Source organism: Ochotona princeps, chromosome 17 (assembly GCF_030435755.1).
Source record: "Ochotona princeps isolate mOchPri1 chromosome 17, mOchPri1.hap1, whole genome shotgun sequence".
NCBI lineage: Eukaryota > Metazoa > Chordata > Mammalia > Lagomorpha > Ochotonidae > Ochotona > Ochotona princeps.
The window spans coordinates 35,238,685-35,297,149 of NC_080848.1; the positions used below are offsets into that span (position 1 = coordinate 35,238,685).

The following is a 58,465-nucleotide window of genomic DNA, read 5'->3' on the forward strand; positions in this document are numbered from 1 at the left end:
ATGTGGTAACTGGTCCTCAGAGATGCAGCCAGCTCTACACACTGGACCTTATAGCCAAGTCACCTGCTCAGTGCCACAGAAGCAAGCATCCCAAGGTGTCTGTGATGCCAGGAAAGGCAGCATAAAGCACACTGTTTTGAACTTGCTAACTGTGCTGACTCAAAGTGTTGGACTGCGTTATGATTAAATTCCAGTGGCAAGAGTGGCTGACAGCAGGACCCTCGCTTTCATCGCCCTGCCTTGATACGAAGGATGAAAGGGAAACCAAAGAGTCCTCCAGGAGGAGTGCCCAAGTGCCTTTGGTTTCCCTGGGCAGAAGTGGCCAAGGTGCTAAGGATCAGAGGCAGCTGTGAGCTCTGCCTTGGAGCCGCTGGCAGGGCCCAATCAAGAATGCCTAAAAAAATGCAGCAACAGAGAACAAGTGCTTGGTGAGGAAGGGATATAACTTACCACCTCTGCTCCGTGTGATCATTGTCCAGCAACTCTACAGAGGAGGCAATATTTGTCACTTTTTTTTTCCTTTTTAAAGGTTTTATTTATTTGAAAAGCAGAGTGACATAGAAGGAGAGACAGAGCAAGAATGAGACAGAGAAAGAGATCTTTAATCTGCTGATTCATATCCTGAAAGGCCTTAACAGCTGGGGCTAGGCCAGGCCTAAGCTGAGAGCCTAGAACTCCATCTGCCTCTCCCATCTGAGTGCAGGAGCCTAAGCATCTGGGCCATCTTCCATGGCTTTTCCAAACACATTAGCAGAGAGTGAAGTGAAACAGCTGGACTCGAGCCAGTGTTCCTATGGGATGCCAGTGTTGCAATGGCAGCCTAACCAACTACGCCAGCCCTGATAGAGAAGGTATTGTTGTCCCCACCCCTATTGCCCCATTATGCTGCACTTTTTAGGAAACTGAGGCTCCCCCCGTGTCAGCTGACTTACCTGAGGTCCCACATCTCAGAAGGGCCTGGGTCAGCCTAGGAAACCAGGCCTCTGAGATGTCAGGACCTATTCTCCACTTCCAGGCCAGGTTTAATTTAACCAGAAATGCCCCCTTTGGAATCAGACGACATTCAGCTTTTAAGAATCTGTGCCATTTCTCCTTTAAATATTGCATCTCAAGATGCTGCTTGGCATCTGCAGTTATTTCAACTCCAAAGATTAAAAAAAAAAAAAAAGACAAACTTTTCCCTTTCTCCCTGCTGCTCACCTTGGCTTCATTCATACGAGCTGAACTGCTGAGTTCTAGTCAGAAAAACTGAAAAGAAGCCCCAACGTCCCTGAGATAGCCACAGTCCCCCTTTGGAGGCAGGGCTAGGCTGCCACAGGCACTTGGGCCATGCCAGATGCCAGCAGCATTGCACAGGGACCACATCTGGAGTCAAAGACAGCTGGGCCTTCCATCACCTGTGTGAGCCACCAGACATCAATCACTATTGTATTTGGGGAGTTAATTAACACATGAGTGTGCTCTCTACCTCTCTCCTCCTCAAATAAGATAAAGAATGTGGGATTCTTGGAAGTGAACAGTGAATTCATCTAAAATAAGATCAGCCTGGATATCAGGCCCTAACTTTAAGCAGTGTGTGCAGACTAACTCAGATGGACCCTTCTGTGGTGAGAGCCCTGAAAACCACCCCAGCACTCTCCCTCCACTCTCCTGCCCCACCCATAGCAGCTACTCCCCTAGAGGCAGTGGTGTGGGAGGCAGGGCTCTGGCCTGGCTGCGAGATCCTACTAGGTGGCAATCTCACATGTGCCCTGAATGGCCCTGGGCAGTCATGTACCCTTTCTGAGCCACATGATCCTCCACTGGCACAATAAACCAGGGCTTTGTGAAGATTCAACCAAATGAACTGTGGCACAGAATCTGCGACTCTGAACATGAAGGACAGGTAGTGAATCCTTGCACCCCACCCCTCACTCCCCTGAGGGATGTTTACAGGCTCTGTCCACTCCGCAGGGGACCTCTGACATTCAGCCAGGGTGGGCCTGTACAGTTGTATGCTGCATGTGAGCTGTTCAAAGAGAACATCCACGCATCCTTGGGAGGTTGTCTTAGTGAAATTCAAAGCTAGTGGTTCAAAGTGATGAGAGGTGTGCTCAGCTCTAGAACACTGACCTGTCACAGGTGCCTCCTATAGGCCAGGGTCTTCCCGCCCTGGAAGACAATGGTGAGAGGGGGCATTGGCAGCCATCACTGGAGCCCGGCTATACAGCTTGCTCCCACCTCCAGCAGCATCCTGGGATGCTTCCCATGAGCTCACAGACCTTCTCCCATGGCCTTCACGGCCATCTCCACCCTGCCACCTGGGGGTCCTGCCTTAGCAGCTGACACCTGCTGCTGACCTCCCTGAAGAGGGCCCACCACGTCCCTGGGGATCTTCACTGTGGCCTCTACACATTCTGCCTGTGGCCATGTAGTTCCCCGACACGATTCCATGGCTCTCGCTGGGAGAAGCATGCTGCTCCTGGTCAAGACTATAATTCTTTCATCAATATCCTGAGCTGGGTAGCCTCACTCCTGCCATATCATAAGGCACTCTTATTATTGCAAGTCTTTTCTCTGACTTTTACTTTCTCTCAGCCCATGATCCTAAGATGGCCAAGAATAGGGTCTCCTGGAACAGAATAGGGGACTGTTTTTGGTGTTACACCTCAGTGTTGCTTCCAAGACCTTCCCTTCTTTCAAATGAGGGATTGAAAGAGCATGTTCCTCTCTTCCTATAATGATCAGAGTTCACCAGCTGTGTGGTGATCAGTCTCCAACAGCGGCCACCCTCCACATTGTACTGCAGTGCAGGGCCATGCCACTCCTTCCATCAAGAGGCAGAGTTGATTTCTTCTAGAATATGAGCTAGCCCTGTGGCTTATTTTGACCAATGAAATGAGGCAAAAGTTTCATGTCAGTGCCAGTTCTTAAGAGGATATCACAAAAGGCTGGTTCCCATTCTCTCTGGGGAAGCCAGCCAAACACTATAAAGAAATTGGGGCCTGTGGTAGGTGTCTCGCCTAAAAACGATTGGGATGCCCACATGCCATGTTAAAACGCCCAGGTTCAATTCCAATCAGATTCTAACTTCCTGTTAATGTGTACCCGGGAAGAGGGCAGTGATGGCTCAAGTAACTGGTCTCCTGAAACCCTGATACCCACAGAGGACACCCAAACTGAGTTCTCAGCCCTAGTTTTGGTCTGGCCCAGACCCCAGTTCCTGTGGGCATTTAGGTAGTAAATCAGGGGATGGGAGCTCTGTTTTTCTGGAATTCTCTCTTCATTCTCTCTCTGCCTCTTGACAGAAAAGAAGAATGGCAGGAAGGGAGGAAGAAAACAAAACTTAGACTAGACTTCTGAATGAGAAACCACAAGTGGATAGAAGCCACACAGTGTACCAGATGTGTAAGCAAAAGCTTCTAGAACCTTCCAGCCTCGTCATCCAAATGTTGTAGACTGAGTGATTTAGCTGTTGCCACATGAAACACAGCAGTCACTGCAGCCAAGTCCTGCCTGAATTCATGACCCCCAGCACCTAGGATATTAATACATCACCATCATATGGAGCTACTAAATAAATTATGAGGTAACCTGTTCTCCAGAAATAGACAATGGGAACACCATGCAACCAGTCCCTGGGCTTGAGAGGCAGCACACGGACTGTTCCTTCCCCAGCATGGCGGTCCAGGGCCAGGGTCTGTTTCCACATGGTCTCCATACCTCTAGGAGACCTGGGGCCCTCCACACCTCAGAATTCCCCATGAGCTCTACCCAGGCATGCTGACCAGTCCACCTGGGACACAAAACTGTCTCCTTTTCTCTCCTCAGTTAAGAAGGCTGTTTCCAAAGAGATTTTTAAAAATTCATTATCTGCAGCCAATGAAATAAGGCAGAGGAGCAGTTAGTCTGTGGCCCAGTAGTGCAGTGCGGGGAGACTGTGTGACGAAAAAGCTGCCAGCTGCTCTTACTGAGCTGCCACCAGCAGTATCGCACTGGGTCCATACAGCTGCCTTGCTGCTATGAGTTGTTCTTATGTATGGATGGATGGATGTGTGTGTTTATTCAGTGCTGGTTCACTCTCCCAAATACCTGCAACAACTACGCCAGGGCTTCCTTCTGGGTGGAAAGGACCCATTTGAACCAACTTCTGCTGCCTCCCAGGGTGTGCATTAGCAGGAAGTTGAACTAGAGAGCATGGTGGGACTCATATACAAGCACTCCGATGTCTGGGAAGTAGACATCTTAACTGCTATGGCAAACACCTGACCCAGAGACAGTTATTGCTGTTGTTATTACCTCTATTTTATCGACAAGACAACTGAGGCTTAGAGAAGTTTCCCAAGGTTTCAGAGCTCAGGCCCACCTGTGATAAGGTCACACCTCTTTTTCCAGGCCTTAGGGATTGCAGGTGAGAGACTGCTCAGTTTTATGTCTTCAGTCACAACATGCCACCCAGGGGAACTTTGCTTTGTAGCCCATGCACTGACTCTGGCACATGCACAAAGTAACCATGTTTTTTGCAGGGGAACTTAGGCAATGGAATGAGGCTGTTGCAGACATAAATGACCAGCTTCTAGCCCCCAGATATGAAGCTCAGGTAAGTAATGTTTAAGCAAGGTCATCATATTTATTTTTATTTGAAAAGCATACTTACAGAGATAGAGATCTTCCATCTGCTGGTTCACTTCCTAGATTGCTGTAACAGCTCGAGCTGAGTTGATCAGAAGCCAGGAACAAGGAGCTTCTTCTAGACCTCCCACATAGGTGCCAGGGGCCCACTTGGGCCGTTCCATTTCCGAGGCCATTAGCAGGCAGCTGAATCAGAAGTTGACCAGCTAGTGCAGTCCCCCCATGATACATGGGGCCAAGCGTCTGTTGGGCAGGGCTGGACTGGGCTGCAGCACCCATTGAATTGCTGAGGATGGAGGGCAGAACAAACTGATCAACTATCAAGGTAAAGCTTGACAGCAAATAACTGGGCTAATGAAGACTCAGAGGTGGACTATGACAACCAATCGAGCTTGGAAGGATTTCCTCATCTGTGGAGTAGCGATATCAGCAGCATCTCAGAACTATTGAAACCACATGAGCAGAACCCTCAGAAAATGTTCCACAATGGGGAGCCTGGGATGATATCGGATAGCAGTTTCCCATCTCCCAGGCAATGAGGTGGTGGGGAGGCTGGACGTGGCTTTTTTTTTCTTGTATTCCGCTCTCCCCCATATACAAGAAGAAAAAGAAAATGTGTAAACAATGGTCTCACCCTCTATCCCCAATCTTTGACCCTTCCCACCCTGATCAACTATGTAAACACCATCAAAAATTAATTTTTTTAAAAGAATAAAAATTTTAAAAAGAAGTAGAGCAGCCAGGACACCATATGGTACCCATATGGGATGCAGGCAGAGGATTAGCTCTCTATGCCACAGCACCAGTCTCAGTATTTCCCTATTCCCTTGGAGAAACTGGATCTCTGGGACTTCTGATAGGAGATGAAAATAAAAATATTTGTAAAACACAACTTAAACATAGGTAGGTTGCTGTCATCTGTGAGCACCTCCAGAAGAGCAGTCTTCAATCTCCAGAAAGGGCCAAAATGGGACATGTGTGTTCTTGGGAAATGACCCTGACAAATGAGAGGCGTGTTTCTGGCTTTTATGAGGGCAAGAAACACTCCCCAAAGAATTACAAAGTAAATGCTGGAGATGTGGAGGGTGTGCTCTGGTGGTTTGCATATTAAATTAGAAAGGCAAGACCTGGAATCATGGTGCTGTGGGTTTGAGTCCCAGTGGCTCTGCTTCTGATCCAGCTCTCTGCTACTGAGCCTGAGAAAGCAGAGCAGATGGCCCAAGTGCAAGGGCCCCTGACACTCATGCAAGAGACCTGGCTAGAACTCCTAGCCCCAAGCTTCAGTCTAGATCAATCCTGACTGTTGTGGCCATTTGGACAATGAATCAACAGATAGAGGGCCTCTTTCTCTGTCTCTCTCATCTTTGAATGAAGCAAGTACATTTTAAGAAATTAAATTAGCAAGGAAGGTGAGTAATACTAGATGAATGCTTGAGATATATTGGGGCAGGGAGACTAAAAATGGCTCCCTAAGTTGAAAAAGCTTCACTTGCTCGTGAAGACTTAGATATTTTTCTATTTTCCCTGTGTGCGCCCCCTGCCCGTTCTTTTTTAAGCTGTGGTCCTTACCCATATGGGTTTTAAACATAGCCAACAGTACAACAGAATGAAAGGGAGAGAGGAGAGACCATAGTAAGCATGAATTGCACCGTGTTGGAGAAGATGAGGAGAGGGGTGGGCATGCTCCTGTTTCCAGGCCTGCAGGTGGAGGTTCAACTGTCCCTGGACAACTTCTGTTCACCTCAAGAATTTGAAATATGTGAATGTAAAGGGTACAATGTCAGAAGAAATACATTTTCAAGTGATCCACCATTTCTTGTCCAGACTTGTCAGCAACACCCATTAGAGGGTTTGCCCAATGGTGAGCCCAAGCACCTAAGAAGAGAACAGATTTTAGAAACAATTTCTTTTTCATTTGAGGGATAAAGAGACGTCAGAATCCTGTAGGTAATTACAACTGCCGGAAACTGAGTCCATACTTTCCAGAAACCATAGAAATCAAGAAGGAGGAACAAGTTAAATGACTCATAACCCAGTCAGGATGGGGAAGAGATGGAATTCTCCACACAGGCAAGGTGCTCAGTGTTTACTGGATGGATGGACGGCACACCTGCAGGGGAGATGAAGTTACGGAGGTGATTTACCTTCCATGTGATTCTGAGATGTAGGCCTTAGGGGCTGACACCAGGAGGACAAAATATAATCGAGATCCAAATTAAGGCTCCAAATTTAAAGAAAAGACCTAACAAACTGCATGGCGGAAAAACAGTTTTCAAACTTTTTAGCCTCAGAACTCTTAATAACATAAAGAGGACTCATTAATAACATTAAGAGTCCCAGGGAGTTATTGCTTATATTGGTTATATTTTGATGTCATTTCAGAAATTAAAACTGGGGGCTGGCATTAAGGTACAGTAAGTTAAGCCTGCACCTGCAATGTTGGCATCCCATGCGATAAGGATTCACGTGCCAGCTGCTCCACTTTCAATCCTGCTCCATGCTAATGCACCTGGGAAAGCAGCAGAGGATAGGCCAGTGCTTGGGCTCCTGAACCTACATGGGAGACCTGTATGAAGCTCTTGGCTCCTGGCTTCGGGCTAGGCCAGCCATGAACACTGTGGACATTTGGGGAGTGAACCAGTGAATGGAAGATCTCTGTCCCTCCAATTCTAACTCTGCCTTTCAAACAAATAAATACTTTTTAAAAAAAATTTTTAAAACTTGGCCCTGTGCAGTAGCCTAGTGGCTAAAGTCCTTACCTTGTACACACTGGGATCCCATATGGGCCAAGCTTCCGAACATCCAGCTCCCTGATTATGGCTTGGGAAAGCAGTGGAGAATGGCCCAAAGCCTTGGGATCCTGAGCCTGTGAGGGAGATCCAGAAGAAGCTCCTGGCTCCTGGTTTTGGATTGCCATTGCGGCTAATGGGGAATGAACCAGTAGATGGAAGCTCTTTCTCTCTGTCTCTCTTCCTCTCTGTATATCTGACTTTCCAATTAAAAATAAATAAATGTTTAAAAAAATTTAACTATAGTAATTCATTGTCAATTTAAAATAAAACTGTTACCTACTAACACTGGAGGTGAAAGAACAAGAGCGAGAGACAACACCCCCAATCTACTGGTTTACTCCACAAACATCCACATGGTCGGATCTGCAGGCCTTCAGATGGTGAACCTGCAGACGGCTAGTGTCAGTCTGTCTCTCTGTCTTCCAAGGAAATTAAATAGCCGCAAGTTTTTACTGAAGAAAGATGCACAGATACTAAAAAAAGAAAATTTCACCTCTTAGCAAACTTTTCTTTCAGTAACATTTTCTCCACTAACTTTTTCAAGTATCTTCAGGTATGAAGAAAATCCAGCCTCACACAGTTAGATATTTGGGAAATGGAGGCATTTTTAAATAAAGTTTTAGACAGTTGTGATGCTATACCAAAACTCAGTAAATGGCAGTTTCTTCCAAGTGAAGTGCAACATGCAAACCAAAACCATTTCGTGAACTTTAGGTCGACCATCCTACTGAACTCATTGGCCCACAACAGACAGCTCAATATTTCTCACTGACAAAAGTCTTGTCAGGGGCTTGGCAGCGTGGCCTAGTGGCTAAGGTCCTCGCCTTGATCCCATATGGCCTCTGGTTCTAATCCTGGCAGCTCCACTTCCTCTCTATCTGTCCTCCTCTCAGTATATCTGACTTTGTAATAAAAATAAAATAAATCTTAAAAAAAAAAAAAAAGTCTTGTCAGTTTTTCCAGAACTGACAAGCTCCCTTCATGTTTGAGAAAATGTCTACCAAATAACTAAGGCTGAAGATCCAGTTTGCTAGTCACTGTTTAAGTGAAAAATGACATTCTATCAGTAACATGGGTCATCCAGTTTCTGTCTCCAATGCTTCCAGGGTGTGTTTCCTCCAGACACTACCAGCTTCCACAGGTAGCTCAAGGCCGCAGGATTCTCCAGGTCATCCCCCCAACTGACCCCACGGCTGTCCACAGGGTGGCTGTTCGCTCTGGATGCTCATGTTGATCTCCTCTCTCTGTTTCAGGAGGCTGTAACCTCTGTTCTAAAGGGAATTCACCAGGCCCGGCGCAACAGCCTAATAGTTAAATCCTTACCTTGCATCTGCTGGGATCCCATATGGCCACTGGTTTGTGTCCTGGCTGCTCTACTTCCCATTCAGCTCCCTGCTTGTGGTCTGGGAAAGCAATAGAGGATGAGCCAAAGCTTACTGAAGTTTATTTGAGTTTCTGTCTAGGGATAAGCAGGATAGAAACCTAAAGAAATACTGGGAAGAAAAATATCAGCCTGTATTAGGATGGCATACTATCTGAGAATGGTACTGGCTCAGCCTGATGGCCATCAACACTTCTCTTTCCCGTCTGCTTTGAGCTCCTTCCTGCCTAGAGGAATGGCCACACAGATAGTAAGTGCTCAACTAGGATTGGAATGGGTACATGCGGCCTGTGTTGTGGTACAGTGGCTTAAGCCAACACTTGCTACTGGCATCACATATTGAGTCCTGGCTACTCCACCTCCTTTCCAGCCCCTGCTAATGTACCTGGGAAGGCAGTAGATGATGGTCCTAGTATGTGGGTCCCTGCTACCAATGTGGGAGACCTGGAGGTAATTTTGGGGTTCTGGCTTTAGCCTGGCCCACTCCTGGCTGTTGCAGACTTCAAAAGGTAAACAGTGAAGGGACGCTCTCTCTCCCTACTCTCTCTGTCACTGTCTTTCAAATGAATAAATTAAACAGGGGCAGTAAATGAAACTCCAGGGCATGGCAAGCTCTATCCTAGAAAGTATGTGCTGGTGATAGGTCCCAAGATCCAGCCTTATGCAGGAATCACCTGCTGCAAATGGCAGGGTCTCTCAAGGGGGGACGTGCAAGTCTCTTATCAGCAGCTGCCTTCTGTTGCACAGCCAGACCTGGAAATTTCACAATGCATCTGTGCTACAGAGCCCACACAAACATTACAGAGTGTGAGTCTGAGTGTGGACAACAGACACCAATGCTTTCCTGCTGGTACCATGCCTATGGACACCAGGGAGAGAGAAAGGACCGACCACTCTTTTAGCAGTGAGCAGAGACACTGAAGATGAGGGGAGAGAAGGCCACAAGCTCACCGTCCGTTGAAGGATCTTGTCCTGGTCTCCCTACACATGGAATGAACAGCCAGTCCCAGTGAGATGAGACACAGGAGAGTGAATGACAGCTTAACAAACAACCCAGCACATCACACCCCTACTGAGTGACACAGCTGGGTTGACATTCAAGTTTGTCTGGACCCACAGCCCCTGCCCCCTTCAGTCAACAAGTCTTTGTCTCCTTCTTCCATCTGCTGGCAGCAACTCTGGAAACTCCCCACTGTGTGCATTCAGGACCTGCCCAGCCCCTCAACCCACTGCAGGACTAACAGGGGACAGGAGTCTGAGGACAGAACTCCTGGAATCTTGCCTCTCCTGTCTGAGGGCACCCACCTGCACTCCCCAGTGTGCACCCCAACCTGGCCAGGCTCACAGAGGCTGGCGAAGAGCAGTCAACACACAGTTAACCAGCATGGCTCTCCTCAGGTCCCTCACAGGCCAGCCTTGTGCCTAAGCACCACTGTTGGACGCCCAGCTGAGTCAGTACACCTGGATCAAGATTTAGCAGTGAACAGATGATCAGGGAACCACTTGGGGGGCAGGCCACAGCAAGGGACACCAGTTCTCACCTAAGCCCCGGCCACCCCACTACACATCTTTCTGCTGGTCAAAGGACTTGGATCCAAACAACTGCACTTTGGTAATCATGAGGTTTCAGAGGGGTGGGATGGGGGATGGGTTCAGCTGTGTCTGACCTGCAGCCCCTCAGCCTGCCCTCGCCTGCAGGCCAACGCAGACCTTACTGGCTCTTGTCTAGCCATGCCACCAGCACCTGGTCATCTCCTCTGAGGAAGGATCCCTCGTGGGCAGCTCGGGTGTGAGGTGTGCCATGCGGCTAAGCCCGTGGCACCCATGATGACAGCATTCAGCAGGGAGACATCTGCTCGGGGAAGAGATAAGAACTTTCACAAATAGATACATTTACTTCATTGTTTCTTAGTCACATACACATAATCATATCTGAGTCACCTGAAGTCACAAAATTACAAGGACATAAACACGTGCAAGCTCCTCCCAACAGCAGAGTGCCCTGAGGAACAACCAAGCCCCAGGGTGCATCCATCTGCACCTTCATGCCGCTCCATGCACATTTGGCTGTTTCTTCCTGAACTGTGTTCCTCTCCTTTCCCACCCCATGCCTCCACAGTGGCAGCAAACAGGGAAGAGCCACTGAAGACAGACAGCAAGTTCCACAGAGCCAGGCTGCAGAAGTTCCATGGTTACAACTTCATGGGTCCTGCACGCCTTCTTTTTTAAAGATCTGTTTATTTTTTTATTGGAAAGTCAGATATACAGAGAGGAGGACAGACAGAGAGAAAGATCTTTCATTCGCTGATTCACTCCCCAAGTGGCCGCAACAGCAGGAGCTGAGCTGATCCGAAGCCAGGAGCCAGGAACTTCTTCTGGGTCTCCCACAAGGGTGCAGAGTCCCAAGGCACTGGGCCATCCTCAACTGCTTTCCCAGGCCACAAGCAGAGAGCTAGATGGGAAGTAGGGTCGCTGGGATTAGAATTGGTGCCCATATGGAATCCCAGTGCATGCAAGGTGAGGACTTTAGCCACTTGGCTACCATGCCAGCCTCCCTCCTGCACACTTTTGAAGGCCAGGGGCCACAGCTGCCACTTCCCTGAATACAGACAGCTGGGTAGGGCACACCTACAAGGGCTGAGGGGCCACAGGCAGAAACAGGACAAGTTCACAAAGAACTAAGGCCTGATGCAGCACGTTACAGTGGAGATACTCAGAGCACCAGGGCAGCAGAAGAGGGAGCAGCTGGGATGGCTTCCAGGGAGAGACATTAGCGGCACCACCATGGACCATCCTCTGTGGGAGGCACTTCAGCTTCTCCTGCCCTCGTCCCCCCAGGGAAGGACTCAGAGCCCGCCGGCCATCGCTGTTAAAGCCACGGAGCTGGGACTCAAATCCAGAGCTGTCTGGTTCTGACAATACTGACATCCATACTGTTCCCGCTGCACGGACGGCTGTGTGTGGGCACATCTGCTCTAGGACTCCAAGAATGGTAGAGTGACCGCCAGAACAAATGAATCACTTTCAGAGCAAAGTGGAAGAGCAGGAAGACAAAGATGAAAAACACACAGAAGAAACAGAAGAAAATCATGTTCTCTCCAAACCTCACGTCATGATTGGCTGGAATAGCAAACATAAAGGATGCTGGCAACATGACTGCGTTGAGAGGAGCTGGGGACACCACCAGCGTGTTGCACCTGCTTGCTGGTTGTCTCAGCCTACAAGGTTGGTCAATGTTTCAGAACACAGGTTGCAGACCGGTTCCAGATGAGAGGTCTCTCAACAGGCTTTAGAACAGCTTCCTCGCTGGGCCTTGGTCTCTCAGTTTTGCTTTTTATACTGCAAGAAGAGAGGGAAGAAGATGGTGAAGGAAGCCACCAAGGAGAGAGGACTGGAGTGGAAACCTCAAAAATGGCATGATCCAGGTCTTGCCTGGCTCCTGCATGGTTTTCTGGAGGTGTAGGGACCCGGTAGGAGGCACCTGACATCTTTTTAAATCAGAAAAGGCAGCTGAGAGGAGTGTGGAGGGAGGATATCAAAGAAGCTGAGGAAATCAAGACCAAAAAGTGAGGTTCCTCATCCTTCTCTGTTTTATTTTTTGGGGGAAAAAACATCTTAGGTAGTGAAGGATCCTCAGCAGCTCAGAGTTCAATCAGAGTTTTAAAAAATGTGTCCTGGGCCCGAACCCTAGAGATTCAGACTTACAAGTACAAGGAGAGGGGGGCCCTCCAGTTCCCTGGGTCACTAACACCAAAGTTCATGGACCAAGTAGCCACCTGCAGCCCTGCCCTACTCCCTTCCACCCTCAGTTCCCCTGCCTAAGGCTGGCCTCCCACAGACAGGGCACTCACTGTCCAGGCACCAAGCTGCTGCCAGCTCTGTCCCAGCCTTCTCCTCCTCCCGGTTGTCTCAGCGCTCCCCTTGGGCACCTCTGGCAAAAATCAGCCTTTAGACATGAACATTAATGTGCACTGTGGGAGACAGCAGGGTCCACATAACTGGGTCCCTGTCACACATGTGGGAGACCTAGATCAAGTCCCCAGCTCTGTTATGACCTCTTGACCCAAATCAGAAGCATGTTGGGAGTGAGCCAATGGGTGGGAGCTCTGTTTCTTTTTCTCTCTCTCCTTCAAATAATCTTTGAAGTGATTAATGATAACACACATGCACACCTTGCCAAAAACAAATGCTGCCAGAAGGCATCACTTTTCAGCTCCTAGGGGAGAAGAATGAGCCGACCCAGGCATGGACCATTTCCAACTATTAGGCAGAGGCGACTCCTAGTGGTCACAGAGATTAAAGCCATCATCAGCCCGCTGGGCAATGGCTTACTTACTTTGTTCATGATCCAGTCGGCATCTTCAATAGCTCTTTTAATAATCTGCTGGATTCTCTCAGGGTTGTCTTCATCCGAATGAACCCGGAAACTCTGGCAGTACAAGAATAAAGAAATGATGGCCAGGCAAAATTCACAGAGCGGACCACAAGGCGTGGGCACACTGCTATACTGCTCAGTACACTGAGCTCAGGTACACTGCTCAGTCTTTCTACTCAGCATCCTGCCCATCCTCTGACAACAGCTGGGGCTCTTGTGCTCAGAGATGGGAAGTGTGCTAAGCGACCTCACTTGAATGCTGTTCTCTTTGTGAAGCTCCCACTCCTGCCAGCACGGCAATAGAAAGAAGAAGGAAACCTGGCCCCTGAGTTGCCCCAAATCACTCTGGGCCAGAGAGGAGGGCTCCAGCATGAGTCTGATATACTGATCACAGGAAGCACTCCTGCCAGGGTGCAACTTCTGCGAAGGCTTTTCAACAGCAAGGAGCAGTACTGTCTCTTGGCCCAGTTGGAAAGGCCATGTGGAGAAGGGAGGTGAGTGGGAGTGGGAGGTGACTCTGGTGGATTCAGTCAGGCCCGATCCAGAGCATGAGCTGCTGGGGAGTTTTTGCTCTTTTTTTTTTTTTTTTTTTAACTTTATTTCAAACAGATCTCCCATCTGCTGATCCACTTCCCAAATGCCCAGACCAGGCCAACGTCATTAGGCGCTAACATAAGCCAAGTCTCCCAGATGGACAACAGAAAGTCAATTATTTGATCCACCCTATTGTCTCCAAGGATGCACCCTGGGAGGCAGGAAATGATGGATAGTGCCTGGGTAACTGTCACCCGCATTGGAGATCCTGATGAAGTCCCCAGTTCCTGACTTCGGCCTGGCCCAGCCCTGTCTGTTGCAGGCAGTTGCAAAGGGAACCTGTAGACAGGTCCCAGTCTTTCAAATAAAAATTAAAAAAAAAAAATCCCAACCGGAATCACCAATTGCTAACACTTTACCACACTTGGTTTTTTTGGTTTTTTTGTTTTGTTTTGTTTTTTGTTTTTGTTTTTTGTTTTTTGCTTTTTCATTGTTTTTTTTCCAGAGGCATTGAAAAATGAGTCGCAGCCTTGATGCCTTTAACTCCTTCCATACATATTTCCTCCTGACAAAAATTCCCCCCCTTAGAGAACCAGAATTAGACTCAAAGTTTAACACTGATATGATACAGTTCTCTAATCGACAGCACTCATCCCAGTGTCATGCGTTGCCCCAGTAATGTCCTACAGAGAAATCTTTTTTGTCTGGTCCAGGTTCCAGAACTGTCACAGCTCTTAACACAGCAGTTCTTGTGCCTGTCTTCGTGCTTCAAGATGCTGGTATTTTTGCTCAAAGCAGCCTGGAAGTGATGTGCTAGACGCCCTGATGGTTTCTCACGATCACATCAGGCTGTGCATCACTGGCTGGGATGCCTGTCACATGAAGTTGTATCCATGCTCTATTGTGCTTGTCTGCTGAGCTGTCTGCTTTATTCAGGCCCTGGCAAGGAGCTGGGAGTTGCATGATGTATTCTGAACAGACAGCAGCTAGGCTTCCCAGCATGGGCTTCCTGTGGCCCCTCTACACCGTCTCCTGACCCTGGGCTCCAACCCCTCATGGCGTCCCCTTGAAGAAGCCCCCCAGTCCCAGCGTCCCCTGCTCCTACCTGCCTGATGGCATGCTTGTAATGCTCCTGGATGCCCTTGGTCGGCAGCTGCTGGCAACAGCGCAGCAAGTATCGGTAGAGCTGCAGTGGCCTCTGCACCAGCTCTGCCCCTGGCAGTGGGGCCATGTTTGAAGACTTCTGTCCCTGGAAAACACAAAGCATTGCTTCTCAAGCATCCAACCCTCAGAGGAACAGGCCAGAGGCAGTTCAGGGGCATTCAGGGGTCTCCCTGATGGAACCTGCTCCAGAGCCTGGGGCTAGGCGTTCAGCCCTGCAGAAGCCCAGTCCAGAGCAGAGTCACAAGGACCGAGGGCAGTGTGGGGGACATGCATGACCTCAGCCTTGAGGTCTTCTGTTGAGCTCTTCTCCAGGGACTTGGTGGGAGGTGGCACTGACAGGCAGGGCAAGGGAGACACAGAACCTCTTTTACATCATCAAGCCAGGGCAGGTGCCAGACAACAGGGCTATCTAGCAGGGCTACTCCAAGTGCAGCCCTGAACCTGCAGCTCCAGCATTGCCCTGTTAGAAATGCCCAGTCTTAGGCCCACCCAAACTGCCTAGCACAGGGGTGGGGAACCTCTATGCTGCAGGGCCATCTGAAATATTAATAATCTCATTCATTTGCAAGACAAAATTATCAACTTAAGGATTGGCTTGCTGTCCTCAGTGAATTTCAAGTCCCACCCACAATAGCCTTAGCAAGTCAGTCTACATGATTCAGTAGGTGTAATAGGACCCATGGGCTGGACATTCTGACTGCTGTCCTAGAGTGTGCTAACGAGCTGCCCAGCAGACCTGCAGCCCTTCTGAGCCTACGAAGCAGCTGCATACAGGGACGCTGCACCCAGAGCCCGGGCCCAAGACTTCACTTACTGTGTGCTAGTCCAAGAGTAACAATGGGCGCTTGTTCGCCCTCATCACTCTACATGTGACTAACGCACACAGGAAGAAAACTAGGCACAGAGAGGTCTGGTAACCTGCCCAGGATCACACAGCTGATAACAGCAGAGAAATTGAAACCCTTACAGTTTGACTCCAGAACCTTTTCATTTGTTTGTTTGTTTTTAAAGATTTACTTCCCTTTGTTGGAAAAGCAGTTACAGAGACATAAGAAAAACCAGAGAAATCTTTCATCTGTTGGTTCACTCCCAAAATGGCTACAACAGCCAGAGCGGGGCTGGTCCAAAGCCAGGAGCCTGGAGCTTCTTTCACATCACCCACATGGATGCAGGGGCACAAAGACTTGAGCCATCCCTCACTGTTTTCCCAGGCCAGAAGCAGGGCACTGGATTGGAAGTGGAGCAGCCAGGACTCAAACCAGAGCCCATACAGGATGCCAGCACCACAGACAGAGGCTTAGAATGCCACCACATTGGCCCCATACACCCATTTTTATAAAGACACTGGGGTTGTGTTGTAGCACAGCAGGTTGGATCACCATGGCATTCCATGTCAGAGTGCAAGGATGAGTCCTGGTTGCTCTGCTTCCAATCCATCCTCCTGCTAATGCTCCTGGGAAAGCAGTGTCAAGGACAGCTCAAGTGCTTGGGCTTCTGCCACCCATCTGGGAGACCAAAATGGAGTTCTTGGCTCTTGCCTTCAACCCAGCCCAGAATTCTGCCACTCTTTCAGATAAATAAATAACTCATGCAAAAAAAAAAAAAAGTATATGGAAGTATAGAGGAGCCTACAAATAATTCATGGAAAATTCATCTTGTGGAAAAACTATGTAAGGATTTCAAATTTTTTTGTACCCTGGGCAGGTATTTGATGCAGTGGCAATCTCTCAGGGCCTGGTGTGATGGTCTAGTGCCTAAATCCTCAAATTGCATCTGCCAGGATCCCATGAGGGTGCCAGTTTGTGTTCCCGCTGATCCACTTCCGGTGGATAGGAGATCTCTGTCTCTCCTCTCTGTAAATTCACCTTTCCAATGAAAATAAATCTCAACCTCTCTCCAAAATAATAGAAAAACTGCTTCTGTTATGACTGTTTTGCACCAAAATGAACATCTTTTAGTTCCAATTTTTTAAAGCTTTACTTGGAAGAGAAATCTTCCATCTACTGGTTTACTCCCCAGATGGCTTCAATGGCCAGGACTGGGCAAGGCCAAAGCAGAGCTTCTTCTGGATCTCCCATGTGTGTGGCAGGGACTCAAGTATTTGGTCCATAATGTTACTTTTCCCAGGTCATTAGCAGGGAACTGGACCGGAAGTGCAGCAGCCTGGACAAGAACTGGTGTCCATATGGGATGCTGGCATCACAGATGATGCTTTATCCACTATACCATAATGCCGGCCCCCAATTCCTTTTTCCTATAAACTTTTTGAAGTTTCCCTCACAGTGGACCATCAACTATACATATTTAAAGTGTACAAGTTTGGCCCTTGTTCTGCCTTTTTAGTAGATGAAAATAAGTTTTTAAAACTATCAACTTGGGCTCAGTATGGTAGCCTAGTAGCTAAAGCCCTCACCTTGCATGCGTCAGGATCCCATATGGATGCCAGTTCATGTCCCAGTGGCCCCACTTCCCATCCAGCCCACTGCTTGTGGCCTGGGAAAGCAGTTGAGGACAGCCCAAAGCCTTGGGACCCTGCACCTGCATGAGAGACCTGGAAAAAGCTCCTGGCTTCAGATCAGTTCGGCTCCGGCCACTGCGCCTACTTGGGGAATGAATCAATGAATGGAAGGAATCTCTCCTCCTCTTTGTATATCTGACTTTTCAATAAAAATAAACAAATCTTTAAAAAAAATAATAAATGAATAAATAAAAGGCAGAACAAGAGAGAAATATTTCAATCACTGATTAATTCCCCAAATGTCTCTAACAGCCAGTGCTGGGCCAGGCTAAACCCAGGAGCCCAGAACTGCCCCCAGGTCTCCCACAGGGAGATCAGGGACCCAAGCAACCGGACCACATCCACTGCCTCACTGGATGGATGGACAGGAAGTTGAATCTGAATCAAAGCTGCTGGTCACTCACCGGCACTCTGATACGGAATGCTGGCATCATAAGCAGTGGCTTAACCTGCACACAGCCACTATCTTCAAAAGTCACCTCATGCTTTCTTATGATCCTTCCTTCTGCTGTCCCCACTTCCTTACCCCCAAGGAATCACACATCTGCCTTTTGCCACAATAGCCTGAAATGTATTTTCTAGAGTTCTCTATGAAAGGAATTACAGAGCAGGCTCTTTGTATCTGTGAGGACTGTATTTTTACCCTCTGTATCATACCAGCTCTTTCCAAAGAACTCATAACTCTTTTTTGACGGAAATTAGAAGAGCATAGCTTTTTTTTTTAATAGTAGCTTCTAGAACGTTAAGTACTTGTTAACCCTTGATTAAGTGTCCCCTAGTCCATTACCACACCTCTCTCCATGTTGACTGCCTGACAAGCCCTGGCCTGGACCTCTGCCTGGCACCTAGTGTGGGGTCCCTGCCTCCTGTCAAACAGGCTCTGGAACTGGTCGGCCCCAGGAACTTCTCCCAGATGGCTCAGGTCACTGAGTATATTGCCCAGTACTTCGGCACATGCAGCTGCTGGGATGCGGTGGTCCCTTTCTACCTCATCCCTGTGAAGAACCATATTTACCCTTCCTGATCCAGCTTGGGGTCATTCCTTCAGGAAGCCTTCCTGGCTGTTCATCCCAGAGACAGGAAGAATCACTGCGTCCTTCTCCTGGCACCACCACACTGCTCCCCACACTGGGCAGCAGTCCATCAGCTGCCATGCCTGAGGCCCACCCCAGGCAGAGCGCCTGCCCTCAGCAGGCTTCACACTGTCTAGTGGAAGCGAAGGAATCTGTTCTCTGCATACAGACTTTCCCTCTCAGAGACAGAGGCTCCCTGCCTTCCAGACTTAGGAGTTAAAAGGCAGATGAAGAGACTGACCCTCATGTTGTAAAATCATATGAAAACGAGAAAGATGGAACCAGAATGCCCTTAAACCACAAAGGGGGGCTCCCGGCACGGTAGCCTAGTGGATGAAGTCCTCGCCTTGCATGTACTGAGGTCTCATATGGATGATAGTTTGTGTCCCATCCAGCTCCCTGCTTGTGACCTGGGAAAGCAGTCGGGAATGGCTTGAAGCCTTGGAACTCTGTACCTGTGTGGGAGACCCAGAAGCAACTCTGGGCTCCGGCTTTGGATGAGCACAGCTCCAGCTATTGCAGCCACTTGGGGAGTGAATCAGCAGAGCTTCCTCTGCGCCTCTCCTCCTCTCTATATATCTAAAGAAATCTTAAAAAAAAAAAAAATTTAAAAACCCACAAAGGGAAACTCTTCAGGCAGCTGCTTTCAGAAGCGCCTCTCTCTGTGGCCCACAGCAATACCCCACTAACCATCTCCATGGCTCTAGCACCACCTCCTACCCCTCCTCTGGTAACAGCCCCCTATGCCACTCCAGCTGCCACTCCACAGTTTTCAACTGACCAGTTCACACAGGCACTAGGATTGTTCATAGACAGGCACATGAGGGAGGCTGATCCAGTCAGAACTAATCCTGACAGCTTTACAGGATAGAGGGAAAAAAATCCAGCTTTTCACTCCCCCTCCCCCCTGCAACACTTCATGCCAAGAGGACTTGCCCCGCTCATGTCCTGAATCATGCTGCCTCTTCTAGAAGTCGGAGGCTGCAGGCACAGAGCTGAGAGTCCAAGAGAAACCACACAGCAAAAAATGCACTGACCCCACCCCTACACTTTTCATTGCTTGGAGCCAATTCATCCTATCTTACCAAAGTGGCTTGGGGTTTTTTGTTTGTTTGTTTTGTCACCTGCAACCCACACCTGGTGGACAAATATCAACTTTCTAATTCTACTTTCATGATGAGACCCAATGGTTCCAGCAAGGCCTCCTCAAGGCCCTCATGCTAGGAATTGTCAACTACCTGCCAGCCAATGAGGGGAAGCTCATCCCCGGTGCCCAAGATCTCCAAAGGTGACCACGCAGGACATACCACCAAAGCCCCCAACCTGCTCCACTGGTAGGCTTCCCCAAACTATAAAAAGTGCTAATCAAATATTGTAAAATGCTAGTCATCTAACAGATGGTTACCATCTGTAGTCCTCAAAATTAACATTTGGAAAGAGCACAACTCCCTTTCGTTACTTAAATACTCAGGCAATACTTAGTAACCAACCTAGCAAGTATGGGCGGCCAATTATTTTCAGCTCAATTATAAGACTTAGTCATTCTCAGTAATAACTAGTAAAGAATACATGTGTGGATCCACTTAAAGGAACTAAACTAAAAATGTTTTAATTTAATTTGAAATGTGGGTTTGCTATTAGTAGAGGGGCAATGCAACTCACAGCATCATTGCTAAAACTGTGGTCCAACCCTCTGGTCCTGGCAATGCTTACTTCACTTCTCTTGCCCTTTGGCCTAGACCTACACTCCCCTGACCCCCACCTAGCACCAGTGCTGTCCCTCCATCTTCGCACGCAATCAAACTAAAAGCATCACAGTCATCCAACAACCCTCCCTCTCCCTCATCACGGGACTGGTTTTAGTCCTGTGAAATGCTACCTCTCAATGTCCCTGCTCTCAACCCTACTGCATGGCCTTGGCTCAGGTTCTTGTCACTTCACACTGGGACAATCACAGCAGTTCCTTCCCTGGACTTTGTCTCCAATCCACTTACCTTCCATCTACTCTCCACCCAACAGCCTGGGTGAATGAATCTTTTGGAAATATATCTCTCAGGCTGCTCTGTTCCCTTCCTAAGACCTTTAATGTTCACTCCTACTCCTCACCATTCATGGCCACTTTTATCAAAATGGGGGACAAAAGCCTGAAATTATTTTAAGCACTATATAGCCAGCATTCTTATATTGTGATGGCTTTGTTTATTTTCATGGGTCTCATGTGGGAGAGGTGGACTCCTGGTTTCTGCCAGGTTGTGGGCAGTGGGGAAGTGAATCAGTGGATGGAAGATCTCGATCCTTTCTCCCATCTCTCCTGTTTCTATTATTGCTCTACCTTCCAAAACAAAAGAAAATAAACAGAAGTTTAATAAAAGCTTATGAAAAATTAGAATTAGGAGATGATAACAGAGCAGGCACTGTGGCATAGGGAGCTAAGCCACCAATTGGGATGCCTGCACCCCATGTCAGAGTGCCTGGTTCAAGTCCCAGCTTCTGACCCAGTTTCTTATTGATAATATTCCTGGAAGGTATCAGGTAAGGGTTCACAAATGTGGGTCCCTGTCACTAATGTGGGAGACCTGGAATAGGTTCCTTGCTCCTGGCTTCAGCCTAGCCATGGTCAGACACCTGGAGAGTGAGCCACCGGAGGGAAGACAGAAAATGCCTCGATTCTTAGGAGACATAAGCAGTGATGTCCCAAGGTGATGTGACGTCAGTTCTGTAACTTGCTTCCAAATAGTTAAGCCAAAGGCAACTTGGAGAAGGGAGTGAGAAAGAAAGGGGGAAAAAAAAAAACAGGCAAAATGTTAAGATCGTGTTTGGATGGCAGGTGGGAGGAGTGGACATGAAGCTGTCATTTCAACTTCTGTGTCTTTGAAATGTGTTATTAAAAAGATCATCTTATGAACATGTCTGGCAGGGAGAGAGCCATCCTGCTTTCCTCCCCACAGTGGGGAGCCTGCAGTGCAAAGGAAGGCACCTCCTTTCCATCTACTGATGTGGTGGAAAGTCTCTCTGCTTCTGAGCGAAAATCTGCCACTGCTGTTAAATTCCGCTCATCGGTCTAACCTTCTCCCTACCCCTACCCCCAGTTTCCCATGATTCAAAGTTAACTTTCCTTTGCTCTCACAGTCATCCTAAAGCTTCTGTCATCCCCCCAAAAATTCTCCATGGGTTTCAGCCTCCTCCCAGACCGTATCCTATGGGGAAACAACAGCTTGGCTCCATCACTGAATCCAGGGACAGTGGCACTGATATCTCTTTTGACCTGGAAATTCAAAGAATGTGTTCAGACTGCATTCCCTGCTTGGCCTCTCCTGCTCCCAGGTATTCACCTCCCCTAGTCTGACCTCTCCTCCTCCTCCTCAGAGCCATGTTTCCTAAAGTCTGTTTCTCCATCTTGTATTTTGTTGGTTCAGAGTCACAATCTGCCATGATACTCGGGGCTTCCGACTCTGCTACTCCACACAGCAAATGCATCAAAACAATCACGTCCCAGGTAAGCCTGTCACATGTGCAGCAACATTCAGAGCTTGGAGTTTGGACAGGAGTCTGGATGCAGCCCTGGGACCACAGAGATGAATGGACTGACGAACCTGGCTCTGCACGTCACCTCCTGCAAAGCTAATGGCATCTCTCCTGTGCCAGGTAGGAGAGATTTGCATGTGTACTCTCATTTAACCCCCACAACCTCACTAGCTCACTTGAGGTTCTGAGAGGTTAAGAAATTTGCCAAAGGTCACACAGCTAATACACCATAAAGCAGGAATCAAACCTAGGTCTGTTTGATTCCAAAGCTCATGCCATTACTTGCTTAGTGACACCACCTGCATATGTCTACATCTGAACCGGCCCTAACATCGTTGGCAAATCAGAGCTAAAGACCCTACAGAAAACTTTCCCTCGGCGATACAGGACCATTTGTAAAAGCCTACTATTTGGTACTTCTCAGCCTTCTCCACAAAACTTTGTTCTATGCTTTTCACAGACACTGATATCATCCATAGCTTCCCCTGAACAGGGATGAAAAGAAAGTCACCACACTGATGTCAATTACACAGATAAAGAAAAGGGACAATAAAGAAATGCTACAAAAAAAAATTTTTTTTTCCTCAAAAAAGTCTCATGAAATCCAAAAGAGGATACAACAGAATTAAAGGAAAGGAGAACTGAAGCCACAAAGGGAATTTCCTGGCAGACAAGTGGTGCAGCTATCTAGAAATGAGCCTACAGTTCCCTTTGATCCCATGTCTTCTTCCCGAACCTGTGTCCTGACACGGGGCACCTAAAAATAAGTAGCGAAAAGTCATATATTAAAAAGAGATGGAACTGTAGAAAATAGCCAGAAATCACACCCTACTGAACATTGGTGCAAGCTATATTAAGGCCGCTCTTAAAATATGCAATTATTCTTCTTGATGGGAAAAGTAGGATAGGAACAGAGGGTTTCGCTCCCTGCTGCAGCCCAGTCCAGGGCCACAGGTTTGTAGTCTCCCCAGGCTGGAAAGAGGGGCACAATCCTTGCCTCCTACTGTCCCCTCCTACCTTGCCCAAGGCTCAACAGTCCCCAACAGTCCCGCCTGGCACCACCTCTGTTCCCAGCCCTGCACCCACACCTTGCTTGGACTTTACAAACATCAGTCTTCCCTCCCCCCCAGTTCAAACCCTCTAGTGCTGTCTAAGTACACATCCTATGAAACACTGCATAGCACAATGACAGTTAACTTTGTCACTCTCCTTCGATACCTCTAAGGACAGTTCTGTACCAACAGCTTCTAAAATTTGCCCCAACTTCTCTGATCAATCTTACTCTAACATTCCTTCCCACAATTTCTGAATTTTAGCCCTACACTGAGTTTGGAGGTTAAGTTCATGGACTTGAGATCCATCTGTTTTTTTGTTGGGTTTGGGATCTTTTTTTTTTTTTTAAGATTTATTTATTTTCATCGGGAAGTCAGATATACAGAGAATAGGAGAGACAGTTTGATCTTCCATCAGCTGGTTCACTCCCCAAGTGGCCACAACAGAGCTGAGCCGACCCAAAGCCAGGAGCCAGAAGCCTCTTTCAGATCTCCCATGTGGGTGCAGGGTCCCAAGGATTTGGGCCATCCTTGACTGCTTTCCCAGGCCACAACTAGGGAGCTGGATGGGAAGCAGGGCCACCAGAACATGAACCAAAAACTCATGGGATCCTAGTGCGTGCAAGGTGAGGACTTTAGCCACTCGGCTTCCACGCTGGGCCCTGGGTATGGGATCCTAAACAAGTTTCTTAACTCTTAGCTCTCAGTTTGTTTCCCAACTGCCAACGGGGATCCAACAGTACTTCCTGCGTGGAACTCTTGTGCTAATGCTCTTTAAGCTCTAAGCACATCACCTGGCACACCATATGCCATACACTTACCAACTATTGTTTCTGTTAATATCAACTCAAAAATGTGTTGTGTTCGCTCCAACTAGACTGTGGTCCTATTGGCATATGCGAGGTCTGAGCATGTAGTCAGTAGGGTTAGGTTGGGCTGTAGCATCCATTGGTTTGCATATGAGATGGGGCTAGAGACATAAATGACTGGATGATTGCAACCACTAGTTTGTGTGTAAACTATTGTGGGTGATGGGCTGAACTGGACCTCACAGTGGCTGGCACACACAGGAGTTAGGTCTAGGGTCACCTCTGGTGAGGTTTCTTTGGGAATCCTCCCCTAACTGGACCACTGCACTCAAAACTCCAACTATGGAGAAAACCACAAGATTTGTCATCTGACCATGGAGTATGTGTCATAACTGGGCCTCCTTTGTTGCTGAGGCCTGTGCAGGGGAAATTACGCCCAGACACATATGGGGGACATGGCAGAAGACATCCAGTACCACGGAGGGCAGAACAAATTGGACAACTCTTCTGGCCAAACTTTGACAGCAAGCATCTGGGCAAGTGAAGACTCAAGGGTGGACCATCAGCCAATGGAACTTGGAATGACTTCCCCAACTTTGGAACAATGAAATTAACAGCATCTCAGAACTACTGAAACCACTGAAGCAGTGCCCTGGGAACAAGTTCCACATCAGGGATCCTAGGATGACACTGGGTGGCCAACCTCCATCCCCGGGTACCGATGCGATTAGGATGCTGGGAGTAATCCCTTTCTCTCCTCCCTTCTAACTTATCTCACCTGTCAAGAGGCCAGGAACAGATGAGCACACCCCAGATACAGGAAGAAAAAAAAAATTGGAAGCAATGTGTCATCCACTTTCCCCCATATTTCATCCCTTCCCACCCTAATCAGTGAGCCACATGGACATACAACCTTCTCAACTATGTAAACATCAAAAATAGAAGATTTATTATAAAAAAAAAAAAGAAAAAAATGCTGTGCTGCTCTTCACATTTCCGTTTCCTCACTTCAAATTCTTCATCTACCCCAAGAACTCCTTTGTGTCCTTAAACACCCAGGCCCCCTGCCATCCCCTAAAGATGTCTGTCCCATGCTGTTCACACCTGCCAGATTCATATTACCATTTAGGTAACAATGTGGTGGAGGAACACGGGACAGGACCCCAGTTTCAGAGCCTGCCTCCACGGTTTACTAGCTGTGCGCTTTCAGGCAAGGTGCTTGGCTTCTCTGGGCCTCTGCTTTCTCCCCTGCAAAGGAGAATAAAGATCAAGGAAGCTTATATAACTAGCACAGAGGTGGTACATGCTAGGTACCAGAACACCATCTTCCTCCTCCTGAATTTACCTTCCTGGCCCACTGTAAGTTTCTGGGGCAGACTAGATTGTAGCAATCATACCCCGTAATTAACAGCACCTGGACCATAATGAGACCAAACCCCTACAATTTAAGGGCTGCATCCAGGCTCTTATTTTAGCCCCTTTGATTCAAGGTGTGCTTGCCTGCCCTTTATCAAAGGAAATTAGCTGAACTGAAGAAGGGGTATAACTGGTCCTACAAGGGTACAATCGCCAGACTCAAGAAGTCAATTGCTTCTCCAACAGATAGGAACCTTGATGGCCAGTAATGGTCTGGAGTGGCCTGAATAAAACAATTCCATGCCCTTGGAGGATATAACTGTTACCTGCACATAACCTCCAGACCAATTAAATTCCACCTGGCCACAATAAAATCCCTAAAGAGCATCACCTTGCCAATCAATCAAAGGAAAGTCACAAGCACCATTGACCAACCAGGAAGCCCCAATAGCAATCTATATTCACCCTTAACTCCCTGGAGTGCCTGGGAACTAAGCCAAAGCTGTCCAGCCAGTTGCTCTGCACTTTGTAATAAACACCTACTTTCTTCTGCTAACTTGGTATCAGAAACTCTGGCTTTTCTGAGCACTAGGCAAGATAACTGGTTTAGGGGTTCCATAGCAACTAGTTTGGAGGGGCTGTTTTGCAACAGCTGGCAACCATGAAGGGCTTTGGTCCTGAGTGCACATCTTTCCTGTAAGATAATGGCCCCTTGCCCACAGTCACCCCTGAGCACTTGTCTCAGGGACAATTCCAAGTAGTCCATTGTTGACCAGGCATCACTGGCTTAAGGTGTTTGGCCTGAAGTTTCAGGGAGACGTCTTTAGTGAGTAGTGAGCTCGTATAGGGAACATTCTTTTGCAATATTTGGTTCACCTGCCACTAGACATTAGGTTTGAAGAGACGTTTCCCTTCTTTGAGCTGAAATAAGAACTGCCCTGAGAGATGCTTTATAATTTACTGGTTCCATCCACAATCTAAGTTCTTTCCAATAGGCTCAAGCTAGACAAATGGGCAATCAGAACCTATTCCACCTTATGGCCCTGTAAGCTGTATTCTTCAAACTGGAAATTTTCAGTTTTGAGCCCATGAGAAAAAAACAACGGTATTTTTCTATGCCAAAGCATGGCTTCAGTATTCTTTGAGAGCTGGGAAACAAACGCCAGTTAAATAGATCTCCAGATAATACTATCTTCCAACTTGAATTTTTCTGTGAGAAAGAGGGAACATGGGAAGAAAACCTAATTGCCACAAGAGCACAGGCTCTTACATTATTCTATTAGAATGAACCAATACACAGAAAGTATAATATACCAAGAATAATGGCTCAGAAAGCAGGGCCTCTGAGTGGTTCCTGAGCAGGTCTTCCAAGTCAGCACACAGAAGAACCTGTTGTGAAAATACTTATAGGCACGACAACACGGGTAAATCAGGGAGAATGGGCCAATAGAAGACTGGAAAGAACATGGACTGGCATCCCTCGGAGAGTGCCAGAATTCCAAGTGTAAAACAACTTCTCCTTAGGGATCAAGCAAGAACGGAACTTCAACGCTTGATTATAGTCTTCATGGAATATAGAATCAATTACCCCTGCAGGCCTCCCCTTAACTCTTCCATCTCACGAGCCAAGAGGCCAGGAACATGAGCATACCATTTCATTCAGATCTGAAGGCTGGGAATCCAGGACGGAGCATGTCCACCCATCAGTGCCCAGCCCCCATACTCCTACCTTGTCTGGGAGCGTCCGCTGGTTGACGTTAGACTTCAAGGATGCATTCTTCTGTGCCAATGGGCCAAGTGACAGGGGAACTCTGCCCTCCAATGGGAACACCCAGGGGCTAACAGAAAACAATACTGCTGGAAGGTTCTGTGTCAGGTCTGTAACACCTTTCCCAAGAAGTGCAGAGAACTCCATCTTGCGGATTAGCCGTTCCTCTTGTATGTGCATGACAAAGACTATTCAGAAGAACACTACAACCACTTTCATTTTCCAGGCAGAATAAGATTATGATGTCACAGAAAAGGCTCAAGTTTCCCAGCTCTCAGTAAAATACTAGGTTTTAAATCAACACAGTATTAGTTCTGGCGCAATAGTGTAGCAGTTCAAGTCCTCATCTTGAGTGCACCAGGATCCCACATGGGCGCCGGTTCTAATCCTGGTGGCCCCGCTTCCCATCCAGCTCCCTGCCCTTGGCCTGGGAAAGCAAAGACGGCCCAAAGCCTTGGGACCCTGCACCCGTGTGGGAGACCCAGAAGAAGCTCCTGGCTTTGGATTGGTGCAGCTCCGGCTGTTGCAGTCACTTAGAGAGTGAACCATCAGATGGAAGATATTCCTCTCTGTATATCCATCCACCTTTCCAATAAAACAAATAAATAAACCTTAAAAAAAAAATAAACACAGCATTGAAGAACTCATCTTCTAGACAGATGGGGAGTGGTCGTCCAAGAAGCCATCCCCACCACCAAGAGACAATTACCGGGTGTGCTGATGATGGCTGGCTTTTGCTGCATCTTGGTATCCCACTCAGAAGTAAATGTGAAACCTCTGCATGAGGCCTTAAAAGGCCCTCATACTGAATTACTGTGGAACAGGTAACACCAGGGAACCTTCCAGAACACTAAAGACATGACAAAGGCACCAGCACTGGGGTTGCCAGACTTGGGGAATCCATTTGATCTCTTCATGTGTGAGATGCAGGGAGTAGGACTAGGTGTTCTGAATCAAGAGCTAGGAAAAATGAAATGCTTGGTGGCATACTCTTCAAAGAATCTCACTAGTATCACAAAGGCTGGCCACCATGTGGGAGAGCAATAGCAGCTGCCTGCAGCACATTATAGGATGCCAAGAGATTCGTGTTCAGATAGGCCATTGCAGCAGACACAGCTCACTGCACGTCACCACTCCGAGAACAAGGAGCCTACTGGCTCACTTCTGGCTGCCTGGGGAAACACCAAGTCACACTGCTTGATAACCCAAATGTTATTTTAAAACCTGTATAGTTTCTGAATCCGGTGACCCAGCCCTCAGAGGCCTCTGGGGAACCTGTGTGTGACTATTTACAAATGACTGACCACGTGTATTCCAGTGAGCAACATCTGACCAATGTCCCTCAGGAAGCTCTAGACCTAGAACTCTTCACAGATGGAAAATCAAGGGGCTGCCTATGCAGTAGTGACACTTCCTCACATTCTAGAAGGATAAACACAGCCACAAGGGACATCAGCCCAAAAGAGTGAGCTTACCTTAGGAGAGCAAAACGTGCAAATACTTACACTAATTCTAAATAGGTCTTTTCTGGACTGCTGACTTCAGAAAGGAAAGAAATGAAACAAGCTTGAGAGACCTAGAAGTTACTAGACAGCTGTAGGCCCCGGTCTCCCAAGGGTTAACTCCACAGCTTAGCTTGTTTCTAAGAGATAACAGAATGGGCAATCTTGGCCTAATGCATTTAGCCCCTGGCTTGACTGCAAGTTCCCTCTTCCTTACTTTCCTTTTGTTAAGATGCCCCCAGGGGAACTTAGGTGTTGCTTGAACTTTGGGATAATACTGGGAGGGACTAAGCAGACTATAAAAGCTGCGGGATACTTGGAATAAATGGCATTCTGTGTACAAGAGTGACCCACTGCGTGTTGTCTTGTGTTGTCTTGTGCGTTGTCTGTTTGTAACCCTAGTCCCTCCACTCGGCTCGGGGGACACGGTGACATGGGCGTTGCCGACAGACAGCACCGGAATCAAGTGCAGTTATGTGCTGTCCTGGACCCTCACCTGAGGAAATAGCAGAGCTGACCAGGCAAGCAAAGGCAGCAGTAAGAACTATGAGCCCTTCAGTGGTGGTACTTATTCCACATACAGATCTCAGTCCACAGCAGATGGCTCCCCAAGGGCTCTCACTCAATCCCGGGAATGGAGTTTTGACCCTGCAAATGTAAACCCAGACCCCTGGCTAGTAAATGATCAAGGAGTAAATTCAGGTGCCTGAGCATCTGACAGAAGGTAGAATGAAGCTGATACATCAAAGTACCCACTTTGTATGAGATGCAACCCTCCAATGGATTCAGAAATATATAAATTGGCCTAGATCCGTAGAGAACCACAGAGAGAATTATTCAAAAGTGCATGGTTGATGTTAAGATCAACACAAAGGCAGAGCTACCTCTCCTCAGCTGGGAGAGGGTCCAGGGGAAAACCGGCCGACTACTGTAACACTAAGGGCAAAAGGAAAGCACAGGTTTTTGTTAGTGACGAAGGAGACTTTCACCAAACAAACGGAGGCTTATCCCTGTCACTCACAAAAGGCATCCGAAGTGGTTAAAATTTTGTAAAGAAAAAAATAATCCCCAGATTTGGATTGTGATAAGGTCAGAACATCCCTAGCTGGTCCCATGCAAGAAGGACCCCAACAATGAGGGGTCAACTGGAATCTGTTTGCCTCTAGGAGACCTCACCCAACAGCAAGATTGGGAAAAATAAACCACAACTAGAAAAACATAATAGTTACGGACCAAGAAACCACCCTGACTTAAGGTTCTGCAGGTTGCACTGCTCAGAATCCGGGTAGGCCTGTTAGGCAGGTAGAAATGAGCCTATATGTGTGAGAGGGGCCTACGGTGAACACAGCATCAGCAGAAGCCCAGCAGCACACCTTGGAAGTAGCCCAGTATCTTACACTACAAAGTCCTGCCCAGACCCCGTCAAAGAAGGCTCCCCAAGAGAATCCTCCTGACTCAGCCCCTAACTTCTCCCCGAGCCTGACCACCCCGGGAGATGAAACCCTGAAGGAACCAAGGGAAACTCCTCACCTGGTGCTGGGTGGGCCACCCAGCCTGACAGCGCTCAGGACTGAGCCCTTGAGGGGAGTGTTGCCTAATTCACTCAACAGACCCTCTGTCCTGGAGGGGAAGAAGAACCCCACTCTGTTACACGCCCCAGCTGAGCAGACTGTGTGCTCAGCTCCCAGCTCTTGCCCGCGGCCCGCCTGGCCTGCCAGGTGTAATCACTCTCTCCATCAAACCACATCACCTTGCTCTCCCTGCTCCACCTGGGCACTCGCTCGCTCAGGTTCTGTCTGGAGAGGTGCCCATTCGTTCTAATGGACGCTCTAGCTCTTTAAAATTTGCTACCTCGCTTACCTCTGTCCCCAATCTCACGTCTGAATTCTTTCTTGCATGAGTACAAGAACTCATCTCACGTATGTCTGCTATCAGGCCCTAAAAGCACACTTCAACCAAACCCACACAAGTCACACTACTGGAGACTCTTTCTCTGCTCACAGGGCCCTGGTGAACAATCTCATTTAAAATGGAAAGAGTTGGGCCCTGTTAGGTATGTGTAGTCCCTGGGACTGGTTCTCCATGCTACTCATTCATTTGCCTCTAACTGTACTTTACAAACATGTCCCTGCAGTGCTTAAACTCAGAGGCTGGCTCCTCCTTAAGACTTGGAAAGAGATCAGCTTCAACCTCACTGGGTAGTCTTTACAAGGTGCCACTTGTAAAGAAGCAAACATGTTAGTTACCTTTACATTAACATCTGTTTCATGAGTTCACTGGCAGGGGTCAAATCACGGATCCAACACACCCATGTAACCCCAGTAAGTCCCAGCCAGCCTGACCAGGAGGAGGAAAGTAGCACCCAGCAACCACTACTGCAGGGCAAAGCTGCACAGAGACCGGCCAAGCCTACTGTGACGCAGGGCAGTGCGGCAGCTGAACTGGCAAATGACACCTCAAAAACCACCTACAGCTTAGTTCCTTTAACCCTGAGCACCCCACAGGAAGCCATCAGGCAGTCAGATCAGTCTCATCTGATTCCCTCAGGACTAAGGAAGAACAAAACACGAGGACAAAACACTGAGACAAACCCTCCCATACTGTAAAAACAAGATCCAGGCGCTTGTCTGTCTCCTTTAGCCCCAAGTGTCCTCACCTGCCCTTTATCAAAAGTAATTCAGGGAATTGAAGGAAAGGTAACTGGCCCTCCAAAGATTCTAATCGCTAGACTCAAGAAGTTGTTTGCTTCTCCGATAGATAAGAATCTTGATGGCTACTAATGGCCTGGGGTGGTTTGTGTGGAGAAAATTCCAGTTCCCTGCAGAATGTAATCACCCCCTGTATATAACCTCTAAACTAACTGGAGCCCAGCTGGTCAAAATAGAAATTCCCTGAAGAGCCCTACATCACTGCGCAACCAAAGGTCCGAAGTACCACTGACCAACCAGGAACTTGGCTGATTACACACGCACCTTCAAATCCCAACTTAAATCTGTAAGATCCTTCACCCCTGGCCTGCACTATGGCTGAGGCTGAAGGAGACTGACACATACCTTCCAGGTACTAGGCTGAGTCCTTCAAGGGACGAGTGAGTCCACACCCCCTGACCAGTCCCACCTAGCAGAGGAAGAAGACTGAAGCTCAAGGTTATCAACAAGGCGAGCCACAGGTGGGCTGCGCACCTGTCGACAAGCTTCCACCTGCCAGGCTCTTTCTAGACGTACTCTGGGCTCCCTTGAGAATTCCTGGCTCAGGCCCTTCCTCTGCTGCTCCTCCCTCTGACCTCTGTGCTGGTCTTCACACACCCTCTAGCTCCTTCCTGCCCAGGACCCACGTGGCTCTCACCCTACGCCCTGTCCCACTCCAGGTATGTAAATCTCACTTAGCCCTTCTCTGACCACACCACAGACCCTGCTGTTTTTCTTCCAGGCAGTGATCACCACGTGATACATATATATTCAGCTGTTTGCATTCCCCCACTGGAATGCAACAGTGTATCCCTGATACAGTACAGTGCCTGACACATAGTAGGCCTGCATAGGTAAGGAACTATTCATTTGAGCACCAACAGGGAGCCAGGCAATACTGACACAAACAAGTTTGATGGGCAGCTCCTTGCCTCATGGGACTTAGAAACAGGAGAAAATCATAAAAAACTATTCCGTCACAACTAAGCATCAACATATGGAGACCAGTGTTGTGGCAAAGTAAGCTAAGCTGTAAAGGCAGCATTGCACATGGACCCCACATCTAGGCAAGAGACTTAGAAGAAGCTACTGTCTCCTGGCTTCAGACTGACTCAGTTCCTACCATTAAGGCCATCTGAGGAGTGAACCAGCAGATGAAGATCTCTCTCTCTCTCTCTCTCATTTCCCGTGTGACTACAGAGATTCCCCAGCGAGTCAAGAATCGGAAACTTGGGAGACGAACAGTAACCCTGAGGCCTGTGTATGTGAGGCCTGCAGGACAGTAGGGTTCGGGCAAAGGTTGAAGGTGTTGGTGGTGGCAGAGGGTGACAGAAGAGGCAGGGAACAAGCCTGGGGCTTGCAGGAAGGCCTAAGGGAAGAAGGGAAACCCAAGGCAGCCCAGGGAGCGAGGGCAAGAGTTATCCAGGAGGTTGGACATACCCAGAAAGGCCTGGAAGGTGGAGCTCAGATGAGTCCTTAAGGCTCACCAACTGATGAGTGGATAAAGAAAGCGAGGTACATTGATACTATGGAATATTATTCTGCAATGAAAAAAAAAGATGGGCCAACCTTGACAGCACTATGCTAGGTGGGCAAAGTCAGCCACAGGGGCTGCATAACCAGGACACTCCCTTACATGTGCCGTCCAGAGAGGGCAAACCTATGGACAGACACACGCGATGGCTGAGTCGTCCCCCCCACCCACCCACGGGCAAAGCGAAACTGAGGCAGGTGGCAGCCAAACAGGTTGAGAGGACATGGAACGGTAAATAAGGGTCGCTGCTGAAGCAGGGAACTGTGTGTGGTGAACGGTAACTGCACCACACTGTTAGGGCTTAACCCCAGGCGGCAGGAGGCCTCAGCCACGGGGTGACACGCTGCAGAAGGAGCGGTGGTGGGGGAAGCAGGGGGACAAGACGCTGCCCCCACGCCAAGAGCCGGACCACGAGCATCTCCTGGAGACCCTCCTCTTGCATGGGACCCGCACGCCTGCTCCCTCCCGCGTGGGCCTTCCCTGCTCCTCAGAGGCCTCCTGAGGTACCGCACGGCCAAGGCCGGCCCCAGCGGCGCCCCCGCAGCCCCCAGGGAGACGGGGGCGGCCCGAGGACAGCCACCGCCCCCACAGCCCCAGGCCGCTGCCCCCGTCGCCACCCTCGGCCTGCGCGCCGCGCCTCACCCGCCTCCACTGCGGACGCCACTGCCCCGGGACGCCGCGGCGGCGACCAGTGCGCCTGCGCCCCGCGGGCCAAGGCGCGTCCGCAGCGCCCTCTGCCGGCCGCGCGCGGGACTCAGGGTCCTACTGGGTGCTGCCCCCTCTCCCTCCTGATCCGACCCCACCCGATTGACCGAAAAAAATGAAAGCTATTCCGGCTAAGAGCCAGCCTACTCCACCTTCTGCTCCCGCTCTGTCTTCCGCCTGTTGCTGACCCGTATGTAAGCCCCTAAGGCAAGCTCTCCCCCATATTCCTGATTATGAATTATGATTAAAAAAAATTTTTTTTGAACAGAGGCGGGAGGGTGGAGTTTGTTCCAGATCCATTACAAAGCTCGCTGGAGGACTTGTCTAAAATCTCTCCTGTGGATGACAGGAATTACGTCTGGATGAGAACCTGCGTTTTGAGCCCTTTTGCATCAAATTGCAGTCCCATAACACCTGTCCAAAGAATAAATATGACAGGAATAGGCACGCTTCCTTTCAGACCCATCTATAATTATAATTGAGGAGAAGAATCCAGAATTTAAAATCAGAAGCCACTGCCAGATTCATTCTTTGGAAATGAAATAATGCCTTTTTATTAAGTAGGCTCTCCCTACTCTGTAATGTTGAAAGGCAAAGTGCCTCTCTGAATTGATGTAAATACAAGTTTTATAGCCTGAAAGAAATCCAGATGAGTTTTGATCCTGTTGAGCGACGCTGCTGCTCACCTCCTCGGCTGACGTCTGAAAGGGAGTGAGATTGTTCACGGGTGATGCTGCTTCTGTTCACGGCTCTCTGGGGCTTTTTAAACCCATGTGAAATGAAAGGCTGCTTTCCTTGCATGAATCCATGTGCATTTGATGGAACAGAACAGCTCGTAATGTAATGCCTTCTTCTCACATCATCCTTTTCTTTTCTTTTTATTCTAAAGGAGAGCATTGCTCCCGGGAGCACCTGGGAATATCTTTTATGTAACAGGAGACTCTTAGGAGCCAGGAAGCAGGGGCTGTTCCTTAATGCAGCTGTCTTCTCAGCCTTTGCCCTTTTGCTTGTTGTTGCTGTTCTGCGTAGCCTTTAGAATTTTTTTCTCCCTCCCCCCCACCTCCACTTTAACATACTAGATTTGGTCCAGATCTCATGGGAGAGAGGGGGGCATTCCTCCCCTGAAACAGACCCCATTTATTTTCAGTCTGTAGACTTGGAGCAAATATATCTGAGAGGTACAACAGTACCCTCCTCAATCGACCCTCTTATTTACACACGCATGATCGGGGGCACATCCTTAGTTTAGGCCTCATCAATACGTCATAAAGCTTTAAAAACTTCCTGGAAACATTCTGCAGGGACACTGTCCACCCCTCTGCTCAGCCTTAGGAGCACGGAATATGTTGGAGAAACTCACAGTCTGTTCTCTAGCTCCATCTCCCTTTTGCTCCTAGAGGGCTGTGTCCCTGCCTCAGAAGCACCAGGTCTGACACCTAGGTCTCATAAAATATTCAGGAGGCAAGCTGTTCCTTTTACCTCCACCTTTAGAATCTCTTACGCCTCTTCTGCCTTTGCAAACACAAGAAATTCTACCTTTCCCCAAAATTCCTTATGAACATCTGGGGAACCAAGGAAGGTTGAGAGCAACCCAATGTGAAAGAGAGCTGAGCAACAACATCCAGGGTTTTTGTTTGCGTGTGTATGTGTTTGTTTTTTGCCCCAAATCACAATGGAAACCTAGATTCTAAAATACTGGAGCTGTGACACTTGAAAGTAACATTACGTTCTTACGGTTTCAAATAATAAAACAAGAATTGTGACCAACCCAAACATTGACTAAAATGACACCAGGCCAACAATCTAATGGAAAAAAAAACAAACCCAACTGAATTGCCATGTGATTTTTCGTTACACTGAAATGGTAGCTGATAAACACACTCCTGTCAGACAGCACATGGTACTTACACAGAACTGAAAGACTGCTTAGTTAAGAAATCTGTCACCCAAGGGTTGGCTGCCCAGTGGACATGCTCCCCAGGGCAGTTTATCGACTTTCCCAAGAAATACATGATCATTTCCTCTTGATTTCTGACACTGTGTCATGTAGCCTGACAGTGGCAAAGTGTGTCACCCAATAGTTGCAGGGAAAGACACATGAAGTCCTGATGCTGCCATTGGCATCGTGGGATTTAATCATTGTCTCCAAGGCTGACCATGTAAATAATTCAAATCAATTCATCAGTGCACAATAGATTTCATAAGCATAATAGACACTTGGAAGGGAATCCTCAGGACCTCTCCGATCTGCCTTTGCCCTCAGCCCCCATTATCTCTGATTTCCCTGAGAACAGAACTGGTGGTAGCATGTTGTTTTCTTCTATTCAAAATATGCAAAGTTGCTATTTACCAGTTTGCAATTTGCATGTCGCAAATCCTGCCAGAACACAGGGTGAGGGGCAGGGCGGAGTGACAGTGACTTTGCCCAAAGAGGACGCCAGAGCAAGAAAGAAAGCTCTGTGAATAAATCTTCACCCTGGGGTGTTGCCAAACATAACCATCACTGATTACTCGAGATTTGTTTGTGAAACAATGAAAATATTGGGTGTAAAAGGTTATGCGAAATCTCAGACACTGAGTGGGTTTTTTTTTTTTTTCTTTAATTGCTGGGTGGAGGAAGGGGATGAGCAAGGATTCTGAGTTTTTCATATAGAGGAGTGCAAGAGAGAAAAGGGTACAATTGTGACTATTTTGCAACCCGGGCTTGGAGAGTAATTTACAGGCTGGGTTTTAGCTTTCCTGGCCCTCTGTCTTGTGTTACTTTCTACAACACCGTAAATCTAACCTTGCCGATTGGGATATGTCATTCTGTATTTCTGGTGTGTTCTGCGATAATAATTTAGTGGCCACATATGAGACCACGTGGGTGATCAGATGTATGCCATCTCTGAATGTTGGCCTCTACTTCTCCATCTCTTGAAAATATGCTCCATGTCTCATGATTTCAGGTTGTAAATAACACACACACACCCCAAGCACACCATTTCTGTATAAATTATCTTTGCAATAGGATTCTTTCCCAAACGAGGTGTAAGCACATGCTGCACAGTGTGTGGGGCAGTATTTCCAGAGGTGTGGACGAGCTTGGGAACATTCTTCTGTTTTGCATTTTGATTGCACTTGACCAAGGACCCATTTACAATTCCCTGTTCACAAAGAATCATTCTGTGTCCAACGAGTGCATCTGCAGAGACTTTAGATGGCCCTGGATAAGAACACAGTGCCACAGCTGAAGGGAATGGGATCTTCGGAGAAAATCAGTTACATGAAATAGGCTCATTTGGAGGAAGAGGAAAGGCAAGGGAATGCGGAGATGGCCAGGAGGAGAGAGTCCGGCAAAGCAGGAAATGTGAGTGGGAGCCGCTCTTCTGAGGGAGTGAGGAGAGGACGCCCAGCAAGCCAGGGCTCGGCCAGGAATCAGCACGGGCTAACCAGCTTGGCCAGGAAGTAAAACGTGCTGGTCAATCACATATGGAGTTAATGGTTACTTTCCACTTCCGCATGCGTTTCCTGAGACTTCTTCACGTGTAAAACTCCATGTCTCTGATGCTCCTCTTTCTCCAGAAGTTTTCCTTTTCCACATTATAGGCAGGTCCCCTGGAAACCCCTTTGGGGCTTCTCCCCATTATCTAAGCACAAATGCCAAACTCGTGTTCATGTCTGACCAGACCCTGCAGGATCACCCCAGGTCGCCATCCTCTGCTGTGGCCACGGAAGCCCTTTAAGAGCTCTGGATGCTCTGTGTTCTTTCTGCCCTGCAGAATACGACTCTCTGCCTTAGAACTCCCACTGGCCACCTCCAGCAACACCCTCATGCTCAGCTGAGGATCTCACTGGACAGGTGAAGCCCACCAGAGACAACCCTCCTTTCCTCACTCCTGCTCGTCTCCTGGTAAACTTCTGCCTTTCAAAGACTAATTCTCCAACTGATTCTCTTGAATCCATCTGTGTTCTAAAAATCTTTGCTTCAACGGGTATTTCTTCTCTTCTGTGTTGTTAATTTCTTCTTCCAATCCATTCATTCTAATTATCTATTTGAAAGACAGAAAAAAAGAAAGAGAGATAGATACATCTTCTTTCTGCTGGTTTACTCCCCAGATGCTTACAGCTGCCACACTGGGCCGATCTGAAGCTGGTAGCCAGGAGCTTTGCCCAGGTCTCCTACATGGGTACATCTTCCACTGCTTTTCCAGGTGCATTAGTGGGGAGCTGGACTGTAAATGGAGCAGCCAGATTCCAACTGATGTCTGGGATGCCAGCTTCACAGGTGGCCATGCAATTCTCTGTGCCACAAGATTGGCCTCAAGCCAAATTCTTTCTAAAGATGTATTTATTTATGTTTAAAACTCTGAGTGACAGAGATGGTGGGGGGAGGAGCCACAGAGAGAAACAGAGAAAGAGAAAGAACTTTTCATCCTCTGGTTCATTCTCCCAATGCCTGAAGTAGCCAGGGCTAAGTCAGGCTAAACTAGGAGCTGGGAACTCCATCTGGGCCTCCCATGTGGATGGTAGAGACCCAAGTACTTTGGCCATCTTCTTCTGCCTTCCCAGGCACGTTAGCAGGAAGCCAAGGTGGGACTGATATGGGATGCAGGTGTGCCAAGCAACAACTCAACTTTCTGTGCCACAACGCCTGCCCCATAGCTACGCTTCTTTATCTTTTTATTTCCTGAATGCATGTAGGACATGTACCAGTTACCAAGCACTCTTGTATATTCAGGAGATGCAGAATAAATCAAACATATCTGACCACTGTGCATCTGCAGTGTTTTAGAGGCAGAGGAAGGGAAAGAAAAAGAAGGAAGGAAGACTTGATCAGATTATAAAGGTACTTTGAATAAAGTGTAGTTGCATGAACGTCATCAATGTCTACTTTTAATTTTTTTAATTTATTTATTGCTTTGAGAGGCAGAGAAAGAGGCAGGCAGAGATCATATTTGCTAGTTCACCTCCCAAATGCCTGCAGTGGCTGGGTCTGGGCCAAGTTGCAGCCAGGAGTCAGGAACTCATTCTAGGTCTGTCATGTAGTCGGCAGGAACTAAGCCAGCACCACTGCCTCTCAGGGTGCACTTTAGCAGGAGGCGGGAATCAAGAGCAGAGCCAGGACTGAGATCCAAGCAGTTGGATATGGAATCTAGGCCAAGGAGACAATATCTTACCTGGTATATCAGATGCCTGTTTCTCAGCACACACACACACACACACACACCCCTATTACCCTCATCCACACACACTACTTTTTTCTTGTCTCTTCTGAGAGGCAGAGCTAGAGAGCTTGCATTCATTGTTTCACTCCTGAAATGCCCACAATGGCTGAGGCTCAGCCAGGGCTGAAGCCAGGCTGGAGAGAACCCAGGACCTTGCGCTGTCATCACTTGCTGCCCCTCCACCCCCAACCCGAGGCATTAGTACGAAGCTGAAATCAGGACCAGGATGCAAGTTTGGAGCTGAGGCACTCCTAGATGGGATGTGTGTGTCCCCAAGAACGTCTTCATCACCAAGCCAAACTTGGTGGCTACTTAGATCATTCCAAAGAGATGACCCTTATGCTGAAATCTCCGTAACCAGAAGCCATCAGTGAGGGGAGACATCTTCCCCTTCCCGTACCCTTTCACCATCACCACCACCCCCTCCACCACCTCACCCCCACCCACTCAACACTTCTCGGTTTACCTCTCAGCCGACAGCCCCTGGCTTCTGTCTGCAGGAAACTGCTTCTAACCAGGACTGGGACTTGCACACTTCCCAAGTCCAGGCTTTTGTTTGCCTTATTCGCTTCTGCAGCTTCCAGGCCCTCGAGCTGCAGCTTCCCTCCTGGGACCCAGGAAAGAAAGCCAGTGGTTCAATCCATCTTCTCCTGGTCAGACACTGTTCAATATTAGCTCCTGCCAGAGAAAATTTTTTTAGAGACTTTTGTGAATAAGAGAAAGCAGCGAAGATGAAGAGAAAGGAGATAAGTAAGACATTCAAACATCCTCCTGGTTCAGAAAAAAATTATCTTTATATTTTAAAGCTATCATGTGAAAATGATCTTTACTTTCACACCTACAGAGTTTACAGTATCGATATTTATGTTGACTGTTTTTTCTAAATTAATTTATTTTTTATTGGAAAGGCAGATTTACATAGAGAAGGAGAGACAGAATGATCTTCTGTCCAGTGGTTTCCTCCCCAAGTGGCAGCAATGGCCAGTGCTAAGCCAATCCGAAGCCAGGAGCCAGGAGCTTCTTCCAGGTCTCCCATGCAGGTGCAGAGTCCCAAAGCCCTGGACCGTCGTCGACTGCTTTTCCAGGCCACAAGCAGGGAGCTGGATGGGAAGTAGAGCAACTGGGATATGAACTGGTACCCAAATGGGATCCCAGTGCTTGAAGGTGGCAGATTAGCCAACCAAATCATTTCACCAGGCCCCAACATTTCATCTTTAAAACAAAACAAAACAAAAAAAGCCCTCACTGATGTTACGATAAATGGAAATGTGTGGCAACAAAACAATTGCAACTTGATTCCACTCCCAAGGAAGGACGCCAGAGGCAAGTGGCTTTCCTGGCCCCAGCACCAGCTCTCAGGCCGTCTGGGCAAGTAGAGCTGGACTCAGCTGAGCAGCTTCCTGCCTGCCCATCAGGCTGCACCCACTGCATCCCACTCTCCTCCCCTGGAGGGCAGGTGGGTGCACACAGAAGCCTGGGAGTAGGGACAATGAACCTCTCTTGCTGGAAACTCGGAATCGGCTGATGTGCAGAGGATGTCAGTGTAGAGTGCACTGAAAACTGGGTTCCATAAAGGCAGAGGAATCTGGAAGGACCCCATTACCATCCATGGATGGCCAGGACTCTGTTTTGTTTTGTTTTTAATTTTCATTTTTATTTGGGAGGCAGAGAGACAAGAAGAGATCTCCTAATGGCTGGTGCACTTCCCAATTGCACAACAGCCAGGTCGGCCAGGCCTAAAGCCAGGAGCCAGGGATTGCATCTGGGTCTCTCACATAGGTGGCGGGGACACAAGTACGTGAGTCATTATCAGCTGCCTGCCAGGGTGTACAACAGCAGGAAGCTGGATGCTGAAACAGAGGAACCAGGACTCAAACCAGGTATTCTGATACGGAATACAGACCTCCCAAGCGGCCACTGAATTCCCACATCACAAACCCTGCCCCTAGGGTTTTCTTTCTTTCTTTGTTTTTTAAAGATCTATTCATTTTTATTGGGAAGGCAGATTTTCTTATGGAAAGAAGGAGAGACGAAGGTCTTCCAACCACTGGTTCACTCCCCAAGTGGCCACAATGGCTGGAGCTGAGTCAATCTGAAGCCATGAGCTTCTTCTGGGTCTCCCAATTGGGTGCAGGATCTCAAGGCTTTGGGCCATCCTCTGCTGCTTTTCCAGGCCACAAGCAGGGAACTGGATGGGAAGTGGAGCAGCCAGGACACGAACCGGCATCCAAGGTGCAAGGTGAAGAATTAGCCACCTAGTCATCACACTGGGCCCTGGGATTTCTTTTTAATTATATGAGACTGTTAGCACTAGGGAAAGCACACAGCCCCTGCACTGCCCCAGCATGCATGCTGAAATGTGGTCTCCCTGTGCCATCCCAGTGGCCTGGTACATCTACTTTGCTGCTGCCTGGCCCGTTGGACCCAAGCTCAGTCAGCACTGAGCTCTCAGAGGTTATATGAGTATGCTGAAAGGCTAAGAGACAGTTGCAGCTTCACACCCCTGCCTCTTCCAAGAGCAGAGGACAACAGTAAAATCAAAAACATATTTTGTGACTTGTGAAAAATAGATGAAATTTATTTCCGCGTCCATCAGAAGTTTCACTGGAGCCGTTATGCCCATCCACACACACACTGTGAAGGGCTGCTTTTACACTATGCTGGCAGGTTTGAATAGCTGTGACAGGGACAGTAAGATACACAAAATCCAGAATATTTATTACTCAGGGGCCAGAGCAGTTGCATAGCAAGCTAATCTTCCACCTCTGGCTAGTATCCTATGTGGGTGCTGGTTCAAGTCCCGGCTGCTCCATTTCTGATCCAGCCCTATGATAATGATCCTGGGAAAGCAGAAAAGGATGGCCCAAATCCTTGGGCCTCTGCACCTACATCGGAGATCCAGAAGAAGCTCTTGGCCTCTGGCTTTGGATCGGCTCAGCTCTGGCCATTGTCATCATTTAGGAAGTGAATCACAGATGGAGTATCTCTCTGTCTCTCTGTAACTGTGACTTGCAAGTTGAACTAATGCAAGTTGAACTTGATGGCCTTCCCTGTCAGTCGTGCTCTGCTCTCTTCCATACTTGACTTTGTTCTTTGCTGAAACGTCACATGGCCCCGCTGGTGAGTGGTCTTACTACAGTCCCCTGTCTGGAAACCGTACCTAATACTCTCCATGCTTTGATGCCCGTTTTCCCCAACCTTCCAGCAAGCCTTCTCACATCTCTTCAGTGTAATTTACTTCTCTATCCTCTTTTCTTTCAGCGCTGTCTCATGACACATCCGTTCCCTACTTTGCATTGTGATTATTTATGCACATGTTTTATTCCCCCTCTAGACTATCAACTCCTTGAAGAATGCATTGGCTCATTACAAAATTAGCATTCTGAGAACCCTTATTTGCATCACACATAAGATCTCTTGTCTTCAGTGAAAAGAAGTATCCTTATGACATATATAATTGGCACTTATCACACAAATCAATGATAATGGGGAACAAGGGCAAGATGCTTAATTAAAACCCACAGTTGATTCCTCCAGAATTCCTCTTTGCCTCTCCTAACATTTTACTGGTGGAAGAAGAGATTGGCTTATATTAAATTTCCATTCCCTATTTTTTACTTTATGGATGCGACTGCACTGACCGTCATGTAATTAGTGGGAATGCGACTAGAGGTGAGTAACTCACCAGCTGACATCATCAGGCATCCCTCATTGGAAGGCTTTGGGGGTATCTCTCAAGGGAGTGGCCAAGTCTGAACTTTCCACCCCATGGCTTTAAGTATGGGGCCAGCACTGTGGCACAGCAGGTGAAACTGACACTTGTGATGCTGGCATCTGACATTGGAGTGCTGGTTCAAGCCCTTCAGCTCCCTGCTTATGCACCCAGGGAAGTCAGCAGGGGATGGTATATGGGAAATCCCGATGAAGATCCCGGCTCCTGGCTTCAAGTTGGCCCAGCCCTTGCTGGTGGGCCCATTTGGGGTCGTGAACCAGCAGATGGAAGATCTCCATCTCTCCCTATCTCTCTCTCTCTCTGTCACTGCCTGTCAGATAAGTTTAAAAGAAAAAGACTCATGGTGTGCCTTTGGGAATCTAGACATGGAGCTAGCTCTGCTATTCAAAAGAATAGGTGGATCCACAGTAGAAAATAAATCAAACATCCCTGCATATATGCTTTATAAGGTGAGCCGAATATTCAATGGCAAACATTAATTCAACAAGAAATGATAATAAAATAAATATGAAGACTATCCCTGCTTGCCAAAACAACATATGCACTGGGGATGATTCCTTGCATCCAGGACTACTGTACACAAATATTGTGTGAAACCTCTTCTCCTAATAGCCTCGTTTCTCACATGCTCTTCAGAGGAAAAAATGTGATGCTAATTTAGGATGACTTATCCCACTAAGCGCATAAATAAAAAATAGTTCAGAATCCAGAACATGACAGAGCTCCCCTTTCTCGTCTAATTAAGTATTTTTAATTGGCGATTCAATTGGCAGACTGTGTATTTTGGGATGAGAGACGAAGGCAGAGCAGACCCCCAGCAAGACACAAAGGAGGAGATGTGGGGCACGGGCAACCGCTTGGTCGCACCGGATGCAGAAATGCGAGGTGAGGTGTGGAACAAAAAGGGGGTGCAGCTAACCGTGTGCGTCTGGGAAGGAATTAGCAGTGAAGGAGGCAAATGCTAGAGGGTCTGATCATGATTAGAAAATGTCATTTAGGAAGATATTTACATTGTTAATTAAGCAATGAAGCTGATAACTGCTACTCTGTAAATTGTGCTAATTACCCCAGTGCCTTGGAAGGCTTTCTCATCAGTCAGATCAATAAGCTCCTGGTTTATGCTAATAATGCAGTGTCATCCTCCTTCTGAAGTGCTTGGCTCAAGGCAGTGGCAGTCTGAACCTTGTTCAGCTGCTGCCCGCCATCCTGTGCTCCAGACAGCCGGCATTCATCTGTCTGCCCACATCCCAGTGCCAGGGTTGATGCCCGCTGTCCACCCTGCCCCATGTGCTCCTCAGTTGTTCAGAAGAGAGGCTGTGTGCTCGGTGAGATTAATGTGTAGTCTCAGCCCTGTTTTCCTGTGACCATTTCCAGGGTGCCGCGAGAGAAGGGCCATACCGAAGTCCTAGATTCACGGGCCAGCCCTCTCTGACTTCGACCATATGACCTTGGGTAGTTCATGCTGCTCTGAAGGTCATGTGCAGACCTGGTCGCATGGTTACCGGGTGGACGTTTAGGATACTTTAGGTATGTTTCGCTTTTCCCTTAAATTAACTGGTCGTGGGCATGAAAGGCTAGGTCTTCTGTAATCAGAAGAACCAAACGTTTGTATGTTCTCACATACAGCCAGCCTTGCTGGGGCTCCAGTCCCACAGGAAAGATCTGAAAAATGTACTAAAGGGGAAGACATTGTGGCGTACTACGTTAAACCACAGTCTGAATCAGCCTGTGTATATGAACACTGGTTCAAGTCCCAGCTGCTCAGCTTCCGATTCAGCTCCCTGCTAATGCACCTGGGAAAGACAGATAGCATCATACGTGGGTCCTGCACCCACTTAGAAGACCTGGACAGAGTTCCAAGTTCCTGAATTTGGTATGACTCAGCTCCAACCATTGTGGCCATTTGGGGAGTTATCTAATGGAAGCTCACTCTCTCACTCAATCTTTCTCTCTCTCTCTGTCACTTTGCTTTTCATGTAAAACAAACAAACAAACAAAAAAAAAAACAATAAATCTTTGGACCTGGCACGGTAGCCTAGCAGCTAAAGTCCTCGCCTTGAATGCGCCAGGATTTCATATGGGCACCGGTTCTAATCCCAGCAGCCCCACTTCCCATCCAGCTCCCTGCTTGTGGCTTAGGAAAGCAGTCGAGGATGGCCCAAAGCCTCGGGACCCTGCGCCCGCATGGGAGACTCAGAAGAGGTTCCAGGTTCCCGGCTTCGGATCAGCTCCAGCTCTGGCTGTTGCAGCCACTTAAGGAGTAAATCACTGGACAGAAGATCTTCCTCTCTGTCTCTCCCCCTGTATATACATCTGACTTTTTAATAAAAATAGATAAATCTGAAAAAAAGATTTTGATTAAAAAAAAAAAGAAAAGAAATTTTAAATATGTAGGCCGTCGGGGAGGGGAACAGCCCACAGAGCAACAGCCCAAATTTTATTGTGATTCCTGCAGCGTGTACCTCACCATGACCCGCCACCTGTGAGAAAGGCACACGGCAGTGGCAGGAAACAGGATGGGAAAGACTTCAGTCAGAGATGGATGGAAGGACAGGCTCAGAGCTTCATTGATGAAACAGTGACTACACGTCAATGGGGCAAGATACCTCCTACTCCCTTCTCTGTGCCTTCTCCGGCAAGTGATCTCTCCTCCCCCCAGTAATCCAGGCTCTGCTCGCCCTGGTATGATGCCAGCACCCCATGTGGAAAGCCCTCTCATGGTGCCAATGATGGTTCCTTCTCTTCCTGGAATGACACCAGAGGACCCTGCTCCTGGAATGAGGCCACATGCCACTAATGCCAGGTCCCCAGTGATGGCCTACCCAGCAGATCAAGATAGAGGGGCAGCCTCTTCAGAGCAGCTTGGTACCACTTTTCCTGCCCTGCCAGAAGATCTGCTGTGATTCCGATGTTCTCTTATAGCATGACAAAGAGAACCCAAGCCACCTCCCTGTCAGAGACAGCAGCTTTGGAAGCAAGCATTGGGGTTTTGAAAAGTGCAGTTTTCATTTGTGCTGTGAAACGTGAAAATAAAACTGTCACCTCTTAGTTCATAAATAGATAAAAGAAGGTGAAGACAGTTTTAATGGTGAGCACTGCCGTGTGTCCGTCTCCCTCTTGGTCATCCAGCAGGAATGAGGAAGGTGAGTGTGTGAAGGAGAGCCAGGAATAATTCACTTACCTCATTGAAATCTGTCATTTCTAGCTCTTTCCCCATCAAATCTCAAAGCAAAAAAAAAAAAGCAGCCAATAGACAGGAGGGGTGGCCTGCTTTGAAGAGGAACTTATTTGCTTTTCTCTCTCATTCCCTGATTGTATCCTAATTAACAGTCAAAATCCCACTTGGAAAATATGGGGGAGAGGAGGCAAAGAGAAACAGCCAGGGGCTTGGGCAACCCATCCCCCAAAACATAGAAGCCACTCCTTGGGGGAGGTTGTGTGGCAGCCAAAGGAGTGGCTGAGGTGGAAAGGGAAAGGAGAGCCGCAGGGGCACAATGAGGTGGCAAACAGCTGGATGCCCATTTCTTCACTTGAGAAACAGCCCCACAGCCTCTCTGCGCAGGGGTGCCAGGCCCCAGCCCGCAGAGCCTCTGAGTTCAAGGCCAGCTCCTGTGCTGAGCTTTGGGATGGGGGCCAATTTGTGGAGTTGTTTCAGTGTTTTGATGTGTAAACTAATCATCCGTCATTGTGCTCTAATTAAACCTAAGTGGTGTGATGGATTTGCTGTGGTAGAGGCCAGGGCCCCTCCTGGACTGGGGATGCTGAAAGCAGCCTGGCCTCAAGAAAATGGAGAGCAAGGCAAATGCCAGTCGCACACATGAAAGCCGCTAGAAACCCCAGCCGGGGCCAGGAGGCAGCAAAAAATGGGCCATCCCAGCAATCGGAGCAAGGTGCCAATTTCCAGGGTGCCATCACCCTCAGCATGAATGTCTAGACACAACAAGCTCAGCTCAGCCGGGTGACCACAAGGTGACCTTACAATCTGCCATGGTAACGCATCTCTGGGGGGGCCAGCTGGCCTGGCACTGTCCACACGTAACCCAGTTTCACGAGATGAATGGATCATTTCCACCTCTACTCCCAAACCAAACGGCTTTCTGCTTCTCCCCAGTTATTTTCATCCTCACTTAAAAGAAGGATGCCTAGAATTGTGAGAAGTGTGAGAGTCCAAGGAAAGAGGGAGAAGATGGCGGTGGGAAGTAGTCTCCTGGCTGCTGATCTGACTCTTCTCTGGTTTGTGTCCATCTCCAATGGACAGGCATGAGGACAGCCAGGTCCCGGGTGGCACACACACATTCCGGGCACCTCTGCCTGCAGAATGTTCATTTATTTTTGCTGCTGCCTCAATAGAATAGATAAATTGGGCCCAGTGCGGTAGCCAAGCAGCTAAAGTCCTCACCTTGAACATGCCGGGATCCCATGTGGGTGCCGGTTCTAATCCTGGCAGCCCCGCTTCCCGTCCAGCTCTCTGCTTGTGGCCTGGGAGGACAGTCGGGGACGGCCCAGGGCCTTAGGACCCTGCACTCATGTGAGAGACCTGGAAGAGGCTCCTGGCTCCTGGCTTCGGATCAGCTCAGCTCCAGCCATTGTGGTCACTTGGGAAGTGGGTCATGGAATGGAGGATCTCCCTCTGTCTCTCCTCCTCTCTGTATATTTGACTTTGCAATAAAAATAAATCTTAAAAAAAGGATAAATCCCACGCCACAGGGACAAGAATATAATGATGATAATAATAGCATAATAATAATAACTTTAAAAAGCCCTTCTCGGGCCCGGCGGCGTGGCCTAGCGGCTAAAGTCCTCGCCTTGAACGCCCCGGGATCCCATATGGGTGCCGGTTCTGGTCCCAGCAGCTCCACTTCCCATCCAGCTCCCTGCCTGTGGCCTGGGAAAGCAGTCGAGGACGGCCCAATGCTTTGGGACCCTGCACCCGCGTGGGAGACCCGGAAGAGGTTCCTGGTTCCCGGCATCAGATCGGCGCAGCACCGGCCCGTTGCGGCTCACTTGGGGAGTGAATCATCGGACGGAAGATCTTCCTCTCTGTCTGTCCTCCTCTCTGTATATCTGACTTTGTAATAAAAAAAAAATCTTTAAAAAAAAAAAAAGCCCTTCTCTTCTTCACTCGTGTATTCATTCAGTAGCTGTAGACTGAACATTCAGGTCCAAGGCATGCTACACGGTCAAGGTTGTATAAGTAGGAGCCTCTGCCAAGAGGAATTAGCACTCTCAATGGAGAGCTAAGATGACCACCTATGGCTTGACCATTACAAGCACAGTTGTCGCTTGCTATCCATGGGAGATTGGCTTTAGGAACCAAACGCTCCATACATACAGGTACCAAAATCTGCAGATGCTCAAGTTCCTTTCATAAAATGATGTAACATTTGCATATGCACATACTCCTGTATACTTTACATCAGTTCCAGGTTGCTTACCTATCTAATACCATGAAAATGCTATGCAAGAGGCTGTTACATTGCACTGTCTGGGGACTAGTGACAAGAAAAAAGGAATGTGCACGTGTTCCCGACAAATGCAATTGTTTTCTATAAGCTTCAGCCCGAAGATGCTTGAATTTACAGATGTGAACTCTGAGCATTAAGAGGGTTAACTGCAATTCAATAATAAATGTAGCATGAAAAGCAGACCAAGCATGTCCTGTGGAACTGTCTAGACATCTACAATAGGCACATGTGAAAAGGAAGAGAGGTTTGGCTGAGAGGTTAAGACACTAGTGGAGACGCTGGCTTCCCCTCTCTGAGTGCCTGTGTTCGAATGCAGGCTCTGCTCCCATCTGCCTCCAGTCCGGCTTTCTGCTAGTGCACACCCTAGGAGGCAGCACTATGGGGTCCTGTCACCCACATGGGAGACCCAAATAGAATTTCTGTCTCTTTGCTTCAGCCAGGCCCAAACTCAACTGCTCTGGCCATTTGTGAACCAAGCAAGGGAAGGGCTCTGTGTGTCTCTCACTGCCTTTCAAATAAGATAAAAAGAAATTAAATTACAATGTTTAAAAAAAAAAGAAGATATGTTAACATTTACTGACAATCTTTCCATAGGGTAGTTATTATACTAGGTGTTCTCATAAACACTGCCTCACAACCACTGTATAAGGTGAGCATTATTCTACATATTTCATAAGTGAGAAAGCTGAATTGAGGAATTCCTTATAGATGCCATATAAAAGTGTAGCAGATGCCCTATAGTCCCCACCCTCCACATGCCCCCAGATCAGCACTTACCTCCAGTAACAAACATTTAGCCTTAGATGGTTCCCCACATAAGCTGTGCCTTTCCCAGTCTCCCCTGTAGCTAGACTTGGTCACATGAGGTCCTGATAAAGGGGTGCAATGAAAGCAAATGCTATACATTTACAAAAGATATATCCTACCATTTGGGATACCCACATCCTATATTGGAGCACCAGTTCAAGTCCCAACCCCCTTGCTTCTGATTTAGCCTCCTGCTAATGTGCCTGGCAAGGCAGAGGTTGCTCAGTCAAGTACTTGCATGGGAGGTCTGGATCCAGTTCTTGGGTCCTGGCTTCAGCCTGGCCTAGATCTGGCTGCTGTGGATATTTGGGGAATGAATCAATCAGTAGACAGAAAAGTGTTTTCTTTGTTACTATCCCCTTCAAATATGTGAATAAATCTTTTTTTTTTTTTTTTAAGGGTTACCGGACCTGACGCTGTGGCCTAGCAGCTAAAGTCCTTGCCTTGTATGTGCCGGGAGCCCATATGGGTGCCAGTTCTAATCCCGGCAGTCCCACTTCCCATCCAGCTCCCTGCTTGCAGCCTGGGAAAACAGTTGGTAATGACCCAAAGCCTTAGAACCCTGCACCTGTGTGGGAGACCTGGAAGAGGATCTGGGCTCCTGGCTTTGGATCGGCATAGCACCAGCCTTTGAGGGCACTTGGGGAGTAAACCATCGGATGAAAGATATTTCTCTCTGTCTCTCCTCCTCTCTGTATATATTTGACTTTGCAATAAAAATAAATAAATCTTTAAAAAAAAGAAGGCTACCAGCACAGTGGCATAGTAGGGTAAGCCACTACCTATGATGCCAGGATCCCACATGGGTACCAGTTTGTGTCCTGGTTGCTCCACTTCTGATACAGCTCCCTGCTAATGGCCTAGGAAAGCAACAGACCATGGTCCAAGTGATTGGCTAGCTGCATCCACGTGGGAGACCCAGAAGCTCCTGGGTTTAGTCTGGCCCAGTATTGTGACCATTTGGAAGTAAACTATCACATAGAAAACTCTCCCTCTGCCTCTCACTCAACAACATCCGTGAGGGCTGGATAGTTGAGCTGGTTAGATGGAACTAGGCTTCAATACCCATCGGCATATACGAGAGCCAAATGGGATGTGGGACAGTCTGGACTAGTCTGCTCCACATGCTGGCAAACCAGAGTAGGGGTGAGCCTGGGGAGGGGGTTTATTGTGGGTCGCTCTGACTAGGCTGCAGCTCCCACTGGTTTATGTGAGGGCTGAGTATGTGCTGGGCAGAACCAGGCTGGATTGTAACACCCATTGGTTCCAGTGGAAGTCGGGACTGAAAACAGAACCAACCCAGCAATTGCAACCACCAGCTGATTGAGGCAATGGACTGTGGCAGGCCCTGTACTTGCAGTATGTACAAGAATCTAGTCTGGGAACACCTCAGACAAAGTTTCTTTGGGGATCTCCCCAATCGAAATGGCGGACCCAGAACCCTAACCAAGAAAAGACAGAAGACAGAACAGGTCAATCAACCACCTCAGCTATATGTTGGCAGCAAAATACTGGACAAATGGAGACTCTGTGATGGACTATGTCAATCAGTGGATTCTTCAACGACCTCATCGTGCTTGGAGTGGTGAGATTGGCAGCAACTCATAACTGGTAAACTATCAAAACCACTTGAGCAAGTATCTCAGAGCATGCCCCACAATCGAGACCTGGGGTGGGTTGGAAACTGGGTGGGGCTTCTCCCTCAATATCCCCCTTTACCTCAGATACAAGAAGGAAACAATATGGACATAATAGTCTTACCCACTTCCCTATAGCCCCTGAACCTTTTTATCCTAAAGAACTATGTAAAGATCGTCAAAAATATAATTTCAAAAAAACCCAAAACTCTCCCTCTGCCTCTGCCTCTTTTTTTGTAACTTCATCTTTCAAATAAATAAATAAATCCTTAAAGAAAAAAAATTTAAAAGGAAGTGGTCTGTCTTCCCTTTTCAACTTCCCTCACCCTCACGTGTGCTCTCTGGAACACAGAGCTTACTTCAACCACTCGGAGGATGGCCACATGCTGGAGATAACAGAGCAACCAGCCAGCAGGCACTGCTGCTGCATACCATGAAGGCATCATATCAGTTTGAACAGCTTTTACTTCTATGTGGATGTAATCAACTCTTTTCTAAAAAAATCATTGACATATTGACTTTCAGTGTTTCATGCATAACCAACCAAATAAACAAGGGTGCAAACAAATAATGAAGGCCTGTGAGAGACAGGAGATGGGACATGGACATTTGTTTTAGTCTAAAGGGGTCAGGCATCTTACCCTGGTCCTGATCTTTATCAACCACATTTAAGCACCCTCAAGGCACTCTGTCACATCACCTTATTATTTCCTGTGTAGCTGACCATCAAACCCTGTAATTATCTTGCTCATTTACACAAGCTCTTGCTTATTGTACATTCCTCTCTCAGGAATATACACTCCTTTGCAGCCTGGGAGACCAGACAGACCCGTCACTGGGACTCCTACTAGCGGAACAAAGTGGTAAGGGGTTTGCGTGGAGAGCTGCATTGTCTGTTAGGATAGCCACTAGCCACGAGGCGCCCTGGAGCGTTTGAAAGAGCTAATCCGAGCCAAGCTGTGTGCTCGGTGCAAAATATACATTGGATATCCAGGACTAATGTGAAAAAAAGTAAAATATCTCATTAACAGATGTTCATACTGTCACATATTCAAATGCCAGTATTTTGGGCTTTGGTGTTTAATGAGATGGTTGTTCAAAACTAATTTCACTTTAGAAAAACTTTGGTTACTAGGGATCTTATTTGTTTTTAAAAATTCTATTTATTTCTTTGAGAGTCAGAGAGGAGACAGAGACACCTTCCATCCACTGGTTCATTCCTTAAGGGCCCACACTGGCAGGAGCCTGCAGGGTGGGAGGGTTAGGGGTCTGGGTCTCCCACGTGGATGGCAGGGATCTAATGACGGCAGTCATCACCTGCTGTCTCCTTCTAGGGTCTGCATTAATGCCCGCCAGGACTCTGGAGAGGAGAAGCAGGTGTCCTAACCGGTAGCTTAACCACTAGATTGAACGCCAGCCCCGCCGGCCAGGCATCTATCTGTCAAGGATGGCTGCAGCTCACGTTGTTTTTATGGGACAGCGTTCGTGGAATGAGCGGAAGTACCCAGAAGCCTAAGTGATCACAGGCATTATTTGAACTCACACCTTTGTTCTGTTTGCCCTGGGAATACTGGGAGTCTCAGGCAAGCCCAGAGATTCTGGAAGCAATTCATTCAGAGCTGAGCAACATCTAAGCTCATTCCTGCTCGCTGGGGAAAAGCAAACAGCCAGATCAGGCTTTGTTCTTAATGCATCTCCTAAGTGTGGAGACACCCCTGCTGGGCCCAGCCTCCCGGGAAGCAGCGGGGAACTGATTGACAGCCATTAAGAAAATGGAAGTGAACGTCTCAGAGCAGACATCAAGGCAGACTCTCCAGCCAGCCTTGAGCTCTTGAGGTGGAGCAAGCCTTGTCTTTAGACCCTGTGCTGTGTGTGCCAACACACCTCTGTTTCCTGTTCTGGGCTTTAACTTGCAAAAAGACAAAATTGTGTACTGCTAACCCTTCCTGGTCGGGGCAGGGGAAACAAGATGAGTTGATCTCCCTCCTGTCAGTGTCAACCAGTGACAATGCTGCATCCTCTTAGAGTCATCCCAAGGATGAGAACAGCATCAAACAAAGCACTTGGAACCGTGTCCAGCACACAACCGGTGTTTCATGGAGAGTCACTGCTACTGTTATCCCCTTTTATGTGTCTTATGGGAACACTTGTAGCAAACAGCCTTTTCCTGGAGCCACTAAATGCTAAAGCTGGAACTGACCGCTGTGCACTGGACCATGCCACAAATCCCCAGTCCTGGGAATGTACCCATTTTGAATTCTTTTGCACAAAGAGGATCAACCCTATAAGTCGCTTACAGTTTTGGTGGCAACTTCTCTTTTTTGGCTGTGAAGCATCCATTGTCCTTTCTTGGTGGCACCCCAATTTTGTTTTGGGAAATGAAGGTCCCCTCATCTTCTGGGGGTAGTGGTCCTGCCCCCTCCCCAACCCTGGCCACTCTCTTTGTGTGGGGCAGCAGAGGTTGCCCACAAGGCAGAGTTCCCTGGGAGTTTTCCCGCCTCTGCACTCTGCCTCCCATCCTCTCCTTTGTGCATAATGTGATGTCCATTTCTGGAGCCAGCAACCCAAAACCTCACTGTTAAATTCCAGCCTTCTTCCCTTCCTCCTCTGCTCTCTACTGCCGTCTTGCCCCCTGCCAAACGCTACCAGAACATGGAACAGATCACATGGGCAGAGGACTTGAGCTTTTTGTAGGTTCTTACCACAGAGACTGAAGATGGAGAAAGCACGACCTGTTCTAACCACAGACTGAGACAGCGAGGCCTTCCGGCCACAGACAAAATGCTTTGATCAGAGAGTGGAAGTCAGCCTGAGAATGAAACAGACCTGGAGGCTGATCCTCACAAAGCCTGCAATGATTCATTTCTGGGAGCATCGGCTTCCTCACAGATGTACACACACACACACACACACACACACACACACACACACACCTGCATTATTTTTAGAAAGAGGTTTAAGGAATTAGCTCACAAGATGATAGGGACTGGTCTGGTTCAAATCTTTTACTTGAAGTCAGTTGGCTGTAGATGGTTGGTTAGTGTTTAATCAGATACGTAGGTAATAAAAGTAACCATGGTGGGATAATCACACTACTCTGATTCCTGGAGGATTAAACAAGGTAAGTGCACCCAAAGTACTTAGCCTTTAGCAGATACGCAATAGATGGGAGAGTCTACATGGAGCTTCAAAAAGTTCATGAAAAAATTTGTATGATCTTTAAATCCCACTTTTCCTTAAGTTCTATTTCTTTTTAAATGTTTATTTATTTAAAAGGCAGAGTTAAAGAAGGAGAGAGGGAGGGAGGAGAGAGAGAGATTTTTCACCTGTTGGTTTACTCCCCAAATGGTCAAAACCACAGGGGCTGAGCCAAGCCGAAGCTGAAATTTCTATCTGGGCCTTTCACATGCATTCAGGGACACCAGAAGTTGGGCTTCTTCTGCTGTTTTCCTAGGCATGTTAGCAGGGAGCTAGATGGGAAGCAGAGCCTCCAGGACATGAACCAGCACTCCTATGGGGTGCTGGCATTGCTGCAGGTGGTGGCTTAACTCACTTTGTCACAACACCACTCCCTCTCCAAGTTTTCTGAACCCTTCATGTGAGAAGGGGCAGGAAAGGATAGGATAGGATCACTCAAGCCATGCCCTGAGCACTAGGCTCCATTCTAACTTCTTTTTAAGTATCAATTCAGTTGATTTCCCCCATAACTACAGGAGTTAGCAAATACTATTTAAGTAAGAAACTAGAGGGCCAGAAAGGCTAAAAAAAAAAAAAAAAAAAGGTCAGAGGTCACACAGGAAGCACATGGCAAGACAGGACGCATGTTAACAGACTCTGAATCATATTGCCTCTGAGCAGTCCCCAAGGTGTATAGAACCCAGCAGCGTGCTTCCCCAGGTCCCCAGTACAGATAAAACCTTGAGATAAAGTGTGCCTCTTCTCATCACAGTGAGGAAAATTCCACTGAATCCCACAAACATGGCCAGATTTAGCTGCCAGCATATTTTAGAAAAATATTTTAGGGTAGAATATCACACCCCAAGCACACTCCCCCTCCACTGCCACCATCTCCCCGGGAAGCTAAGAAGCCACCACCTTTCCCTCTAAGAACGCTTGGCACAGGCCCCCCACGCATGGAGAAGACGCCTTCTGCCTGCTTCCAGCAGGAACATCATCAAACTTTCCAAAGAAATGTCCTCCAGTCAGAAATAAAATCACTTGCTAATTGTGGTTTTCCTGGAGTGGATGACTATATAATATCCTAATCAAAAAGTTGGAATCACATTTGCATTTAGATAAAGGCTCATTAGAAAAGAAAGGAGGATAAAGGCAGGCTGGAAGACAGGGATGTATCCCCCAAGGTCAGTCGTTACCCAGAAGGGCACACAGCCAGCGAGCTGGAAGTCACTCAATTAGGATCAAGTTGAGGACGCCCAGGGTACCCCCTTATATCCAAGAGCTGCCCTGGCACCCCCCGATTCTACTTCCACTGCAGCCGTTGCAGGCATTCAAGCGGCTCCTGTATAAATCTGCAGTTAGTTCGAATCTTCGCAGTATGGCTTTGCTTTTTTTTCAAAATTCACTTTAAATGTCATGTTCTATAAAAGAGTGTCATAAGATGTTTAAAATCAAAGACTGTGCAGGTGTTTGGCCTCGTAACTAAAACACATTGGAATACTAGGGTTTGATACTCAGCTCTGCTTCTGATGCGGGTTCCTGCTAATAATGCACCCTGGGAGGCAGCAGGTGGTGGCTCGAAGAGTTGGGTTCCTAACCGCCTACCTGGGAGACCTGGATGGAGCTGTGAATCCCTAACTTGAAACTAAGCCAACCAGGTCGCAGGTATTTGGAGAGCAAAATCAGCAGATGCAAGTCTCTCTGTTTCTCTCTCTCTTAGCATCCTAAACAATGCCAAAAAATGAAATGTAATCAAGGGCCAAGCAATTTTCAACCAAGCCTCCTTTTATTAGAGCAGCAGACAAAGGCAATGCAGCAGAGAGGTCATGATAAATCCTCAGGAAGACACTGCCAGTGGCTGTCTCCCTTCTGTAAGCAAATACAGCCCAAATAAGCATAAATCATGCTTGGGTCAAACAGTGAAGCACTCATGTGTTATCATGGTGGAGTTTCACATTTTCTCTTTATTTCTTCTTGCCCCACTCCACCAGATACCAAATCATTCCTGTCCTTTCTAGAACCTGGACTCTGGGAATCCCGGATCTGGAGATCAGGCTCTTCTTGTTGTGTCAGTGGCTCTTCTGCATGCCGATTTCAGCAACTATCCTCAGCTTTCATACCTAGTGATGGCAATTCATATTCCAAGCAGGCAGGGTAGGATTCTGAGGATTAGCCTGTTGGTGTTTGAATGATACCTACTGGTGATGCCTTGGGGTTTGGCTGTCTCCCTTGTCTTTATCTGTCGATGTCAGCATCAAATTAGGGAGAGAAACAAAATAGGACAAGCCAAGGGCAGCCTTTCTGGGAGCTATGCCAAGCTGGCAAGATGAGCCAGACAGCGTACCGTGCCGATGGGAGGTCACAGCTGGGTCAGAGGATTGAGGGCCCGGAGGGGGAAGAAAGGAGTGGGAGGGATGGGATGGAACAGAGATGGTGTTTTGAGTCCACATCCCAGTTTGCGGAGGGCAAACGTTGGGAATCAAGGTTCAGCAATCCAAATCAAGCTGGAAAGCTATGGTCTTCGCGGCAGAAACGGGACAGGCCCAGAGAGAAACAGAAGCAAAACACAGCTCATCTCCCAGATGGGATGAAAGCAAAAAAACAAAAACCCCAGGACCTATAAACAGCAACCACACAAATCTCTCTGGTCTTCATCCTTGTCAAGTCTTTCGGGGGCCCTGAAAAGATACCCCCAGACCACTTTCCAGTCACTTACAGAGATCCAGAGGGATTCTCAAGTGGAGGTCTCTCAAACAAGGGCTGTGCTGACCAGGAGGCCTTTTCAGGCTTCCTTCTGCGGGATCACCTGCTTATCCCTCCCCCTCAATATTCAGCACCTGCTCCTACACTGCCTGCCCCTCGCGCCTGGGCAAGAGACTGCACTACCCTCTGCTGTACTCAGCATCTCTCCCAGGCCTCACCACTCGGCCTGAGAGTCCTCGCTGTATGTACCCAAACCATGCTGCCCCAGCTGTGGCCTTTGCCATTCCCCAAGGAAATGGAAGCTCCAGGTGACCACACGTGACAGATGTGAGTGATGGCTACTTAGACACATGCAGATGGAAGAATTTCATAAACTGTATTCTTCCAAGGCAGAGACACATAAGGTGTGCATAATTACAATCCAATAAAAAGGTGAGGAGACTGAGGGTGCTGGGACCAACTCATTTTGCACATTAGGCCAGATAAACACAGATCAGTCATGGATGTCTGAGGGGCGAAGCAAAGCCTGAAATTAAAAATGGCTGTCATGGGGCCCGGCGGCATGGCCTAGCGGCTAAAGTCCTCGCCTTGAACGCCCTGGGATCCCATATGGGCGCCGGTTTTAATCCCAGTAGCTCCACTTCCCATCCAGCTCCCTGCCTGTGGCCTGGGAAAGCAGTTGAGGACGGCCCAAAGCATTGGGACCCTGCACCCGCGTGGGAGACCCGGAAGAGGTTCCAGGTTCCCGGCTTCTGATCGGCGCTCACTGGCCCGTTGCAGCTCACTTGGGGAGTGAATCATCGGATGGAAGATCTTCCTCTCTGTCTCTCCTCCTCTCTGTATATCTGACTTTGTAAAAAAAAAAAATAATAATAATAAAAAAATGGCTGTCATGAAGTATTGCTTAAATACAAGGGGAATCAGTGACCTTGTGGTGGAGAAAAGCCAAGTAAGAAAAGCTATTTTCATCAGTCCTGGAACAAACAGACATCGTGTGGCCCCTGATGTGACACTCAAAGGACACAGTCCTTCTGCCAGAAATACAGAGCCTGAACCCCAGCATGAGGAAATCCTATAGAAGCCTACATTTAGGCTTCTCACATTACTGGCCTTTAATCCTCAGAAATGTCAAGGTCAAAAGCACAAGGGAAGTTTGAAGAATTGTGCCAAATTGAAGGCAATGAAAGAGATATGATTATTGAAAGTGGTAGGTAGTCCTGAAATGGATTTTGAACCAGGAAAATATAAAGAACATGAGTGTGATACCTGGAAAAAGCTGAATGTGAATAGTGGATGAAATAATGGCCTAGTGTCTAATATAAAATGCTCCAATGTTTAAAAAAGATTTATTTTATCTTTTCTTTCTGAAAGGCAGTTTTACACAGAAGTATCTTCCATTCACTACTTCATTCCCCAAATGGCTGCAAATGGCCAGAGCTGAGCTGATCCAAAGCCAGGAGCCAAATACCTCTTCCGAGTCTCCCACATGGGTGCAAGAGCCCAAGGAATTGGGCCATCCTCCTCTGCTTTCCCAGACCACAGGCACGGAGTTGGGTGCCTGTACCCGAATGAGATGCTGGTACTTGAAGGTGGAGGATAAGTCTGTTGAGCCACAGCACTGACCCCAAATTTCTTGATTTTTTTAAAGTAACTATTAGGTGACATGGGTGTATTCCTAAAATATTTGGGAGTAAGAGGACATGGTGTCTTCAACTAACCTTGTAATAGTTTAGGAAAAATGCAGAGGAAGCAAGCAAGCAAGAAAGAGGAAACAAATGAGACAACCCATGAATAATTAGTGACTTGAATGAAACTAATGTGAGAATTCTTTGTATTATTCTTGCAATTTTGCTCTAAGTCTGAAATTATATCAAAACAAAAAATTATCTTAAAAAAAAAAAAAGCATGGGGCTGGCACAATGGAGTATCAAGCTAATCTTTCCACTTTCAATCCAGCTCCCTACTTAATGGCCTGGAAAAGCAGCAGAGGATCTCAAGTCCTTGAGATCCTGCACCCAAGTGGGAGACCCAGATGAAGCTCTTAGCTGCTGGCTTTGGATTGGCTCAGCTCCAACCAGCAGCTATTTGGGGAGTGAATCAGCAAATGGAGGATCTTTCTCTCTGTCTCTTCTTCTCTTCTTCTCTGTAAATCTGCCTTTCAAATAAAAAAGCAGGACAATTTAATAGACAAAAACAATATCCTATAGGATGGGTTTTGGCCTAGCCATTATAACACCATTAGGGCATGTGTATGCCATATAGGAGTCACTGGGTTTGATTCCTGGCTCTGGCTTCTGATCTCAGCTTCCTGTCAACGAAGACCCCAGGAGGCAGCAGGTGATGGCTTAAA

The 58,465-nt window shown here is 47.8% G+C and overlaps 1 protein-coding gene across 2 annotated transcripts; it reads right to left on the reverse strand.

Moving 5' to 3' along the window:
- Window positions 1–11,858: 11,858 nt before the first annotated feature.
- LYRM9 (LYR motif containing 9) lies at window positions 11,859–33,408 on the reverse strand. 2 transcript variants are annotated; one of them, XM_058676309.1, is made up of 4 exons: window positions 33,324–33,408; window positions 14,799–14,942; window positions 13,121–13,213; window positions 11,859–12,123 (listed from the first exon to the last, which is right to left on the reverse strand). In XM_058676309.1, exons 2-4 carry the CDS (start codon window positions 14,922–14,924, stop codon window positions 12,106–12,108), a joined length of 237 nt encoding a protein of 78 aa, XP_058532292.1. In that variant the 5' UTR covers window positions 14,925–14,942; window positions 33,324–33,408; the 3' UTR covers window positions 11,859–12,105. The 2 variants fall into 2 exon arrangements, with proteins under 2 accessions (XP_058532292.1, XP_058532291.1); XM_058676308.1 differs by lacking the exon at window positions 33,324–33,408 and adding an exon at window positions 26,920–27,149.
- Between the last annotated feature and the right edge of the window lie 25,057 nt (window positions 33,409–58,465).

Excerpts from the sequence above, each read along its gene's own strand:
- LYRM9 (XM_058676308.1), bottom strand. The coding sequence starts at position 27,138 with ATGCACATACAAGAGGAACGGCTAATCCGCAAGATGGAGTTCTCTGCA. Across the intron at positions 14,943-26,919 it reads AGCGGACGCTCCCAGACAAG|GGACAGAAGTCTTCAAACAT; the intron begins GTAGGAGTATGG and ends TGTGTTTTCCAG. Across the intron at positions 13,214-14,798 it reads ACAAGCATGCCATCAGGCAG|AGTTTCCGGGTTCATTCGGA; the intron begins GTAGGAGCAGGG and ends TTGTACTGCCAG.